The sequence below is a fragment of the Dreissena polymorpha genome, chromosome 11, assembly GCF_020536995.1.
Source record: "Dreissena polymorpha isolate Duluth1 chromosome 11, UMN_Dpol_1.0, whole genome shotgun sequence".
Classification (NCBI taxonomy): Eukaryota; Metazoa; Mollusca; class Bivalvia; order Myida; family Dreissenidae; genus Dreissena; species Dreissena polymorpha.
The window spans coordinates 84,343,929-84,416,017 of NC_068365.1; the positions used below are offsets into that span (position 1 = coordinate 84,343,929).

Consider the following 72,089-nt stretch of genomic DNA (forward strand, 5'->3'; position numbering starts at 1 on the left):
GTTGCCAATAAGTATAATTTGTGTGTACAACTTAAACAAAATAAAGAATTTTGTTTCAACGTCATATTGTTCCTTCGGAATTGTTAGATTAAACAACAATCATTATGTCAACTGTTCTATACTGCACGTTTGAACGGTTATCTAAGTTGTGCAGTCATTTATCGCGAAATTAATAGTGAGGTTATTCCCTGGTTAATCATGTTACCAAAGAAACACGTTACAATGCATGTTATCATTTTGTCTTACGATAAATAGTATTTATGTATTCAGCCATGAACGGGTACATCAAATAACGTAGTACATCGACAACAGAACTTCCAATTTGTTTTTTCAAGGTCGCCTTGTCGTAGTTGATAATGTGACCGCCTAGGTCACGGTTTCGATTCACACGGTTGCAGCGTTCTTAAGATTTATCCCATGGACACCGAGTACTGGTTTTTAGTCCCAGGAAACGGAATCGAAAGCGTTTCAAGAAGCTTTAAGGTTTCGATGTAATCGAGCTAAAATAAACAGGCTTAAATTAAATGAATGTGTTCTTTATTAAAAAATATGCCTTTCACATGCTGCAAAACCAATTCATTATCACTTGTTTTCTGGATGAACATGTTTAAAATACATACTTATGATTACCCCTTTGCAGGTGTATCTCGTCCACGAGAGGATATTGCTTCGCATAGTTCTTACATTCAGGTTTCTGAAGCCATATAAAACTTAAGAAACATATATTGCACCGAGTTTGGTATTCTGATTTTTTCACGGAATTGTAAGAAATAAGTGTCAATGTTTTTTTTTTATATGCGTTTTCTATAACCAAAAACAAACACTCAAACGCACACAACCCATATGACAGCAAATGACTGCAATTGGACACGTACGCAATGCCAGAATCGAGTATAAAATCCAAAACAAATAAATTATAATCATGCTACAGCCCTTATATACAGCATACAGTTTAATTGGTAACCAATATAATGTAGCTCATAGCAGGGCTGCATTATGTTTTCCTTATGACGCTCAAAACATTGGGGTAGGCGGAATGAAATAGGTTATAATGATTGTATGTCTTTAATTTCGACTTTATGCGACCAAAATTAATAGCGTCGCGATTAGCGCCATTGAGTTACTTACCAGAAAATATTAGTTTTCAATAGCGCGTATGCATGTGTTTATTTCATATCGGATCCAGAAGGACGATTAAAGTCGATGTGGAAAAAGAGTATGCATACAGTGGATATCAATTTATGACAGTTGAAACATAGATACTACTAATTAATAATAATAATACTAACAATAATTTAAAAAAATAATAATAATAATAACAAATATATCATATAACTCGTACCAAACAGTTATATGAATTTTACATAATTATAAATATTAAACATGGGGGAAAAGGACACATGAATATTGGTTGCTTAATTTACACGTTCATAAAATAAAACACAATATCATATAATGAAATTAGTTTGTCATTACATATTTGTTGTTTGTACGAACTTAAAATGCGTTAAATATGTATAAGTACCATTTTGTAATCACCAACGGAATATTGCAATGTGTTTGTATAAGTACGCTCTGCTGGTGTTTCAAAGCCTATTATTCAAGTTTCATATAAATGTGTCGCTCAGTCGTTGTCTTAGGGCAGATAGGACAATGTTCACATTAACAACATCTTAGAAGATCAAAGTGTCATAAAATCCAAAATTACTTTACTTTTAATAATGTACACCAATTTTTCTTTAAAAGAAAGACGAGGATATCAATTAATAAAGTTAGATATATTTGCTTAATAAATTTGTTATCTGGAATTCTTAAAAGTTTTGCCCAGTATTTAATTATATTTAAATATCTTCTGGAATGATAATTGATACGTCCAACTTCACCATATACAAAATCATTTTGTGTGCTTTTATTACACCCAATAATTGTTTGAAAAATTGCATATGAACCCTTTCTATTGGTAAAGCCTTACTAAAGCCCCATACCTCGCTACCGTAATTCAATATTGGCGTTATAAGTTATCGAAGAGCTCAAGTTGGTTGGGTAGGTGGGTGGTAGGTTTGGTTGGGTGGATGGGTGAGTGGGTGGGTGGGTGGGTTGGATTTGGGTGGGTGGGTGGGTGGGTGGGTGGGTGGGTGGGTGGATGGGTGGATGGGTGGACGGGCGGGCGGTTGGGCGGGCGGGAGGGAGGGCGGGCGGGCGAACGGGCGGAAGGACGGGCGGGCGGGCGGGCAGGCAGGCAGGCAGGCAGGCAGGCTGGCAGGCAGGCAGGCAGGCTGGCAGGTAGGCAGGTAGGCAGGTAGGCAGGTAGGCAGGTAGGCAGGCAGGCAGGCAGGCAGGTAAGTGCAATCAGTTCATACGATTCACGTCATTACGATAAATTCAGCATTACGTTGTTAATCGAACGACTATGCGACACATTTAACATTCTAAAGAAAAACAGATTGTACTATTTTTTTATTCTTGAAATCGGTTTTTAAGTTCGGACATGCTGTATGCGTTCCTACAAAGCAAATGACAGCAATAATTTTATTTTAAATTGGGTTAGTAACTTAAAATATATTATTAAAAATGTTCTAAATTTAAACATATACTTATTTTGTTCTAAAACCAAACATGGAAGGTGCAAGCTAGCTTGTTCCATCTTTAGTATTTATTGCTTGTCAAAACCAAGTAAAAAATGGTTATAATCAGGACAAACTACCACCAATGTTTACATCATAAAAGAACAATACGACAATATTTTGTATGAATATGTAACGATAACTATTAAACACTGTTGGTATATATTTTTGGTATAAATTATGTGTATTAAGCTGAAAATGTGTATATAATGCCCCATTGGTGCAAAAAAGTAGCATGTGCCTTCTATTTTGATTTTCAATTTCAAAAGATGCCTTTTTGCGTCCAGGGGGTGATATAACATTATAAACAAGACAGAGGATCTGACATAATTATATTATGGGATCAAAGCATTTTCTTGCTAAGGGCAATGCGTTCATTTCATTTGTAGATAATCAGCTAACGGATCTAAAGTTATTCTTTAAAATGTTCACAACCGGTATTATATTCATTACCTTAATATTTGAATGTTTATCTTAATCTTTCGCTATGAAGCATTACAATTGTACAAGACGAAATATTCATGTAAGGATTTGGCTAAAGCTGTTTTGAGCTGTTTTAAGGACAATAAGCACTTCACAAATTGACGACCCTTGATCTCGAATTATCAAGAATAAACATATGTGTTGCATGAAATAATTGGAAGAAACGTTGAAACTTTAAATAGTATAAGCTTCTTGTAAATGAGTTATATTTTATGCGCATAGAAAAGTAAAAAATAAAGTTTGTCTTACTCAAATCCGTTGTTCCAAGGTCGAAGGTTTCTTAGGCTGGCTCTCACTTACACAATTTATCCTTTTTCTGTTGCATAAAGACCTAATAAAGCAGTGACCGTAATACCTAGTTGAAGTCCGGCAGAATATCATGTGACCGTGATATACCGTCAGTATGTGCCGATTAACATGTTCTGGAATTTGATAACAAAATATATATACGAAGATCCTAAGCAAAGTTCTGTCAAAATAATGATCGTATCTTCTTTAAAGTATATCACATTTTTGCTAAAAATGGTATTGAAGTAATCGATGTTTCCTTTAAAAAAAATAATGCTTACCTTTAATATACGGTATTTGTTTATATAAATAGACAGGTTCATTTATTTATTTTTTCGGGCAATCATGCATTATTAGGGCCATGGTGCGGCTAGAGCCAATAATAGAAGTCACCAAACTCTGACGTGTGTTATCGTTTATATTACATATAACGGGTACACCTATTGTTCTCCTTCACTTAAATTATCATCTGAACCAACTTTTCGTACTCATATTTTCATTCAATTGATTATTGAATAGATGGCATGACTCATGTGGCGTAGTTTCTGTTACGAAACACCAGTTGAAGTTAGACTCTGGATTTTAAAACGGCCTTTTGGACGTGGTGTTTTATTTTACTATAAAATATTTTTAAGCATCGAACAAATCAAAACCGCATTTAGGATTGTGTGTTTGTCATGCATTATTGACAGCTTAAATAGGAATAAAATCAAACGCTCCGACCTACCATTCGATTTCGTAAATCGTCAGAATAGTAAGCATTTTATACTTGTTTCTAACGAATAGGGTGGTTTAAAATAAATTTAGATGAATTGAGTGTAGAACGGATAATGGAAGTGCATGCCGTCGACATTATTGAGTATTGGACTAAAGTTGTCATTTTGTTATATAAATAAATCATTTGTCTTTCATAAATTGTGTTTCCGGCATAATTTAAAATGAAGCAGACACATCGAATACATGGTTGGTCTCTAATGCCCGAAAACATTTTTTTCTTCAATCCTCACCGGATAAACTTTCTCCATCTTGGCAATTAGCATGTGTTCTATATGTATTTAATGTGTGATTTTTTATATTGTGTGTGGATAATTTTGCAAATTGCAAAGTGATTGTCATTATTGTTTGTTTCGAAAGCGGCGAGAAATCATATTGAAACTGAAAGACAATCGTATCAGCGTGGCTTTGAAGCGCACTTATAATCTTTTGAAAAACAATTCGTAAGGAATGACAATTAGCCACGTATATACGTGGTTTTCGACACGCTTCCTTGACGATGAATCTTGTTGTAATCAGTTGATGTTTTGCATTATAACATAAATAACTAGATATGTATCCACAGGGCATCGATGCCCCCTCACTTCATTTTTGTATGACAACTCTCATACAAAGAACAACTGAATACTGATGTGAAAGTATTGCAGGTACTCTACGTCTAGCGAGATTTCTGCATAAAGCACAGTCTTACTGTGGGCAATGTTCCGTCAGCCTGCACAATCACCGTGTGATTTCCATTGTGAAAGATCGCGGTGAATATGGACGTTCTAAGGCCAAGGTCAAGGAAACGATTTTCATACTTGTTGTGATTATGACCTTGACCTTGGCATAGTGACCCGAATTTCAATATAGGTCATCTACTGTCATAGGCCAGTACACATATGAAGTAGCAAGCCAATCGGTGAATCAGTTATGGAGCTATTGATCGGAAACGATTTCACACTATGTGTGACAGTTATTTTGATCTTTGACCTGGTGACACCAATTTCAATAGGGTTTATCTACTGTTGAACGACAAGGCCAATGGGAAGTATCAAGCCAATCGGTCAAGAGTTCCATCCGTTTACAAGTTATTGATGGGAAACAGTGACATTGACATTTGATCTAATGACCACAATTTCAAAAAGACTAATGTGCTGGTAAAGGTCAATTTACATGGGAAGTATAAAGCAAATTGGACTTTTCGTTCACACGTTATTTATCGTTAACGAAATGGTCTACCGACAGACACGCCAACCGACCGATCAACAACCCGCACAACAAGACCCCATCCGCTTCAAGGTGGGGGGGAATAATATGCTGTGTTGAACGATACTTTATATTTGAATGAGAATACAACACTTTTAATTGATACGTTATCTGCAAAACACGTGATACAGCTAGTTATTTGCAAATATAATATTGCAAAGAAATATAAAGAAGTGAAACGCAAGCTTCTGGAGCAGTATTGAATTCGTATTATAAACAATCAGTTGGTCCTTTATTTAAGGCAAGTGACCGATATCCCAAACACACGCTTCAATAGCAATCGCCCAACAGTTCACACATTCAACACAACACATGCAAAAAGGGTTTTGTAAACAAATATATATTTGTTAAAGCTTAATTAATCCTATAATGCTCAGTCAATGTCTGGCGATTGACTATCCAATGTAAATGTTTGCGTCGAAAAGTATGTTTGCTGCCTTTAGTTTCCTTTGCAGAACGATTAATTATTTTTGCGTTTGTAAATAAATCGTTTGTACTTTGTTGAAAGCGACTTCCTCTAAGGTTCGACTAGTTTTTTTATATTAGAATCTTCATTTCAAAGTTTGGAAACGCGATGTGTGTTTCACGGCTGCATAGAAGTAGCAGAACACAGTAAGGAAGATAGTTGAAGGGTCGTAACCAGGATATTTGCATGGATCGCGTTTCTTCCATTACAGTCGACTGAAATCGACCTAACATCGCAAATGAGTATAGTGCTTGCATTATACATGTGTTGAACGCAACCTTCTCATTATTTTGACCGCTCTTTGTACGGCGTTGTGCAGAACTTTCCTTAAGGAATCTGAATTTGAAAATTATGTTAAAACTGTAAGGGTGTGATATCGATAATATAATTTTCTCATCAGTTGACTTTTGATTCAAAATAAATGTACTCAACAATATATTGCTTCGTTCGATTAACTGCATCGCTTTGATTGATTTAATCCAACACTGACTGATGCTAAAACAGTACATATCCGAGATTGTTCGTATGTTTTGGATTGTCCCAAGTGCACAAAAGGCATCCTCGACATTCGTTCGCGCAACTTGTCTGCAGCAGTTTCTTCGTGGGACTGCATTTCATTTAGTATCGATGCCATATTGCTTAGAAAGGCGTTTGACTCGCCTGTAATACTATTATGACCGTTGGTATATTCGGTCGAACACATTTCTAATGTTTTGTGTATGATTTTTCAAAACGTATACCTTTCAGATGACCATGATGTCAAGATAAAAAAGTGCTGGATCGCAGTCTTTGTGAAGCGTGGTCTGCCTCTAAATGTATGGACATCTTGTCTTATTGTGTAGCCAAGACAAAATTGCTTATTGTAACTGCGTGGTTAAGTCCTGTCCCAAGCTTACTTTTTCCGAAGCAGTCAATATTTCCGATTCCCGGCTGGACTGTATTCTGTCGACAGAAGAGCGACCCGTTGGCTTTTCAAAAAGTCTTCTGGATCGTACACTGACGAAGAAAGAGCGACCTGTCGGCATTCCACTACCCCGTCTGAAATCAACTCGGCCTGCCTTAAAAGGCTGGTCACGCGATTTAATTTCCTTTATAGGTTATGTTTCATATTTATTGAATTGAGCTATGGCGTATTGAACGGGTTGACATCAATTACCATTCTAATATCCCTTCCCTTGTATTTTTACAAAAATGTATCACAGCTTCGCGAGACCTGACTAATACACTGGTGAACTTATGCTATTTCCTCAATCAAATAGGCCTGTAGTCAACCAAAATATAGTTGTAAGGAATATCTTATATAAGATAAATACAAAACAATATTTTATAAAGATCTTATCATGGCCTATGTTTATACATATAATGGATTATAAAATTTCCAACGATCTTACATTAAAAATCTTTTGATAGCATGGTAACACTCATACAAATACCTAAGTGTCCGTACCTTCTTCCGAGGACATGTTCGCTACGACATCTTTCAGTATCTCCAAAATACGTCACGTAAGTCCATGTCGAATTAAATGTTTAGAAAAAAATCAAACTAGTTTTCACGGGTCAATGGTGCAATGTTAGCTACTTAAATCGTCATAATCACCATCTCGATTCTCCTCGCGCTGAACCAGAGTAGGGCCTCCGGGTGGAAAATAATAGCGTGTCGTAGCTTCGGAAGCCTCCAAATTATCTCCGGACCTTCGTCCATCATATCCGTCAGCGTTGCTGTCCATTTTCGAATCTGTGTATCGGTTATACAACATGCCATCATAAGGTCCCTGTCTGGGATCATATAGCATAGCAGTGTTTTTGTTGAAAGTGCAGTTCTTAGCTCGAGTAGTGATTCACGCAGCCAGAAAAACAAACTATTCGCAGTAAACATTGGCTGTGGGTTTTTCTCTGCTAGCCATAATACTATATTTATTAACATGTACGATGCTATTTCTTTATGTCGTGGTTTGATAACATCTTTTGCAATCAATTTTAACAAATCGTATACTTTGACTTGTGTGTCGTTAAGATTAATTACCGATTCTGTCTCACCTGTGTTAAAGCAAATCCTCCATTCAATACGCTTCCTTTCAAACCGACAGGAGTAAGGAATGCCCCCATTGATACCAACTTTTCTACAATATCCGGTGGCGGCCAATGTCGTCTTCTGGCTGCCAATTATTGGAGTATGCTAGGACAATGAAAGCGTAGTTCAAAAAGTACGTAAACATTACCTGGCCCAAATGTAACCGGCGGTAACGGCCCTGCACGTTCGTTGAACGTAGGTCCTTGAGGACAGTGTGAATTCATTTAAAGCAATTTTAAAAATGCGTCACTGCTTAAAAGTACTTTCCCGTATCCATTATCGCGCAGTGCTCCAACAAGTAAGAACGGAAAACTTCGCTCAAGCAGCAGTATGCAATGACAGGAGTAACATAGCTTAGTATCCATTATAAACACGGGTTTGCTTTCGGGAATTAAGTTTACTTTACAACTGGCGTCTAAGCATATGACACTGTTATGTACAACTAAGCCGTCCCTATCACTTTCCAGAAAACGAGAAAGCCCCTCTGCCTTACTTCCGACTGTGATCATCTCGTAAGAGTTACCTGACCTCCCCCATGCATTCCAGAATATATCGTTGTCTCTATACAATTCTCGGTGTTTCTGTCTAAGCTCCTAACCATACTCCATGATGTTAAACAAATGGCTGATTTCCACAGAAGCATCTTCATTTTTTAACTTTAAAGAAAAGAAGACAATTTTAACTATGTCTAGATAATTAACTGTTTTATGAAAACAAAAGTTGATTTATGAAACACTGCCTTATTATTATCGTAGATACTTAAGCTATACACAATAATCCTGTATACATGTTTGCATAATTAATACTATTATCAGTTAAATTATTTCGCTGTGTAATGCATTTTATTCTCACAAACCAGTTTGAAACAATAACAAACCGAATGATTTTATTTACGGAGTGTAATTGTCCGTCAAGCACCTATATATCGTTTATAGTGCACCCATATCATGGCGCTGTAGGCTTTAATGATGCTTTTCTATTTCAATGTGTTAAAATTAATCCGTCGCAGTAACGTGCCTCTATTTAACCGTGATCATTGCTTTTTATGTCACGTTCCAAGGATATACGCAATTCTTACCCGAATGCTACTGCTGCCTCGTATGTTGCAACTAGGCGTCCGGTCAGTTCCAGGCACACTCAGCTGCTCAGCGCTTTCTGACATCTTTAAACAGCAAGTGTTTGCACCTGTTTTAATAGAGAATTATATTTGTAATTTAATCAAAATTGTTTATATTTTCATGTTGCTGTAAATGTGTGTTAAACGAATTTACGGGCATTAAATTATCGTATACTTAACGAAGAAACGCAAATAATTGAACAAGGCATTCGTTTAGGTGAAAAACTCTCGAGGATACACTGAAATACCCAATGGTCCCTTCGAGAGCATTGCTATTGGTTCATTTTATAAAGAGCTGTTTCACGTCAAAGAAAGAGTACAATAGCCTACCTCGCAACGCAAAACTTTCACCGGTTGACGCAAAGCCCCACACGACTCCTATCGACAGTAATCAAAATGCACATGATGTTGGTGACACCGCCGAATATGAATTGATTGATGGGTACTAAATCACTTCAATTAACGCATAGGTGGATGGTCAATGCCTTTCTAACATATCTTCTGACCAGTTTAATGTGTGCTGATGAATGAATGAAAGCATAGTTGTAAAAGTATAATTTTCCGATTGATTTGCGTATTTAAAAACGTTAATAATATTTTTAACTTAAAACATGATATAACAATAATCTGAACATAGTTTCCGATTTATGTTATGTATGCAAACAATTTACTTTGTCTCTAAAATGTAGGAGGATCTATATCAGGTTTTGTGTGTATTTATAACTATTAAAAAAATGTGTGACAATTATTGATACCCAACACATATTGTGTATGTTTTTAAGTTAAAACGTCTACAAAACAAGTCACGTCACTGCCGTATGAAAATATGTGCTTTTCTAGTATTAAATTGCTCGAGCATGTATTAAGTGAGCTACCGCTTAATCCAAACAATTACTACTTTGTACTTATTGTTGATGTCAATGCAAGAACATCTGATCAGGCAGACAACTTGGTTTATTTAGTTTGAGGGATTATATTACCCAGCGTAAAACATTCCGATACATAAAAGGCTGATCTTAACTTTCCCCAAAAATATCGAGGCATATATTAAATATATATATATATATATATATATATATATATATATATATATATATATATATATATATATATATATATATATATATATTTGGTAACTTGTTTACTTGTGTGATTCATTGATGGTTATCGTTCTATGCTAACGCGTTTGGTAAAATACATGAAAGTCAATCCTGATATCGAGCTAGTTATTTAACAATACATAACGCCTTCGTACTTCAAATTCTCATTTACAAAATATTTTCCAAAAACGATGCAATCTTTACTTAGCTTTATTGATTTTAATGCCGCCTTTTACTCAGAAGATCGCAGGATTGTATTGTTAATCTAAAAAGAAGCTAACATACAACGTAAACTGTTTAATATTATAAAGAGAAAACGTTAATGCTCGTGGTCGATGCAGTAAGGGGTACACGTAATACATTCATTGCGAATTCGGTCTAATACAAGAGTATTTTATCTCACCGCAATTATTTTCCATTCCAATCCTTGACTTGATAATATAATTATTAAATAACGGTGTGATGGGGATTAAAATGCTATCGATTCGTGCTAAAGTTTCACTGCTTATGTTTACAGACGATGTTGCTATTCTAGCTGACACTGATTTGGGTTTAGAGCACCAACCCATTTCATTGCACTAATTCTGTACGGGAACAATATTACATGTAAACACACCGGAAACAAATATTATGGTCTTCGAAAAGGTGATAAACCAGCAATGATTTCACGCTTGAGTTATTTGAGTAATTAAATTGACGATGTTCAGTCATTTACCTACGTTGGTGTCTGTTTCTTTCCATTAAATAGCACGGTTAATTAACATATAATTAAGGAGATGACTCATGAAAGGCATATTTTCGTCCTTGTAAAAATATAGCCAACAATCTATTTCAGTTTTCTTTGAACGGTTTGACATTAGAATAAGTCCTGTTTCATACATCTTCTTCGAAAATCGGGGTTGTAAAGAAATTCAACGTATCGAATCGGTCCACCGACACGCCTGCGAAAGTGACCCACAACTCACAGACATTTATGAATGATCTTAGAGAAAGGGCTAAATCATAATGCTTACAGAACTGGTGATGTATATTAAATACATCTCCCAAATTTGAACCAACATATTAAGTCACAATACGAACACGAATTATACATACACATCCTATTTGAGTAATGTAACGTTACATGCCCATTCAAGATGCAAACGTTGTCAATGTTTAAGCATGCTATTGTATGCTTTATTTACAACAAGATAAAAAGCTTACATGTTACCAACCAATTGCGCACACACAATCGTCTTGCATGGATTGTAATAAACATAAGTGTCAGGTTCCGGAGGCCTATATCAAAAACAAACAGAGCGAACATTATCTAAAGTGGGGTATAATAATTGCAATACTAACAGAACGATTCGATTGTTTAGAATGAAAATGACGTTTTTACAGTTTTCTCATGCACGTATATTAAAAAAACACAAATCCACATTTTAACATTGTGTTTACTGATTTGTATATAAAGTAATTTCTCACATTTAGCATATACTTTTGTCAATACAAGTGTTCAAGATATCATAATTTATACTTATTAGTCAAAACAAAGTTTGTTTCCTGTAGCAAAATTAACAATAATGAAAACGTAAAACACAACAACAACATATTTTATTGCACTGGAATGAACAATATAACATCTTAACTAGTTTTAAAATGATACATTTTTTATGTTAAGCCAGTATGTATTGTTAGAGTGTATATTTATGTCAACACAACTCAGATTTTAATTTTTCTATAAATAAATACAGGCATTTGTATATAATACAGTTATAAGACTGTTATCGTGTTTATTAAACAATCGGACGTTTTCGAATATAGCTCATGCTCATCAATAAAGATTCTAACAAAACATGTATTTACCTTATTCGCATGAAACGCGCAGTAGTCTTTCAGAAAATCCCCCTAAAACAAGAAGCAATCGATCCTTTACACCAATACCGAATAATCTGACTACCGAACAATTGTATGACGACTTCTATTAAAGATTGAACAAATCTGAATAATATGTTGATTTACAGATATACTATTCTTTTAAACCGGTATCGGAAAACGGTCCTGTCTCTATAACGCTTTTATTTCATAATGTATTTACACTGTTCAAAAAGTAGCTTCATTATTGATCTTCAATAATCAATATTAACAGATACGATTCAGTCATTAATAAGCTCGCAAGCATTGTTTAAACGCCAATCAACTGGTCTGTGAATAATTACTTAAAGCGCGTTAAATTATTTTTCAAATTTACAGAACAGAACAGAATATTTCATTTTAGCTTAAGCATACAGCTCATCACCATAAACACACATATGCAATAACAGCATGCGTGACAATTATATTCAAAACATACATCCTTTTGAGGAAAGATCAATTTAAAAAAGTAATGACATACAACATTTTTTAGTGAGAATGTCACATGGATGGGGTTAATACAAAGTGATCATATAATGTTAACACGAAATTTAATAATTGTTACAAATATAACATTAGTCTAAGCTTATTGTCTTTGTGGAAGATATATCATTTATACAACACATATAGCACATCTCGTAACTTAAAGCATTTTAAACAAAAAATGGCAAGTTTTCTTAACACTATTTTGTTTGAACAATTAAGTAGTTCGATAAACTTGAACATACTAGGTCGTGATCTGTAATACTTTGGAATTAATGTATTCCTAATATCGGCATAATAAGGACATTTAATAACAAAGTGATATTCATTTCGATATAATTGAGGTCGCATAAAACACATTTGCGTTGATCTCAGACAATGTTCTGGTGTCTACCCGTTTCAATTAATAATTTGTGAGGCGACAAACGTAATTTAGCAATAATATTCCTATGTTTTTTATTTTCATCAATATCAACATACGCAGATCTTTCGAATATTGGTTTCAATTCTTCATATAAAATCATTGAACTAGATGATGTTACATTTGTATTCCAGTGAGTGATATACTGGTATCGTAATCTGGTTTTAAGTAGCGGTATTAATTGATTAGCGTTCACAGATTCGGGGAATAGCCATACATCGTTAAAACCGGTTTGGTTAAGAATGTCCCGTACTTTCGATGACCAATTGTTTGTGTTATTTTTGCGTTCAATTTCTTATCTCTGTGATAATAAAATGTGTTTAAGAATACAATTACTCTCTTTTACAGTATATAATTTCAAAAAGTATTTCACGATCCTGACATATCTGTCTAAATACAAGGGGAATCGACCAACTTCGGCATATAGCGATAATGAGTTTGTTGACATCTTAACATTCAATATTCTTTTACAAAATTTACGATGGACGCGCTCAATGTTTTCCGCTTTCATAAATCCCCATACCTCACAGTTATAGTTTAAAATTTATGATACATATGCGTTAAATAAATTTAACATGATATGTATAGGTACGTTCATGTCTTTTGTGAGAGTGAACACAGAATGCATCGCTTTAAAAGCTTTGCCATACAATGTATTTCTTGCGGACGCAAAAGATTTCACCGCTTAACATGACAATTCCAAGGTAATTAAAATTGTTAACAATTTCTATTTCATGACCTTTATATGTCCATTTTAATGTTTTACTAATTGTGCCACCTTTTCGGAATACCATGACCTTTGTTTTTTCAAAGTTTACCGTTAAATTCCACTTATCGCAGTAGGTTTCTAAATTGTTTAATGATTCTTGAAGACCCTCCGGTGTTTCAGAAAATAAAGCCGCGTCGTCAGCGAATAATAATAGATATATCGATATTTGATCTAGTGTTATTCCGACGTTTATTCCATTTTGCAAACCGAATTCGATGTCGTTAATAAAGAGAGAAAAAAATATGGGCGAGGTTATCACCCCCTGAAATAAGCCGACGTTACTATTGAATACGTCTGGTAATTTACCCATGTGTTTAACCTGTAATTTAACTTCATCGTACATGGATCGAATAAGTGTTAATAGTTTACCGTTGTGCCCACATTAATCATCTTACTCCATAATTGGCCGCGATTGATGACGTCATATGCTTTCCGGTAGTCAATATAACAACAGTATAGTTTACCTTTATTCTGAAACTGTTTTTCTATAAGTGCATTAAGAATTAATATTGCATCGACCGTGCTACAGTTTGGTTTAAAGCCGAATTGTGCATCCGTTAGAATGTCATTCGTTTCTGCCCATTGTTTAAGCCGTTCATTTAATATGATTGTAAACAATTTCGCAAAGCAACTTATTAAAGTAATTCCCCGATAGTTATTTTGATCTGATATGTCCCCACGTTTATGAATTGGTATTATAATACCAGATGACCAGCTGCGCGGAAAACGCTTTTTATCAAGTATGTAGTTAAACAATATTTCTAACGGCCTGACGATTTCATCGATTGTTTCAGTAAAATATTCATCTATAATATTGTCATGCGCATGAGCTTTATTGTTTTTCAACCGTTTGGTTGCCCTTATAATTTCTTCTGTCGATATAGGATTATCGAGTTCTGGGTACGAGGGTTCTGTGTTTAACCTATTGTCAAATTCATGTAAAAAAGTATCGGAATCAAACGAATCTATATTTAGGTCATCTTCGTCCGCTAATTTACTGAAATAATCGTGGAATTCGATTAACGGTATCGTATTTGAGTTTTGTGATGTAGTTTTACGTTTAAATAATTTCCAAAACTCACGGGGTGATTTCCTTCTCATAGTGTTCATATGCTTGCTTTGATCAGTGTTGTACTTTAATTTAGTTTTTCTACAAGTATACTTATAATCATTTTTCGAATCAATCATTTGTTCTCGTGTACGCTCGTTTTTTTTTAAGATTATACTCGTATGTAGCTCTGGTACATTGAGATTGTTTGGTTTTACATTCTTCGTTAAACCACCTTTGTTTATTTTTATCATTATCTATAAACCCTTTACTTTCACGATTTATAATGCGCTTAAAATACTTTTCTCCTTTAGAATTTAAGTAATTCGAAAATTCTCCCACTAGGATATCCGGATCAGAGTTTGAATCAATTTGTGATAATAACATGTGTTCCAGATTATGTACATCGCACGAAACATCACGAAGAAAGTCGCATTTGATCTCGGGTTTCCATTTAAAATAAACAATCGGATTAACATTACTACTTGAAACAGCGTTATTCGTGCGGAGAGCAAATGTCAGCGGCGCATGGTTCGAGAATTCCGTGAAATCGTTAACGGTAAAATCTAAAATGTCCGTAAAATTGGTGTGCGCAGTTAATAAATAATCAACTAAGCTTTCACCATTATGTGTATAGCACGTTATTTTGCCTGTTTTTTGATCGTTATGTAAACGTCCGTTCACGATACGAATATTAGTCGCTTTACAAATATCTAACAGGTTGTCTCCAAATCGATTCGTAGTAAGGTCACAAGTTGAGCGTGGGATTAAGGTTTCAATATCTGGGACAGTATCAAAATCGGTATCGCTTATAAACCTATCATTTTCGATGTAATCGGCTTTATTTCCCGTTCGCGAGTTTGTGTATCCTGTTAAAAATACCTTTCCTTTGGTTTGATAAAAATTAATATCTAATTCAATAGTTTGAAAAATATCATAAGTATACAAAGAGTGAACAGGGGAATTTTCAGGTGCAATATATACAACACATAAATATACATCTGATTCAATATTAAAAAAACATTTTATCTAATTTAAGCCAAACAATGCAATCAATGTCATTTTTACTAATGTAACACCTTTACGAATATAGTCTTTAATGTAACTAACAATACCACCACTCGAGCGCTTCGCTCTACGGTGTTGTAATCGTCTGTATGAGTGAATAGGCTTACTATAGCCTTTTAGGTCTGAGGTAGAGTCTTTATTTGTCCGAGTTTCAGTAAGACATATAATATGGTGAAAGTTAAGAAAAGATGAAAACTTACTATCAGAGCATTTAAACGCTGTTAGTCCTTCCACATTCCATGTGACAATTTTAATGACACCATCACTAACGTCCTATTTTTTATACACTTGCTTGTTTATATACAGTTTGTCAATCCTGAGATACGCCTCCTTTTCCTCGGATCTTGCCTTTTTCATGATGGGTATTAGCCTTCGTCGGACCTCCATAACTTCCTGTGGATATTGCTCGGATATTCCGAAAGGGGTACCTTTTAGTGCCTTTGACTCCCTGCGAACCCTCTCCTTGTCCGGGTAGTATGCGAATTTCGCAACAATTGGCCGCACTTTATTTGGCTGGTATCGGCCTATCAGATGTGCTTTGTGCAACTTGATTTCGGTTTGGGCGTTTTGCACGTGAAGCTTTGTTTCGATGAATTCCAATATTTTTTTTTCGCACTGTTCTTCTTGCTCCTCAGGTATCCGGAAAAACAACAAATTGTCCAATATACTCCTGCACTTGAGGTCCGTTATTTCAGCCTGTAATTTTTGTTCGTGCTGGATCACTGAATACTCGCGACTTTGCATGTTGCTCGTGGATTTAGAGTTGAGTCGAATTCACTCTGTTTTTTTGTTATGTTTTCTATCATATTCCCACTAAAATCACACGATTTTTCTAACTCCTTCATTCGGGTTTCAAAGCTATTCATTCGTTGCTCTATTTTGTCTATTCTCGAAACTATGCCCGACACTGTTTGATGAATTTGGTCAAGTTGTGAAAGTTTTTTGTCAACAGAATTTAGCCTTTCCAAAATTGATGATAAAATGTCCGAGCCTGTTGGCGGCGATGGCGTTGCCGGAGGTATAAACCCCTGTCCATAAAAATTGGGCGTGTTCATCATGTATGTTAATGGTATCTGCGCTAGCTGTGGACTGCCATAGTACTGACCTGCCTGGCTCGCCTGTGTTTGTCCGCTTATATTACCGGTAGTAACGGGTGAAGCCTGAGCATTTTGCGCCATTTTTTCCCATTGTTTCGCTTGTTTGTGCTTTGTGTTGAGCTTGCTTGACCGTTATCCGGCGAATCTTTGGAGGGTTTGCGTTTTCTGGTCATAGGTATCATCCAAATGTTCACCTAAAACACTTTTTATTCATCCTCATTAGTTTTATTCCATAAACTTTCAATTTTTTCGATGTAATTTTACTCCTTCAAAATTTTAGCCCGGCATGTTCACACATGCGCAATCTGATTTTACACAGACAGGCGACGGTGCGCAAATGAAACAATTACACCACAGCGATGGAAATCTTAATCTTAGGCTTAAGACTGAATTTAATACCTGTTTATCATTTACTACTAAAACAGCATGTACATGTTCCCCGAAATATCAAAGATAGACTTGTTAAGATCTTGTTATTTTAATTTTTCTTCATAATGTCCCGAATTCGATGCCATGGCGAGGCAATTGTTTTATTTCTCTTTTTTTTCTTTTAATAATTATTTCAATACTTCTCTATTTAAGTTTCGTTATAAAAATGCATGTAATGAAATGCAAACATCTGTGAACATATGTCTGAGTGAGTTTGACATCTGATGCGGATCGTTTAACGAAAACAATGTTTGTCTTAATTTAAACGTTTGTAGCATCTATATTTTTAAAGGAGTTGTACTCAGTTTGGCAAAATAAGTGATAAAAACATTAAAGCAAATGTTGCTTAATAAACTTATATATACTGAGATATTTACAGCATAAGCGTTATATTAACATGTTTTTATTTGCGTGCTCAACCAAACTTAAGGTAGTTTTTCCTTAGATGGCATTACCTGAAGATGACATATATTATTATTTACGTGTCTGGATCTTGAAAAAGTATCCGAGTAAAATGATCTGCTGAACACATTCTTCATTAAAATTTTGAGGTAAATAGCTAAATGAATACACCCAGCATCAATAGTGTAAGCGTGCAGAGCTGTCGATATGCGAATGGGTGTTATAATAATGGTCACGTGAATCTGGAACGGATGTTCTTTTCGCACTCTTATACAAGTTAAAAATAAATGGTGTTTAGGTGGTAAATAAGCGTCTCACAGAGCATTGCATATTTTTGTTTATATTAATGGATTATCATGTGACTATTATAGACACAATGCCAAAACGTCCGGAATGTTAGCGAAAAATAGGAACAGCAGTGGAAATAGTGGTGGTGTAGTAAACAAAAGGAAACAGTCTAACAAAGAGGCCCGTCAAGTGATCTAGACACATCATTAATTAAGTGGTTTAGTGAAACAAACTAAATCTGTCTTATATGGCAGCAAACAGAACAGACAGTGAATTCGTGTGAGATTTTTGGTCGGAGGAGGTGCAAAGTTAGAACGGAATAGAATAGCGAGTTATTAGGGCAGCCCTGTATAAAAGCTTTAATTGAGACAATACAGTTGCTAGAACAGCTTATCATTTCAATGGAAAAGAAACTAGACGGTAATTAGTCGCTAGAGAATGACACTGATTTTGAAAAAGAAATCGACATGTTGGATTGCGATCGATGACTGTGCTAGAGCAACTGAGGATGACAGGTTAGAGCTCGTCGATATGGGTTCTACCCAGATGAGCAGCAGGATCAACGACCTGGAGAGGAAGCGCGACGCAGCAGGAGGAGGCTACCTACCTCAAGTCTCAGTCAATGAGAAGAAATTTCGTATTCACGAATATTGCAGAGGAAAAATTGTCAAGTAACGAGACGGCATATGTAAACTGAACAGAAGATGAATAAGCATCTGCAAACAACACTGAAGTTATGTAGTGATATTACAGATTTTATCAGGGCAAGTTTCACCGCTCACCTGGCCACCCATAACCGGAAAAAACTAGAACATTGTGGCCGAGTGTACATTTTGTCAGGACCATGAACGTGTAAGTAGGGAATGGAAGCAACTCAATTGTCCCAATGATATGTATAAACAATTCCCAAGGCGGTATCCAACAAGCGCCGGTCACTAAAAACGGATGAAAGACGCTAGGGTCAATGAAAAACTCGCGTTGCTTGTATACGACACATATGTTGATAGTAAACCAGTCAGGGACTAAGAGAACGATGTGGGTGAACTTACATTTATCTCGTGGAACGTTCATGGACTTTCAAAGATGAATCAACAATCATCTGATTTTGTTAATATTTTCGCTTCTTCTTTAATTTGCTTTCTTTATGAATCATGGACGTATTTTAATATAATTATTTCTTTAAAGGGTAACACAACACACGACTTTTATAGAAAATTTCAAAACCATAAAGCCAAAGAAATAGTTGGGGGTAGTATTTTAGTGTATCAAAATCATTCGAAAGATGGAATTAAGATATTTAACATTTACTGTGACACTATTATTTGGTTTTTATTAGATGATGTGTTTATAAAATTGTTGATGATGTTTATCTCTGCGCGGCATACAGTTAGGCTGAGAAATCTCCGGCCAATAATTGTATAAATATTAATTAGTTTGATCCATTAACATGATGCGTAGGTCTCTGTGGCGATGTAAACAGAAGGATGGGTAAACAAATGCGATTTTATCACGTATGATTGTGTGGAATTACATTTGTAAGTTGTTTGACCAAGCTATAAGCTAATGTATTAAATAAAATAATTGAACAGTTTTTTACGGACAATTACAGTATTTTAGGAGCTCAACTCGGATTTCGCAAAGAGCGTTCAACATGTGACACAATTTATATTTTAAATACCCTTGTTCAAAAATACCTAAATGCAAATTTGAGACTTATTGTAATATACATTGGCATGATAACATGTTTTGATTCTATTTTTAGAAGTGCACACTCGCTAATGTATAAAACTGGTATCGATGGAAAACTACTTAGAATTGTTAAAGACGTGTACAAATAGTAAAATTTTGTGTTAATGTGTGTTCTTCGTAGTCTCAATATTTTAATAACGCTCTTTGTTAATGACAAGGGGGTAATGTCAACTCTTTTGTTTTAATTATTTGTCGAAAATTTTGAGCTTTATTCGCAGTGTAACATACACGCAGACTTAGGCAATGATGATACCATTGTGATGTTGTTGTTCACTGATTAAATGGCTATAATAGGTAAACCCCCTGAAGAAACTCATAGGCATTTAGATATTGTGTTTTCATATTGTTGCACATGTGGTATAACCGTAAATATAACATATACGAAAATAATGGTTTTCCGAAAACGCCGGGCTTTATTAGCAAAATAAAAATTTACATTCAACAGCCAACCAATCAAAGTTGTTGGTGATTTTAATTAGCTGGGCATTTGGTTAATTTCACTTGGAACTTTTGTTAAAAAAACATTGGAGAGGCCTTAAAATCTTTAAATGTTCTTAAAAGCAAATTCAATCACTTTTATCTCTCGCTCAAAACTGTGTTTTTTTTAATTATTCGATTCATGTGTAACACCAATATTTAACTAATCTTGCGAAGTTTAGGTTCATACCAAATAAAAAGAATAGAAAGAATTTATCTTAGATTTTGTAAAGATGATAAAGAGTATAAAGCAATAAGTTTTCTGCTGCAATTTATGGTGAGCTGTGCAGCTATCCACGTATATCAACATACATATCAGAATAATTAAATACTGGTTTAAAATCAAAGACGGTGATAATATTATGCTAAGTGTTGTTTATAACGAGGCCCTTTGATCCTGTTTAAATGGAGAGAGAAATTGAGTAACACATGTAAAACAAATCCTCAATAATTATTGGTTCGCATACATTTAGGAAAATTATCAGTATGTTAACAAAAGGACATTTCTCAATGAATATAAAAGCAGGGTCATAAATTGTTTAAACAAGTTTGGTTGCACACACTTGAAAGTCTAGTTTTAATATTACAATATTTAGATGTTGTACTTAAAAGACTCAAATCTGCTGCTGCAGCTTAAGAAGTTCAAGTCATCGATTACGAATTCAAACGGGTAGGTTCAGTTATAATTTCATACCTAGGGAAAAAGATATTACCTTTGTTTTAACTTGCCTAACATAGAATACCATTTTAGGTTAATCTGCCCTTGTTATAACGTTATTAGGAAATATACATTAACAAGTATTAATTCAAGAGACCATACAAACATTTCCAAGATTAGTCAGAACATGTACTAAAGAAGAAGTTAGGAGGTTATCTGTTCATATAAAAGAATCTCTTTTAATAAGGATGTTTATATTGAATGTTGTTCAAAATACGAATACGACTAGTTGAATTGTATTGTCCCTTGGGTTTGATTTTGTGTTTGTTGATTCAATTGCTTTGTGTAATTGCATGTATATAATAATATTTTATCTAAAACAAATACGCCTAGCTAAATGTTAACGTTACGCGGGTATGATTTTGTGTTTGTATATTAATTTACTTTAATTGTTTGTGAAATTGTATTTACATAGCAAGGAATGAAAATGGTTCTGTGTTAATGTTACGTAACAGCCCCGTAGAGATAAATAAATTAATTAGTTATGTATCCATATATAACATAAATTTTATGTTATATAATATAACAATATGATATAAATTTAATAACAGATAATATTAATAATGTGATAGGAATTTATAAGTAAATTTAATTATCGAAATTATATTTCAGAAATTATCAAGAGATGTTTTTTATCGTATAACAAAATCATATGTGCATTTTCAAAAATTAAATAGATAAGTTCAGCAAGTACAAACATGGCATACCCTTCATTCATTGTTAAAGAAGGCTAAATCAACAATTTGAAAGGTCAAAGATCAGCGAATGAAGTTGTTACTCAACGACTGTATTTAACAGAGTATCCAATTGATAAATTAGTCAAACTAAAGCCACGGTAATTATAATCCGATTAAATTATCTCTCACATCCATTGAATTATGTAGTCAAATCAGATGTCTGAAAGGATTAGTCGATAAATGGGTAAACACATGAAACTCCGTTGCCGGGGGATGTCATTGATTCAGTACATTTAGCAACTCAACCAATCAACAATGAGCACGTGAAGGAAAGGACACTAATGACTTATTAGTTATAATTGAGTTTTATGCAAATTCACCTGTAAACAAAATGAAGATGTTTTGTCAGAATAGAAGACTCTTTTCTTAGATGTTTAGGTTAACAAATCGAGAAAGATCCAATCATGTAGTTTTCAGACTGTACTTATATATTTGAAAATATGAATTATATAAGTTATTAAATTGAACTGGAATTCACCTTTGGCGTTGTTGTTGACATTAATAGAAAGGGACGGACTTGCCCTACTCGTAATGTAGCAAAATATAATTAATGCGAGTCACGTCATTATGGCAATACGCGCAAGACGTGAAATCGAACGATAGGTTACACACTATCAAATTAAGAGAAATGGACTTTGTTTGTTTCTGTGTGTTCGCCACGAACAATAAGCGATTACGTGACATTAATTTACTTTTATCCCTACAAAACAGAGAATAGTGGTATTTCAAGAATAGCACGCCTTCCGCAAATATATGCATACTATTATTGCCCTAACCTATCACACTTGCAAAATTGTTTTTGGCATGTAGAGGTTATTCACAAATTGCGTAAATATGATAATATATATATATATATATATAGATATATAGATATATATAGATAGATATATAGATATAGAGAGATATATATAGAGATATATAATATATATATATATATAATATATATATATATATATATATATATATATATATATATACTATATATATATTATATAAATATATATCTATATATATTATATATATATATATATATATATATATATATATATATATATATATATATATATATGTATAATAAACTGTTAAATTGAACATAGTACTGTACGTTGACTTTGCGTATATTTTTTTCCACGGACAATCAGTTGTATCATCGTTTATCGTTGAGTTAAAGAAAAAGACAATTATATCTTTTATTAAATCATGTGATACAGTACATTGGTAACTTCCTTAGGGTGGTTTAAAGATTAAAGAAAATATGCATGTTTGGTTTTATTAAGATGTGTTTTGATATGTATTTGAATCATTCTTGTGAATAACATGGACATTTAAGTATGATTTGATATTCGTCTGCTAAATCGTTAAGACTACATTAAGTATTAATACAGTAACTGCGATTTCTTATAATGTTATAATGTCTGCCAGTTTCAATTAACAACTTATGTGATGATAGACGTATTTAAGCAATGATTGTTCTATGTTGTGTATTGTAAATGTCATCTAAATATAAAAGATCTTTAAAGTACATGTTTAAGTTCTTTATTTATAGTAATGAAGTTGATAAATCAACATGAACTCTCCACTAAAAAAGATGCATACTGTTCTATGAGTTAGTCTTTAACAAAGGAATAAAGCTTTCGCATATAACTGGCTCAGGAAATGACCATGCATCTGTTAATCCTGTTTAGTTTAACATTTTCGAACTTTGGGGAACCAATTGACATTGTTATTTTGTGTTTCAATTTCTTATCATTGCATGTAAATGACAGTAGTAAGGATTCAATTCCAGTGTTTCTGTCGATGTAGTTTTAATAAATATTTTAAAAATCATATGTATCTACCAATTTATACAGGAAATCGACCCACTTCAGCATCGAGTGATTGCATTTGATGACAGTTTTACATTTAACAGTATTTGACAGAGCTTTCTGTGAATATGTTCAAAATAAGTTGCCGTTTTTATTGTCATTTATGTACCGTTTAATATGAATGGACCGTGTTTTTGTCTGTGAACGCTTATTTATTTTAGCATTCACAGTTTATTATGAAATGAATGTACTTTTTGTTTTTGCATGTCTCCTCTGATTTTTGTTGATATGTGGTTTATATACACAATTTATTGCGTATATCGACAAACAGCAGTCTCACGCAAAGTGCATTATTATCTTAATTACTTTTTTCACGCATGTATGAATGTCTTATAAAATTGATCACGATGAGCTGTATTATGATTAAGTGAATAAAAGAGTTGTTCTGAATGTTCCATTCTGTTTATCTTATATTGCGTTGTTTCTTAAGTACGTAAGAGACTGAATGATTATGTGGCTGCTTATATCCACTACGGCGATGTTTACTTGAATGGGGCATGCATTATTTTGTTGATATTGTTTTAAGAAGGCTTGCTTATTTCCGTAAACGGTCTTTCGCACAATATTTAATATGCAAATCATCACACGCAAACACCACTCACATAATGTTTTTTGTCTTAATATGATATCAATAAAATGCTACACACAAGATAAAAAGATGTGAGTTATGTGTGTTTGCTTCAGTCAACAACTACATATCAATAATCGTAGTATTGCTGTGTCTTTTTGCATTCGCCATACATATTTTGTAGATATCCATGACACTAATCTCAAAAATAAATTCTTTATTAAGTGAACATACCATATGCAGGAATACTTACCATAGGCCTGTCTTCATCATAACTTAAGACTTACTACAAAAGTGTGGGCGTAACATGCTTTATCATTTTATTATAAGGTGATGTTTTGTTGTGTTAGCAGTGATATATTTTTATTTCAGTCAACTTGATATTGTTCAAGCATACATTAACACACGCAAAGCCGTCTATTTATTGCAACAAACGTTCTATTTCACAATACAACTGTAATGTGAGTGATTTCAATCAAAACTACAGATACGAAACTCAAAAGGCTAAGCTTAAATGAAATACACTGCGAAGCATTTATGACTTGCCAAAACGAGTCGTTTAATTTTTTCCCTAAATGTCATAACGGACTGAGGCCATATTGAACCATTAATGACCACATTTTTTTTTTTAATTTTATTAAAAACTGTAAGAAACTATAAAATTATGCTATTGAACAACTTTATAATGATATTTACTATTGGAATATTATTGCTTTATGCAATTTTAGTCATGTCCCAAATTTGGGACGCTAGACACATAAGATATCAATAGTCGTACATATTCCATCTTTAAGTAATGACCCATTTACTTTTCAAATATGCATTAATGTATGTTTTTCTGCATGTTTATTACAATCCAATCACCTGTCTATGAATTGTGAAATATATATCTCCACTTATCACTGGCGATGAAATGCCATGAAACATCTGTCATGGAGTCCAACATCCAGATCAGGGTTGACTTTCCGCCACAAAAGGCACACATTCTCTGTGTGTTATTTGGCGCTATGTAGCGGTCGCGTCTGTCTTGCCTGTCAGCAGCCGGTACTCTGCGCATATTTCCTGCCTGAAATCTAGAAGATCCATGGGTTGGTTCTGCTATTTAGCGGATAACCTGTACAGGACCCATGCATTTTTAACAACCATGTCCGGGTTAAAACCCAAACAGTGCCCACCACCATTTGTTTATCCGAATACCAATTATGTAGGTGTTGATATTTTGATCCCTACGATCAACACCTCCTGTACATCTGTTGTATTTTGCAATAACGTTTGACTGTTGCACTTCTATAATCCTTCTTTCACGTTTTGACCAACGCTTGGCCTGTTAACTGGAGTGATTTTGTGGCAATTCATGCCCATATATACAAGGTTGTTGTCATTCCATTCCACAATCAGGGCCTGACCATCAGCAAGAAGTTGGTTCCCTGTCAACTTGTTTACATTGCCCTGAGGTCTTCATCTACGCTATCCTCATCACTTATTGTAGCATCTTCTGGTCCAGTCATGAACACATGAGCTTCTTGAAAGTCTTTGTCATCTTCAAGAAGATGCATCACATCATTTAGAGTGATCCTGTTAACATAAATATATATTAATGTAGTTGTAAAATAGTATTATTTGTTATTTTTACAGACTATACTAAATCTAAATTTTAACACATATGTGCTTAGCGTCCCATATTTGGGACATCATATTGATTATTAAAAAATCAAGGAAAAATAAGTAAATACTTATATTTCTATGAGTGTACATTATAAAAACACGTTTTACAATATTACAAATCTATAATTTTTACTTTATTACAAAAATTAAATAATTTAGCATAAATAAATAATACCTTTTTTTAGAAATTGTCAGTCCATGAAAAATTTGCCTCTTGTCGTTAAATGCAGCCTTATGAGTGCATGAAATATCTTTCTGTTTCATCTCTAATTGGTGTTACCTGATACAAAGAACTGATTGAAAAGCCACACAACAGAGATAACTGTATATTTATAACTGAAATAATTAACACTTACCAGATTTCTTAGGTGTCCCAAATATTGGACGCTAGACATTTAAGGGGCCTTTTCACAGATTTTGGCATTTTTTTAACTTCTTCATTAAATGCTTTATATTGATAAATGTAAACATTGGATCGTAAAAGCTCCAGTAAAAAATCGAGAAAAAAATTAAAAAAAGGAAAAGAACATTGCCCGGAGCAGGTTTCGAACCAGTGACCCCTGGAGTCCTGAAGTAAAACCGCTTTAGCCTACTGAGCTATTCCGCCGAGTACACATTCTTGACGTATTTTATACCTTAAATAAGCAATCTTCGTAGTTTCACAAAATTTAACGACAAAAACAGAACTCTCCAAATTATTCAATCGTTTCGCGTTGCAACGCTTTATAATTTTTAGGTTTTAAAATCGTCAAAAGATGCATATAATGGCTATATTAGAGCATGGTTAATGTTCAGTATTACTGTTTCCTCACAAATATCATAACTAAAACGAAAACTTACGAATCTGAAAAAACTTTTTTCAATTTTGTCAATTTACCAAAGCGTGAAAAGATCTCTTTAATGGGTTAAGTTAAAGAACTCAACTTCTGTTAAAAAAAGACCGGTTTCACATTTAAAGTTCATGCTCGTTAGGTAATGCACATTCATTTCATATCAACTTAGGTTAGTATTTAAAAGGTATGCATGTTTTCCAATAGAATAAAAAACTCGCATGATAACCATGAAAACAGATATATTTAACTAATTATTGCTGAAAGCATTTTCGTCTACAAGGCTTGACTTAATATGCTATTAACGAAGGTCACGCTCATTTTAACCTTGCTGAAGCGTGTAACCAAATTAAATATAAATGTGTTTAAGGAAACATTATGTATGCTGACAAGTCATTTCCACGAACACTAGATAATGTTAACGCTATGTTTGTATCTTTAGAAATTCAGTATAATTTAGGTGTACATAACTTAGAGTAATTTTCATATATACTGAAACTGAAGCTATTCTTTCAAATATTTGTTTGCTTGTCAATGATTGAATTATACCCCCGTGACAACAAAAATATGTGACCGCAATGTTCAAGGTAGACATGATATTGAACTTGATGCGAAATAAATATAAATTAATACAATCCAAAGTGATATATCCTAGGCACTATGTGACAACAGTAAGGTCAACGAGCAGGAGAAGCAGATAAATAACTAAGACTTTTCTAACGCATCATTTAATCATATCAATATAGCTCCCTTATTTTTGAACAGATTGTGTTGAAATTTGGATTAAGAATAATTCAACACATATCTGATAATTCCCGAAAGTTGAAATGAAATTGAATTTTTTTTTTATCAAACTTACCAAATTAAAAACGTCACTTCAAAAGTCAAATTCGCAAACTCGTACAACGTAAAATATTAACAATGTGAAAAGCAAAACGCATACACTTACACGTCTTAATATTTGACAGGCTCGCAACATGCCGATTGAGCCGTTGCGCTCCTGAATATTCATACGAGCCATATTGTTTTTCTTTGATTAATGTAATGTTTTTCTTGTGTTAATACTCACCTAGAATTATGAAATTGAAATTAAAAATTAAATTGGAATAACATGTATATCGCGTTTTACTACAATTGGCGACTTTTCTAACGCAACACTTTTAAAACTTACATCTCAGTAATGAGTAAATATTTTTATTTTAAATTGCACATGTGATCGTTTGACTACATGTACATTATGTGCAAGCTAACGATAAAATCATTCATCCGCGACGATCAGACTCTTTAGCAAGTCGGGAAAGTAGCCTGCAAAATGCAAAGTGCGCGATTGCGCTGCTGAATATTCATACGATTATATTATTTTTTTAATTAATATTATGTTTTGTTTGTGTAAGAACCTACCTAAAATAACTGAATTGAAATAAAACTAGAATTATATCGCGTTTTACAATTTCCACGTGCAAAAATATGGAACCACACCTATCTTACGTGCTAAAGCGTACACTCGTCACGAATGAATAATTTTATTGTAAGCTAGCATAGAATGTAGTCAAATGATCGTATGTAAAAAAAATCAATATCTTTACTCATAACTGAGATATTCAAACGTACCTGGTATACGACACCCTCTACATAGACGTAACTCCTCCGGTGCGAGCGTAGAAGCAGGACGGCGGCGATGTTAAAATTTTTTCATGGGAAATAAACGGACTAACATGTTGTAAAAACTCATGTTTAACTCCTGTAAAAAAATTAGCAATCATGATAATTATATTTTTTATATTACAAATAGTTATAGTAATATTAATATAACTGGATATTTACATTTTCACAATTTTGAAAATTCCAACATTAAAAGCTCGTAGACATAGAGGTGGCATTATTTTATATATTAAATCTGCATTAGCTGATGGAATTGCAATTGTGAAAGAAAATCAATATATTCCAGTTGATCTGTTTTAAATTCAAGTCTTCGATATTACTTGTTTTTCGAACTTGGTAAAATGTGTGTCATAGGCGACCTAAATAGCAAAGTTGACTATACATATGATTTTAGTGATCAAGACATAATTTACTCTGTATATGATGACGATTATTACTCCCCAGATAACACCTTAGGTAAGACCACAGTAGATGGTTTAGTTAAAAGTCGTGGTGTAAAACTCCGTTATTTATGTTTATCTTCATGTAAACGTATTGTTAATGGCAGAGTTGGCAATAAGTGTAAACACACTTGTTATTCACATAACGTTAAGTCCGTCATGGACTATGTGTTGACAGAAGAAAACAGTTTTCAACTTTTTCGGACTTTACCGTGCATGACTTTAACGAAATTACCGATCACGCCCCGTTACATAACACCTTATAATTTAAAAATGTCTCTTCAGAGAATCAGTCTTACACCGTTGTCCATTACAAATGGAACGATGTATTACTAGAGCAATTTCAGGGATTATTTATATTATCATTTCTAATATAGCTCATTGCAGTGCTTCATTGTGTGCTCCTTGTGACGCTCAAAAAATTGGTGCCCGCGGAATGAAACAGGTAAATCTGATTCTGAATCAAGTATAAAATCCAAAACAAATGAATTACAATCATGTTAACAGCTATTATGTACAGCATACAGTTTGATCGACAACCAATAGAATGTAGCTCATTGCAGAGCTTTATTATGTGTTCCCTTATGACGCTCAAAACATCAGCGCACGCGGTAAACATGTAATTCTGATTGTGTGTCCTTCATTTCGACTACATGCGACCAAAATTAATAGCGTCGCGATTAGAGCCATTGAGTTACGTACCAGAAAATATTATGTTTCAATAGCACGTATGTATGTGTGCATGAGTATTGTTTAATTTGTAAAAGAGAATATTGAAGCAAACAAGTATCGCTCGTTAAAGTTAGCAGAATTTGAAAGTTACATTATGACGAGACAAACTGAAATAAAGTCCAACAGTGTCGTATCAATTAATACATAATTGCTTTATTCTATAAACCATACAAACATAGTGCAGCAAGAAGTAACCAAAATAACCATGGTGCAATAAAGATGTGTTAAGCATATACATTTCCATTATTTTAAAAAGGTTATGTTTGATTACTTAATTTAGTAAATCAAATACTTAATTTAGTAAAGAAATTAAAGATATTCTTTTAATATATGAAACGTCCATATTTTTACTTGTGTATACACCTACTTATAATTAAGCATTATACAAAGCACATTATCACGTCCACTAAGCGTAGAAGTATAACGCATACATGTATACATATAATAATTATTCAATTGTATTCGTCCGTTTTCTCGATACAACACATCCGTAAAGGAACTATTAGTGTCAGGGCGTCGTGGGCGACCTATTTTCACTGCAAGTATGTTCACAATTATCTGAAACAACACAGGGTTCATACAGATTTTCTCCAATGAAACTCAAGCACTTTTTAAGCACTTTTCAGGGGAAAAAATCCAAATTCAAGCAATTGTTTAGTCGGACCAACTGAATATATTATTCTGTCTGCACTACCCTGCTACAGTAACAACTGTTTAATCAAAAGTAAGATATTTCATTATGATAAAGTAATTGACCAAGGCATTACACATACCAAAAAAAAGTTATTTGTATTGAATATCATTATGTATTCTAAATGTTCATAACAGATATTCCAGTGGTATAATATAGCTGCTACAAAATGTTAAAGACAATTATGCATCTGATACAAATTAATTCTGAAGTAAAAATAGAAAACTACAAATGTACAGAATCTCGCAACGGCAATATAAAACTATACTTATATTAAGTGATTTCTACAGCAGGAACATATGTACATGTAAAATCTGTTATAGATGCAATAGTGTACTGTATATGTTCAGACTGAGAGTCTGCACTCATTTAAAAAGATTGCAGTTTCTTCACAGTATCATCTAATTTATTTGACAATCAGTCAAGTGCATGCAACTTTTTTGTCTTTTGTCTTTTGCAGTACGTCTGTATGAATTGGGTTAATCGAATGAATTTGCTTCACAAACAAACTGCATTTTATGTGACTTTTCAACGCCGATTCTCCCATACTGTCGATCTCTATACCTGTTCTGCGTTCTTTACAAGATGCTTTGACTTTAGAATCGGCATTGTCAACAACCCAAGGGTACTTCAAAAGCCACCCTTTCTGAAAAATGCACTTATTCGCTGGCATATTTCAACTTGTCAGCACCGTAATGGCATAATGTGTACAACAAAAACCGAAGTGGACCAATTGGCGGAAAATTAGTAGTAGTTGCCTTCCTTACGTCCTAAAACTGTACCAACCCGTACCGATCCAGTACCTGCCAGTGTGAACAGATCGGAACCGTCATAAATCGTGAAAAAAAACTACGATTTCCGACTCACGGAAATTAAATATTTTAATCCGTTTTTCAAGCACTTTTCCAATCAAATTCAAGCACGTTCTAAGCACTTTTCAATGCTATGGTTGAAAATAAGCACTTTTAAGCACTCCCGATCGTTTTTAAGCAGTTTTCAAGATAAACCTTGATTTTCAAGCACTTTTCAAGGTCTGTGCGAACCCTGCAACAGTACGTGCAGCTAAAATGGATTTTTAAGGCGTAACATTTAGCATCACTTTCCCGATAAACATGTCTTCACCCACAACGATGAACTTAGACTGATTTAATATAGTATAGCACTCCTCAATGAAAATTAATCAACTAAAATTATCGTAAAATAGGCATGATTTGGCATTTGATAAGTTTTACAAGAGCGTCTCTAAATACTTTGTCTATAACTGCGTATACGAACGGGTTCGTTGTATTGTACATGAAGTACATGTAATATATTACTTTATTATAATTAACAATATTAAACGCCATTAACCATGCTGGTAAAAAAGCAATAAAAAACACTATTGTGACAACAAACAACATCATCATTGTCCGAATATCAGCAATAAGTGTGTTCAGGTTAATTAACATCGCACACCGATTCGATTTTGCTAGTCGTCGAACTTGCTGTATTTCCGGAAAACACTCATCCTAGCTGTCGATGGCTTCAACTTTGTTAATGCAGTTGGAGCTCCGATGTGTGTGAGGATCCACTTTTGTGACTGAGTTAAACTGGGTTTCGACGTTTGCAATCTGAAATGATAAGGTCATCTGTTCAACATTATTGTTGTGTGTACATCGCTCCGTTACTTTTTCGGTAAGATTAGATTAACTAGGTTAAAAACTCATTTTCACGGGTTGCTGTAACTTGGTTATCTTAATTAAATTATCAGTATTGTGTTGTTGAAAAGATTTCCCCTCATGAAATAAGATATTGGTCACTTCCGTATAAAACTTGCGCATGGTTCCATACAATACATCGCATTATTATGTTGTGGAATTAATTATTCTATATATATATATATATATATATATATATCTGTACTTTCTGTCTAGTAAACGTATATTATTACTGGTCATATTTATTATTTGATTTTAATATCACATATGTATTCGCAATTATTTATTTAATTTGTGTTTCTTTTAATATGTGTGTGTTGTATTTACCTTTAAATATAATGACTGCTTTGAAAAAAACATGCTGATAACCAATATTCAAACGAGTATATTATTTTAATTGTACTTCAAGTAAGACAATTTATTAATGTCCAAATATCAATGAAATATTGAACGCAACAGGTTGTTGTATATGGTTTAATCCTTTATACTAGAAACTTCGTTAAAGTCAGTATCTCCACTAATTGAGAAATACATCGATCAGCATGTGTTTTTTTTTTTCAAAAATAGCCCCTTCAGGAATATTTTATATTTTCAAAGCATACCTCAGATGGATAAAGGCTGGATCGTTTCCACTTGCTTAGCTGCGCCCTGTGTTTATGTATTGACCTTACGATAAGCGCATAGAGCACGAAAACAACAATGAATGCAAGAAGATACGTCCCCGCGTAGACTTGTTGATATGCTCTTACAAACCCTGGGCTAAAATACACATAGCTTGGATTGCAATAGCTATATTGGGAAATCGTGCTATGGCTGCTGGCGTTATTCTGGGTTAGGTCCATCGACGAAGAATTTGTTTCATACAATTGGGTCAAGTCTAACGTTAATGTCGATGCGTTATGAGAATCGAAGCCATCCAGCACCTCACTATAAGATCCATTCTGCTTGTGTTCGTATAGCTCGGAGATGTTTATTTCCTCAATGAAAGTGTAATGTTCTTGGCCGTGTAAAATCGCTGTTATACTCCCGAAGGTTGAGGCCAGCACCAAAAGACAACCCACAATTATTTTTGCACAAACGATATTAAAAACATGACAGAACGGGTGACATATTTTAAAATATCTGTCAATGGCTATAGCGCACATTAAAAAACACGAAAATGGAATGTTGCACGTTATGAGAAACATATATATTTTACAAGCAACGTCGTATTTCAAATTTTTTTGTAGATATACAACTATCACCGTAAATGGCATGACAAACAGGCACGTAAACAAATCTGTACTCGCAAGACTCATAATGAATATTCGGGCGGTTGATTTACTCTTCTTTCGGAAATAAATACAAAGCACGAGCGAATTTCCAATCGTCCCAAGTACGGACAATAAAATCAACATAAACATAACAGTGATAATAGAAGGTTCCTGCATTCTTCGCAACGTTTATGATTCTTCCGTAAGTGATGAAGACGCAGTTAAGGCGCTTGAAAAGTTGTAAGAACAATGAGCCCCAAACGATGTCATTCCATTCGTTTTCATGTATTTAATTTGCAATCTGAAAATAAAAAAAAAAACATTTTAAGACAATTTAGATAAACATTTAATATCAAAAATATAAATTTAGTAAATCGTTACTGCCTATAACGGAATTTAACGGTATAAAGTACGCACAGTTGGATAATTATTTAAACAAATTTAAAACCAAGAGTGTGATACGAAATACCACAAGTCACGAAACTGATACAAACTCTTGAAACAATTGACTAGCGCAATATTCATTATATTATATACAACAACTAACAAAAACAGTTAACAATTGTATATTTTTTGCTTTAACAAAACTAACAAAACAATGACTCAAACAGTCGCCATAGTTTATTAAGCGTATGAATACAGTTTATGTAAATTAACGTGTAAACATTATGAACCGGGAAACACCACAGTCAGCAGTATCATAAATTCCCCACCCCCCGGACCCTCCCCACCCGAGCTTACCCCAGGGGTTTCAGATTCTTAAATGTACAACTATTGTGTATGGTTTGACTTTACAACAACGAATATTGGCAAAAATACACAGTTTGAAAAAATACCCCTCGTATAGGCATTATATATATATATATATACACACAAGGTATGAAACGCATAATATGCGTATTTCTGATAGATAAAGAAAAGATTTGCTTTATTAACAGAAATGTATTATCAAAGTCATTAGAGGTACACTGTAGATAGATTATGTCGATAGGGCTGCCCATACAAAAAAAAACAGGGAATGAAGCACTACAACAAATCACTTATGTATTACAGTGCTTTATTAAAGAGCGATTATAGTGATACAAATGGCATACAAATGAGCTCATGGCTCACTATAAATGAATTACTAATGAATCACCCTTTCTGAGTTAGCTGTTAATAAAACACTAATGTATCACTATCAATGAAGTACTAATTGCTCACTCTGCTTAAATGAATCACTATTGTATCACTATCAATGGAGTACTAATGGCTCACTCTGCTTTAATAAATCACTAATGTATCACTATCAATGGAGTACTAATGGCTCACTGTGGGCTTAATAAATCACTAATGTATCACTATGTATTACTAATAAACTTCTGCACTTTAAATTAACCACTATATTCTACTGTAGGACTGAATTGTATATATTTTTTTCATTAATGGCTCACTGTGCTTTAATAAATCACTTAAGCACCACCATCAAATGCATCACTTATAAACTACTGTACTTTTTTACCCATTTCATGCAGGATACAAATTTAAGTGTACCTCTATGCAAATACTATTTTTCAAGTGTTTCCTCTCATAGGAATTTCTATTTGTTACTGTATTATTTAGGTCAGCAATCGGAAATGTTCGGAATACCGTTAGGGCCATCGTGGTTACACATTAAAATCCAGAGGACGAGAGTGCGAGGACAGGAGAGTATCATGGCGAGAATGCGACAATACGATGACGACAGTGTGACAATATGATTGCGAAAATGTGAGAATGCGATGGCGAGAATGCGAGAACGCGATAGTACGATGACGACAATGTGACAGTGCGGCAATACGATGGCGACAGTGTGAAAGTACGATTAAAAAGTTCTCGCAAACTTCATTTGCATTCGGGACTTGGCGGTTACTTTGCAGCAAAGTTCTTGCAAAGTTGTCACATGGTCAATTTTCTGTAAATTAAATTGCAAGCATACAAATATAGCCTTTCTTTTGTAAATGTTAGAAATGTTATATAAATGAAGCAACAAACATAAAACTAAAATTCCCTGGAATTAATTATTTCCATGGAACAATTTCCAGCCTGCATGGATAAAAAGCCTGGAACATTTTCCATGGTTTTTCAGATTACATGGAGTATTCAGATGGTATTTTGTCGATGCTACTTGATAAACTTCCAATACTACATTCAACCTTACTAATTTCTAAACATAGGTCTCATTATACTTCCTTTATCAAGCTGCAAACTGCACTTATATAGTGACAATGCATGTGACAGCTGCTTTTAAACTAATATTTGCCATACTATTACCTCAAATATCACATAAAAAGGTCTACAATGATGACATAAGAAGCATAAATATAAAGGAATATTGATAAATAATGAAATGCACAAACCTTCAGTTGTTCCTGTATTCCTAGACAGACTACTAAAACACTGCATGCATCATCACTCTTTAACAACACTTCATGTCACTTTCCAAATGGTATCAATTCATTAATTTTTATTTTAAGAAATTGTTGGTAATGGAAAAACTCATTAATTCTACTGTTTGTGAAATTACTTTAACTTCATTTTAGCAACAAGTTTAACCTGTATATTTTCTACCAACATTGTTTACTCCACTATTTCAAAATAAGAGGTAAACTGTCTGCATTTGAATTCAGCCGATCAGAAAAGGCTGTTATATGTTATAGCCAGGCCATCTGACCACACAAGGCTTATCAGATAATTTCTTAACTGAAAACCTGGATTGTAGTTTGATATTGAGAGAAATGAGAGTGTACTGTATACAACTAGCTTGAACAGGGTTAAGGAATTTTAACTTGTAGAAATTGCTTTGAAAGTTACTACTACTACTACTATTTCTACTGACTACTACTACTACTACTACTACTACTACTACTACTACTACTACTACTACTACTACTACTACTACTACTACTACCGCTACTACTACTACTACTATTGCTGCTACTACTACTACTACTACTACTACTACTACTACTACTACTACTACTACTACTACTACTACTACTACTACTACTACTACTACTACTACTACTACTACTACTTCTACTACTACTTCTATTTCTACTACTACTACTACTACTACTACTACAACTACTACCACCACCACCACCGCTACTGATACAAGAAAAACTACAACTGCTACTGCTACAACAATAACTACAACAACTACTACAACAACAACAACAACCACTACTGCAACAACAAAAACTACTACTACTTCTACTTCTACAGCTAATACAGCTACTACTACTACTACTACTTCTACTACTACTACTATTACTACTACTACTACTACTACTACTACTACTACTACTACTACTACTACTACTACTACTACTTCTACTACTACTACTACTACTACTACTACAACTACTACTACTACTACTACTACTACTACTACTACTACTACGGATCACTAATAAATCACTAAGTGAGAATGTTAAGTGTAATGAATCACTAATTGAGCACTATCTGAGAATTGTAAGTGTAATGAAGCACTAATAGATCACTATCTAAAAGTTTAAGTATAATGGATCACTAATGTATCACTTTGACATGGGGAGCAGAAGAGTAATCCATTCGTGATTCATTTAATGTAATACCAATGGACCACTGCAATGTGCTACTAAACAGTGATACATTAATGATACATTGATGATGCATTAGTGATTTATTAAAACATTTTTGTTAGTGTGGTACACTGTAGATAGATTATGTCGATAGGGATATCTTTATTGTTGTTAGAATGCATTTGCACATTTCTCTTGTCTTTATAACTATCTTTCACATTATTCTGTAAAAATTATTTTATTTCGGAACGTAATGTGTTTTTCAAGTGTTAAATATAAAGAAGTGAAACTCCAGCTGCTGGAGCAGTATTGAATTAGCATTATATACAATTAGTTGGTCCTTCATTTAAGGCAAGTGACCAATTGCCAAAACAGTACAAAACAGCACAAAACAACACAATACAAAACAACATAGATAACATATAAAAAGTATAAAGCTGGGGTCACCGCCTTGGAACGGTCAATGCAAAGCATTAGGGTTTAAATCGGTTTCAGAACGCTCAACTCACACTTGGCCCAGCAATATTCATGATACATTAACGTGTAGATAAATTTTAACCTCTTAGCATTGAAACTCAAATTAAACAATAATAAAAGAGAATTAAAACGCATTTAATTTAATTACCGTTTAATTATTCAATGGTAGGAAAGAGACTAAAGCAACAGAGCTACAACTTTTTGAGGAACGATGAAATGAAACTACGAACAAGTGTCAACTACATTCCTTCTTTATAGAAAAGATTTAGGAAAATAGCATCAACAAGTTAATATTTCAGATCATCATCGCGCTAATACATGAGGAAGCAGCAATAATGGGTGTAAACGTTCGATATTACATAGCTTGGTTGTTTATGTGACTGCTAAAAATAAATCAAACAAGAAACGCCTGTTTGAGAGAAAATAAAATAAAAATTGAACGCTATAAACCCAATGACCTATGCATGTAGATTAAAATTGTGAAAGTTGGTCGTATGAAGCACTATAGAAGCGATGACGTCACAAAAATCAATGTAGCCAGGAAGAGAAAGTGTATCGTATGACGTAATTGACAAGCGAAGACACGATGACGTGAACAAAATCCAGGGGTAATACTGTAAAATAAAAATAAAAATATTTAAAGGGGCGGTAGTATAAAATTGAATTACCAATAAAACAAGCTTAGGTGATTAAATATTTAGAATCAAACGTATAAAATGGTTATTCCATTAATGATTCCAAATTTTAAGAGAAGAAATATATATGGCCTGTTAACATTGAGTCGTGGGTTCCTTTTGTGTCGTGGTTTTAGAGATCGCGTGAAATCACTAGAAGACGTTCGCAGGCGCTGCAGTTTGTTCCGGTAAACGTTTGACATAATCGGCGTTCATTCTACAGATTGAAAATGCGTCAAAACAGGTAAATAACGCAATTTACCATAACCGATGCATTTTTAGACACAAATAAACACTATTTTTACCCTAATATTGTTTCTTAGTAACACAAAATCCCTTATTTATGAGTATTTCCCATGTTACATCGTCTGTTGACATTTTTACACAAATGATGGTCGGAAATGACGGTCTGCGCATGCGCGAAGCACTTACTGTAAACACACTAATGTTTAGGTCACACTCAACTCATTGTTCCTTAATTGAATTGTTTCAATCAATAAAGAAACAATGGTTTCACTTTGGGAATTCCAATGACACACATTTTTATTTTTTAGAAACAACCTATCAGACAGATGAAATGCAAGGCGTATTCTAGGGAAATAATGATATGTGCATACAAGGCAGTGAAAGATGACCATTTGCCAGTTGATAGAGCGGCATTAATGGGTGGTGTGCCAAAACAAACTCTGAGGAACAGGGTATTGAGCAAAGTCAAGATCAGCTCAAGGTAGGGAAAAGATTCATTATTCACCCATGATGAAGAAGAACTGCTTGTTAGCCATCTGGAAGGTTTGGGTATGGCATTAATCGCTCTCAGTTGAACGTTCTTGCAGGTGATTTGGCTGTGAAACTGGGTGGACGTTTAACTGACTCCAAAATAAGCAACAACTGGTATAATGCCTTCTTGAAACGATGGGTACACAGGCTGAAAGTCATTTAACCAAGGGGCCTTTCGTCGACAAGAGCAGCCGCTGTCAAATAGAAGAATATTGACAGCTACTTCAGGGATTTGGATGCTATTCTAACCAAGTACTCCCCGGAGTGTAAGCCACAACTGATATATTACCTGGATAAGACTGGCATGCAGCCAGAGCATCGACCATCAAAGGTCATCACAGGAGTTTCTTCAAGCAAAACTCAAGCTGTCACCTCTCCGATTACAGGCACCACAGCCATTATAGCGTGCGTAAATGCGACCGGAACAGCACAACCCCCTTACTATGTGTGCAAGGGAAAACGGACAAACGATGAGCTATTGAAAAATGCAGCAGTTGGCGCAAACTACGCCATATCGGATTCTGGATGGGTAAACGGGAAGTCATTGATGAAGTACCTTGAAGAACACTTCCTGAAATTTGTTAAACTAGGATCAGGTGACATTTCCCAACCCATACTGCTCATATATGATGGCCATGCTTCACATGTCTCCATTGACATAGTCAACTTGGCAAGAGAGTATAATGTCATACTGTTTGTGCTACCCACACACAGTTTTCATGCCCTCCAACAGAGGGTGTAATCACGTGACAAACAAGATGGCGACGTCGATGCCGAGGCAGGTATTGTTAGTCCTTGTATACCCTGTATTACTTGTATTTTTTATTTCACTCACCTTCCAGTCATATAAGGAAGAAAGTTACTGGCTTTTATTTCATAGTAATATTCGCTCTATATCTCGACTTTACTCGGTGCGAAATTTCTTAGCGGGATAACCTAATTAGGGCTCCACTAAGCAAACTTGCGGGTAGTAAAGTCTAGATATAAAGCAAATTTAAAAACGAAATTAACGCTAATCACCTTTTAACTGATATGGCTGGAAAGTTTGCATAATTTTAAAAATAAACAGAAGTAATAAAGGGTAATGCACGACGAAAAATAAATGTCTCGGTATGGACGTCGCCATCTTGACTATCACGTGATTACACCCTCTGTCCAGCCATTGGACATTACATGTTTAGGGCCGTTAAATTCCATTTTCCACAATGAATGCCATCTCTGGTATACATGGCTAAGCAGAGGGGAAGAGTCATTACAAAATATGACATAGTTGACTTGTCCGGGAAGGCATATTTAAAATCCATGACACCAGCAACAATCCAGTCTGGATTCCGGAAAGCGGGAATATTGCCATTTGATCCGACAAAAGTACCTGCTGAAATGATAGTGCCGTCGAAATCATTCCCCAAAATCATTCCAGAATTGCCAATTACTACCATAAAAGAGCTCCTAGATGAAAAGTTAATGGAACCAACTCCAAAAGCCAAACCTGAAAAACCAAAGGCTTATGAAAATAAGACACAAAACAAAAAGAAGAAACCAAAAATGGGTGAAGAGGCCATTACAGAAGACACTGCATACTTTCAGCTGCTATAATACTAACAACAGAGAGCAGAAAATAACAGAAAAGAAAAACATTGGGATAAAAAAAAATGAGCAAATCACCGCAACCAAGCACAAGCAAATGAAATATCATGGACTATGACATTGAAAGCGAAATTGAAGACGACGATCCAGCTAACAACTGTTGTATATGCAAGAAGTTTTCACCGCCAGGAGTTGATCAGTGTGATGAACTTGTGATCGTCAATTGGGCCCAGTGCACAGCGTGTGGGCATTGGGGCCATCTGAGATTTTGTTCACAGATCCGAGTAGTGCGCCGGCTATCTGATTTCTTCGGTCCACATTGTGCTGATAGAGAGTGTTAAATCAAGTGACAGTTACTTCATTTGTTAGGTTGTTTAAGTAGTATTTTATTATATTGTTATGGATCAGTTAATTTCATTCCATCAGTAAGTTATGTTTATAATTGTTCTTGTTGTGTAAATAGTAAGTGACTAACAAGAATTTATTGAGTTTATGCAAAACAATGACTTTTGCATATTTGTCAATCACATCAATTGTGAAGATATTTTGCAATGTGTGTTTATTGACCTTTGCATAAGCTTTATTAACAGAATTGCGCTGTTTAAATTTCTAATAATTTATCAAATAATTTGTTTGTCATTTAAATTATTATAATTTTTTTAATTACAAATTGCATATGTATTTCAATAAAATTGTATGTTTATCGTTTAAAATAAATGAGTTGAGTAATATTTATAAACACACACACACACACACACAATGAAACACTTACTTGGTTTGCATATTACATTCTAGGAAGAATGTAACCTGCAGTTTATATTGAATTAGTGTGTTTATAGCATGACATATTAGCTTTTATCCCATTTTCACCGCGACATTGACGGTATAACACGTTGTGGAATATACTTGCCTGTCTTCAACACTCTGGAATATAGCTGTCACATGCACGGACTACTTTTTACTTTATCACTGAATGATTTTTCATAATTAATAAAGTCGAGAAAACTTTAGCTTCAAAATTATACGACGTTCAACCTTTAAATCTAGTAATATGACATAATTTTTCACCATCCTTATAATGAATCAGCTAATTGATGGCGTCATAAAATAACACTTTTTGCGTCATTTTCCCCAAAAAATTAACGATTTATTATGAAAGCGACTTATTTCACATGTACATGTACTGTATATTGACATACGGTATTTGAATTGTCAATTAATCACATTTTCCTTATTTCGTGTAATGTGCATTGTTTATTATCCATGCATATACTTTTGACATTTAAGAATGCACAACAAGCCATACAAATATCGCACAATTCATAAATAATCTGCCATATTTGCTATCCGATTTAATTCACGTTAATCATAGAGCTGTGTAAAGTGTAAGATGGTAAAAATAGCACCACACTGGAATTCGGAACGTCCCATTTTGTACACGGGTATATATACTGATTTATCTGTTGTGTAACGGAATGTTTTCCATTCTTTGTGTATTTATATATTAAATTATTTTCTTGTACACAATATGGGCATTTATCATAGACAAATAACATTGTGCAAGTTTAAACATAATTATGTTTGTATGCAGAAATCTGCAAATGCATCCGAGTTTACCAACGGCTATTATTTGATAAACTGCTCCGGTTCATTTTAACAGCAGTAATGTACATAGAGTACATAACGTAGCGTGTGATGAATCAGAAAGTTTATCGCGTTCATAAATTCATTTGAAAATAGTGATAGGATGGCATGAGGGCCTTTATTTAACTATGCTAAAATAATTATTAAAGACCCTAGATGCAAAATCGCCAATTATTGAGTTAAATGGATTATTCGATGGATTTTAAAGGATTATTAAAGGTAAGATACTAGATCGAACGTGCTTTGGTTTTTGTTTGTACTTTTGTCGTTCCCTGTTCTCGGGGAAAAGATTTTAACATGGGGGCCATTAATGCATTGGATCACACACGGCATACCCATAACATTATATAAAAAACACGTTCTGCGCGTCATTAAATTCGTCGTCCGAAGTCGGAAAACGTATTGCCCTGCATATTAAGTCAAATAAAGTGTCAGTCGCTGCAATTGTCTGTTTACTCGTCGATAGTGTACATGTAGAATCTATGTTGACATCGACATCCTTTTGTCAGGAGCAATCGCCGCCATATTGAATTTTGATCATTTTCTTTCGAAAATAAAATGAATTATAGTAAAGTAAAATCTTCTTTTCGCGGTCGTAATGTGTTACAATTCGCATGCTGCGTAAAATTGAATCGAGGCATATGGTGATATTTTACTAGTTTTACAGTTTGTGTGTGAATTTTTTTAAGACTATTTTGCGTACCAGAGCAAATACATTCATATCACTACGCTTGGTTACATTCGTTAGATTTTAAGCGAATTTTAAGAATGAATTAAACTAATTGTTAGTCTAAGGTTATTAGATCTAGTTATGTTAAATGTCACGTTGAAAAAAATCAAATGTGATAAATATAATACTAGGATTAGCGTTGAATACAGAGAAGTTTATGTTGCTCGGCTCGAACACCGAAGCGCTCGCCAAGGCTCGCGCTCCCGGCGTTCTAAGCCTCGCAACATAAACTTCTCTGTATTCAACGCTAACCTAGTATTCTCTATATATTCAACAGCCAGCCTGAATCCACGACTCAAGGAGAACGTTACGTATTTCCAAGATGGCCGCTTGGCATGAAGTGAACAAAACAAATAGTTAGATGTATTTGTTTAAAACAGCAAAAAATATCCAAATTGATTAACAAAGGGATATACTTGTACAATTAAATCTTTATTGAGTTGGACTTTTTAGTTAATAAAATATGTTACGGATTTATAAACAATTACCCACGACTTAACAAGGCTATAGCATAGTGAATCGAAACCCAACAAACACGTGTTTTAAGTACGTTAGCATCATATCCTTTTGATAAAATTGAGTTAATTAAATTGAAAAATTTAATTTAAACATTTTCTTTAACATATTTTAATATGCGAACACGCTTCAAAACATCTCCATAAAATAATGGGTGGGAAATTCCATTAGTTAAATGCCATTTTAAAGAAAAAATATATTTTGAAATTAAAGTACCATACTTTGAGTGAAATTTAGCTAATTTACTTCTTAGGTTATGATACAAAAAGACTTGGTTCGTCGTTTACGACAGGTGCGGATATGCGGTCTGTAATTTGTTGGCTAGATAACCAAGATTTATTTGCGTGTCGTAAAGAAAGCAAGTCATTTCGAGGCATTTTAAAACTTCATCGTTCATAATTGTGTGTATAAATTCATGATAAATATGTTACTTGACATCCTTTAAAATGCATTATTTATCTTTAAATCTTATTTTCACCCCGAACTGCAAAATGTATATCTGTATTAACTTATTATAATACATTACTTACTATACATAGTAACAAATTTGCACAGTTTTTCATGCCATTATCACCAATGCGGGATCATTATAAATAATCGGCTCTCACGCGAGGGCTGATTATTTATAATCGGCCATCAGAATGTGTGCGCCTAACGTTCAACTGGAAAAAATGGCGTCCACATGTGCATTCAGTCTTAGCCACAAATCAATGAAATAATTAGATTATTAAATGACAGGTAGCACGCAATTTGGATAATACAAATATCGATTGAAACTGAAACCCTGCTTCACATTAAATTGATGTCTCTATTTGAGCTTCAACAGGATTAACCAAACAGCAAAATTTAAAAAGTAAAAGACACACCTACCTCTATGACAACTTCAATTCGATGTTTATAATAATTAAATAACAACGATGTGCAATCCGTTTAATCAGTTATTCTATCCGTTTATCTATATTTATTTTGAATCACACTTTTTTAAACGATTGTAACGAATTCTAACTACTGTGAACAAAAACACGATTTACAAAATCGAATGACTTGTCGGAGCGATAACAAGAATTTTATCAAAGTTTTCAATTATGCAAGACAAATGCACAATCCGAAATACGTTTTTGTTTTCGTTCGATCCTTCAAAAATATTTAATGTAAACCTTTTACGTCCGAGTAGCTAAAACTGGTGTTTTTCGTCACAGAAATTACGTCACAGAAATACGTCATAAATTGCGTAATCAATTGAATGAAAATAAAAGTGCGGAAAGCTGGTTATGTAATAAATTTTAGAGAAAGAACAAAACAAAGATAAACAAAACAAAGTAAGATATATATTTTATAAACGTTAATACACGGCTCAGTCGGGCCGGGCACTGACTAACGGCCCCAAACGCGCTTTAGCCCGAGGGCTGTTATGCTCCCAGAGGGCCGATTATCACTGCTCGGTCCGACTCAGCCGTGTATTATCCTCTAAATAACTATTTTACTCCGAGATCATTCCAGACACGTGAGCAATGTTTGTAACGTTCACTTCAAGCGTCAGCCACTACTTATGGGATCTTTAAAATTGTCTTGGCTTATAGAGGTTACAGGACAAGACATATTTATTCAGACTTACACAGTGTACCTCGTCTAAACACTATACATTTCACAATCAAATATATCACAGAAATAAACTTAGGCCACAATTAAAATATTGTTGGTTTGCCCTTTACCGACCCTAAATTTTACAGGTGGGTAGGTAGGTAGGAAAATTATTTTATTTTATGTTAGAAATTATATTTTAAATACACTTATAGTCTATGATTTATAACACTGGTATTAAAGCACTGTTGCAGTGTAAGAAGTCCTATGTAGCTTAACCATATCTTGTTTGCTGTTTTCTTGCATATATTAATATCAAATGCATGCTTGTGTGTTATTACATCAAATATGTGTTCAATAAATGATGTTAATTGCTCTGAATGTAAATAAAATATCTACAATAAGGAAAACATCAATTCCACTTATTGTAACAAGATATTTATAAATTATGATATTCCAATGTAATTGTATAAACTAGCATGCATTGGTTTGGTTACTTCGGTTTGCAGTAAGTATAAAACTAATTAAAATCATTTTTCACTTGAATCAATGAATGAACAGTAAAGCAAACCGTTTAAGAAGCTATAGAAATCATTTGACTGACTGTGACGACCATATTTAAACAAAATAAATCGTTTCAATGTTTCATCTAAGTTCTAACTTCAGGTTAAAAGCGAAAGTAGATTAACATGTGCAAATATTTACTTCATTTGAAAACTGTTATCCATTTCAAACTGAAATCTTCCGTTAAATAATAATAAAAACAAAATGTTCAAAGCACAAGAGATGCTGTGCTTTTAATTTGTTTAGATCGTATTCACAATTGAACAGAAGTTTACATGTTGAACTTCATTGAAGGTTAACACTGTCCGCCATTTTCATGATTTTGATTGTTTTGACAGGAAGCAAAAATCTCTTCTATTTCCTGTGCAAAACAATTTGAAAAACTCGTAAATTAATTTCTTTTTACTGAAAATAGTTATAAAATTTATGTTTAAACAATATGTGAAATGAAATGTGGCATGACATGTCTTTAAAAAAAATAATTTTGAAATCGGAACCACATGTACTTTATTGTTTTAAACAAAATGGCGGACTAAGTTGACAGTTTATAGACGCTTGCATAACTGCGCACCTCCTATTATTCCAAAATATTGACTACAGTATATGTCATTCACAGCTGTTGATAATGACTCCTAACACTTCCCATATACATTTGGTTTAAAATCATATCTCGCAATATTGAACGCTTAATTACAACAACCAGTTTTGAAAAAGGTCGCACATAAATCAACCTTTACAACAATAATTGTTGTGCAGACACCTTTTTTAAACAGAAGATTACTCCACGAGGTCGGACATTCATGTAAAAACAGTCATTTAATGAGCGAACGCATGCAATACATCATTAAGTCCATATATAATTAAGAGCGGTGTATGCACATATTCGTTATTGAACATATTCCTCTTAATTAAGCACAATATATTTAAAGAACATACTTTTTTCTCGTCGATGATAGAAGCTTGTCACCGTTCGCCAACCAATTTCACTCCTCTGCACTTAACCTACTGCAACATGGCTGAACTTGTCGAACGTTCGCTTCACAAGTACACCACTTTGACGGTTGGGATTGGTGGAATGTTTAAGACTTCCTAGTCAAATATCCTAGTAACAAGTGGGCTGTAAGCGAAATAAACAATACAGCCTTGTGCGTTCCGGCCGTTGTACCATTTACGCCCTTAGTCTTAGTTGAAATGACAAGTGATACTTGAAAAAATTGCGATTGCTATAAAGCGGCCCGTACATGTGTAGAAACCGCGCTCTATGAAACGGTTTTATTGGATGTGCGTGAAGTGTCGTCCCAGATTAGCTTGTGCGGTACCCTTCGTGTGTGTTTAAATGCCTGTTATTTAGTATGTGTTTGAAAATATTTTAATAGAAATAATTTGTGATTACAGGTTTTTAAGTTATAATGTTAAACACAAATTTGCACATTCATCATATTTTTCATTATTTTTGTCTTTATTTTAAAATATGTGTTTGAAAGCGGGTGCTGTTTAGTGTACATTAGCTTTTTGAACAAAATGAAATTGATTTCTACCTATGGGTTTGTGTGGGTTTGTGTTCGAGTGTGCAGTAATTTTCATGGAATGAATACTGGATATAAGGATAATTTATAGAATGTAAAGAACTTAAAAAGCCGATTCAAATAAAAGTATATGCTAGATATTTTATACGGGTTCTAAGATATCACATTACACTGAAACATTTTACTGTGAGTGCTTCAAACTTTTCATTCACTTGGTGTCTTTTATTAAAATTTGTAAGCAAACAAATACAACACCAATTTCACTATTTAAGTAAAAAAACGACGCTACTTTTCCCAATCTGAAAGGCACCGGCCCTGTTCTCGAAATGGTGAAGAATTAAAAAAAACATTTCTAACTTAGCCAAGTGACTTGCGGAAGTAAGTAAACGATGGACAATTTAAGAAACATATACTTCGTTAAAATGAAAGCAATTTTAAACATGTGTGTTCCCATACTACTAGTAGTAAAAATATTAACATAAGCAGCATCGTATACGGTTACGAAAATTCAAGGTAAAATACTTCTTTTAAATATGGAGGATAACTTTTGAAGTTAGGTAACAACATTAGAAATATTATTTCTTAAAATCATAGCATCTTTTACAAAGTTTGCTAATTTAATTAGTTCAAATGTATTCGTTGTATTCAACACTTGGTGGAATTTATAAGCAGAACGCCTAACATAGTAACATTTCTTAAGGTAAGTTCTTCTAATATCAATGTACAAAGGGCATTTACAAACAAAATGAAACTCATCTTCTACATCTAATTCGTTACAACTAAGGCAATAACGTTCGTTTCGAGGTATATTTTGACCAGCATATCTTCCAGTTTGAATTCAAAATAGCAGACTCGAAGTTCGAAGCTTTGTGACGTAGTGTCTTAGTGATTAAATACACGGTACATATCTAAAACAGAGCTATTTTCAACAGATCGAAACCACTCTTGTTTATATGTATCAATAACAACATTTTTAAAATGTGGTATAAATATTTTAACATCAACAGACAAACCGTAGATGTCTAACATTTTTTTTTTATATTAGATACCCAATTAGAACGACCATTTTGGCAATCATTTAGAGCTTGATTATAGATTGAATTTTAAATTATGTTATCGGTTTGAATTAGTTTAAACCAGTATTTAACCATCTTAACCTATCTATGAATAAATAGTGGGTATCTTCCTAATTCGCCGTACACTATAGCATTTCATACATTTTCCTTAACATTTAAAACTCGTTCGTAGAACTTTAAGTGTACCCTTTCCAATTCAATTGTCTTTGTTTTACCCCAAAACTCACAAGCGTAATTCAGTATGGATCCAACAAAAGCATTAAATAGCTGACATTGTGTTTTAGGTTTTAAGTAAAATCTTCACATTTGTTAAATAATATATTCAGAGCTTCAAGTGCTTTTCCACATAAATGTTCTTAATTAAGCTGAAAATTTCCAGTATAATTAAAAACAATTCCCAAATAATTAAAATCATTTACTACTTCTATTTTCTGACCTTCAAACGTCCATGTTTCAGATGGTAATAAATTACCCCGCTTGCGAAACACCATTATTTTAGTTTTATCAGTGTTAACCTTTAATCCCCAGAATTTACAGTAATTTGATAAAAGATCCAAGTGTTTCTGTACTTCCCCGGGCGATTTACCGAGTATGGCCATACCATCTGCGAAAAGCAACAATATCAATACAATGTCATCAATACTTAGACCGGAAGAGGGATCATTCTGTAAAAATAATTCTAAGTCTTCTACAAAAAAGGAAAACAAAAAGGGGACATAACTCTACCTTGCCGTAATCCTACAGCATAGTTAGAATATTCAGAGTATGAAGCATAATGCTTAACACATGACTTAACATTTTCATACATATGTTTTATTATTCTAAGTAATTTACCTTCTATGCCGGCTTTTTATATTTTAAGCCACAATGCATTATGATAAACAGTATCAAAGCATTTCATCATATCAACATATATATAAAAAAGTCTTTTATTTTCATTAACATATTTTTGAACTAATGACATCAGGATGTATATAGCGTCAATTGTTAAGCGCCTTTTTCGGAATCCGAATTGGGCGTCCGAAATTATATTAAAGTTAATACAAAAAATTTTCTTATCTAGTGTTTACAACTGATGTAAATAGCTTATATAAACACATTGGAAGAGTTATACCTCTATAATTGTTTACATCAGATTTATCGCCTTTCTTATGTAAAGGGATTATAATACCTTCCGTCCATTTCATTGGAAAACGACCCGAGTTTAACACAGCATTAAACAAATCACATATATGTAATGCTAAAATGTCAATACATTCAATTATATATTCGTTCAAAATGTAATCACTCCCATATGCTGTGTTGCGCTTCATTCGTTTTACAGACAATTTAATCTCCTCAACGGTAAATGGCTGATCTAGTTTGCGGAAACGCGAATTTGGCAAATTAAAATTATGAGTACTGCAAAATTGTTCAGCCTCATCATTTACACAATCAAACAAACCATGACTTATATCAGAGAAAAAGTTTTGAAAGTTTTGCAAATGAATATTTTCTTTTTTAATTCGATTATTTGATTTATAATATTTCCAAAATACTTTAGGTCTACGATGTTTTAAGGTTTCTATCTCAATGGCCTTTTTCCTTAAGTAGTTTTTTTTCTTTCTATTGATAATTCGTTCGTATTCGTTTTTATATTTGCAACAATAGGAGTTTATTTTCTTACGACTTATTACAATTAAATTGTTTTAAAAGAGAAACATAGCGACCGTGTGCTGTTTTACATTCAACATCAAACAAATTGGCATGTCTTACAGCGCTACTCTGTTCAAATTTGTTATTAAATATTCTTTCGAATATAAAGGATCAGCAACATTACGTATAACATCAGTAAATTTATTTAACGCACTATGTATAGAGTCACAACTTGAACAATCTTCTACAATTCTGTTAGACATAGGTAGGTTGCTTACAATACCCAATCTAAATTGGAAACGCAATGAATCATCCCATTTAAACTTCGTTTCAGTGTATGACAATTGATCAACTGTTTTGTTGTTACAATATAATGAAAACGATAACGGTGCATGGTCACTGAATTCATTAAAAACGTGCACCACAAACTTTTTAATAAATGCACAATTTTGTTCATGACAAATCAAATAATCAATTGAGGATAAACCATTGTGAGAGAAGTAAGTGAACTGACTCGTATCTCCTATTTTTCCATTGACAACACGATACTTAGAGGATTTACATAGATCAAGCATTTTTTTCCGTTATTGTTGTGAGATCTATCGGAGGCCCTAACAGAGTACATATCTGGATCATAATCAACATCATCTATAAAACTATTTACAACATCATGAATAACACAATCCGATTAGGACCCAATCCTACTATTTAAGTCACCACAAAGTAAAACACTAACACAATTTAAAGCTGTCTAGTGAATTCCTCCGACACAACAAAAGAACACGGTTACTTTAATATGCTAAAAACAATTCATGAATTCATTGGCATGAATTGTTGAAAATAATATGCTGGAGTGTTTTTAACACAACCTGTATGTCTATATTATTCAAAAAATACATAAGAGCATGACAATAATAATGATATCGACTTATTATTATCATATGGTTGTTTATGTTACTACCTCTATTATTTTAAAATCTAATGTTATATATAAATCTGCGCTCAAATTCTACATGATTATTCTCATTCCAATGAATCGCATAAAGTTTATAATACTTTTTTATATCAATTGAAATAAATTCCAAGTGAAACGTTTATTAACTCTTACTTTGAATTGCTGTACTTAAAAAAATAATACACCACAATAAGCTCTGGTGATTTAACCCTGGCGGCTATAAAATATTGTTTCAGGGTGTACGAATGGCTTTTGCGACTTGAATTTGTTCAAAAGTGATTTGGGATGTTTTTATGTGATTTATTATGAATAAAAGTCAGGTCGTTACACATATAGCTCATATAATTCTTTATGACTTTGGCCAACATTCGGGCGTTCCTAATATAGTGTGGTTTGTTGCGCTAGAGTGAGTGCTGATTACGTAGATAGTTGATTGGGCTTGACATTATTGCATATTTAGTATATGAGTAACAATGTTTGTGTCAGTTTCCTTATTACTGAGCAATAGTACTGCTGAGGGCCTTCCAGAGGGAAATATGTATATGTTACTTTGTTAATAACTAAATCATCACGTGTACTTGTTTGTCTAACACAACGCTTCATAACTTTTACTCTTGTACTATGTTAATGGTTTCGTCCTCAAAATTATTGTACAAATAATAATAAAATTAATCATCTATACTTGTATATTTTGTCGCACAAACCTTAATATGGTAGTTGCATATTTTGTAATTAGCAAAGACTTGTTTATCGAATTTATTATTTATATGAAATATATTAACCATGTATAAGTCGAACAAAACTCTCTTAAACAGTTGCATATTCTGTTGTTTGTGAAAAATCACACAAAATGTGTTTTTATCTATATGTGATAAACTTTACGCGATCAAGATCATATTTAGATATTATGGAATCATGTTAACGTTGACATAAGTACATGTAGATATGTCTTAATATATGTCAATGACAAAAACACTGTAAAGTTTACTTAAATAAAACATTATGTCTGTCTTTCTGTTGTATTTTATCACTAACAATCGATAATCGTTTAATATTCTTTAATGGCGTAATTCATTTTTAATTCGATAACATAAAGGGCTTTTATTATATAACCTACTCATCTCTACAATTTGTAACATGAGGTAATAAATGTTTCGTTTTTCGAGAGGAAAACTAGTTTGAATCTCATATCTAATATTTATTTGTGTTTGTTCACATCTTATATCTTGTAATTATTTCGACGAGGAAGTCTCTTTCTACAGGCTTAACACTATTCGCTACCTTCAATTTCAGTTGCAATATCACACGAGCAGCCAAGCAACTTTCGTGTCAAAACAAACGCTCAGCAGTTTTCAGAAATTATTGTCATTCCACTAAAAGTATAGTTCAAGTAAATAAAGTCTTCACATGAAAAATACGTCTTCGTATATTATGCAAAACGATATTATATACTAAATTAACAGTTACTCGGACACGGTGTTATGCGACCCTGTAATGGTTTTGCTGGCTGTGTTAAGACGCTTTGTCACGTTGTACAATTAAACAGAAACCGGCACGCCTTCTATAATTTTTTTTAATAAATAACTAGTCAAAACGTTTACTCACAACTGCCAAAAATATCTGCCAAAGTCGGACAAACAAACTTACACGCAACAAACAAAAATAGTGTTTATATGTTTGATCTTTTGAATAATATCATGCTGTTTCCCGTAGATAATAAAAACATTTTATACTGATTTAAGTGCATAAAATGTAAAGCTCTGATCATGCATATGTATTGCCCGCAAAAAATCTGATATAAAATTAATTGTGTACTTAATTTGAATTCCACTTGCTAAAATAGCGTGCTTAAATATTCACAAAACAAACCTCCTCTGTTAACAAAGTATTGTCTGAAAATCTCACGCTGTTAGTATATATGATAGGGTTGTACAGTTGAATTTATTTGAAAAGAATGAAATAGGTATACATCTATTCGGACAAAAATGCTTTCAAAGCAGTCTAATTGCTTATTTTTATACGACATTGATACCGTGTAAATTATTTAACAGAGCTATAAGTTGTGTGTGTCATTTGAAAGTCGGGTCTTCTAATTTGCTTTTAAAATGTCCGTTTTCAAGAAGGAGTGATTAAACCAATATTTCTTGCAATCCATTCGTTAATATAAACATACACCATCACTTGGTATTATGAGAGAAAGCTTCATATTTCTCCAAAGTCACGTACAAAAACAACCTCTTTGTTAAAGTGGTTGCTTCAATTACTTTTTATATTGCAAAGTTTGCGATTGTGGAACAAAGACAACAACAAAATAACAAGGACACCGACAAGCTTAATGAGGACACTCTCAAATGAAATATAAACGATATAAACAATCAGTGACTTACCGTGTTAAGTTTTCTTCAAACGAAATCCCGAAAAGGACGAAATTGAGTCGCGTTCAAATTACGCGTGTCAGCACGAACGTCTGTATCAAAGCGTTTTAAGCAATGATTTTTGACTGTTCAAATGTCACTGGTTGTAACTAGTTATCTGCATTGCTTTAACTGATTGCGTGAAATGCCATTCTAGCGAATGGCCTATGTTTAAAACCGGTTTGTAATAACATTTAATTTAGCTATGAAATCAAGCATTTACACTTGGGAAATAAGACGCATTAATACGGAGAAAAACTATTTGATGTCAGCCATTCGCAATCGCGTATAGCTTAAAGCACAATAAAAATAATTATCAAAGTATTATGGATGTTTTCGTTTATCTAATGAATCGTTTAATACAATAACGACGGAATGGTCTTTGCCCTCCAGCAATGGTTTAATATCAATTAATGACACGTCCATTTATATCGGATATTAAAGAATGCATTATATGTTAATTGCATGCCGGTCTGCAACAATTCCATTCGCAATTGTTGTTCTTTCGTGTTTGTTCGACTATGTTCACCATGATTAGAATACCCCACAGAGCCGATCAAGTAAAACGCACACTGCTGCTTATTGCATTTTTTGGATAATAAATGTAATCGAATTTGTTCAAACATCGAATTTGTTCAAATTGACTTTCGAATATGCTTTGAGTTTTTATCATATGACGTTTTGGACTTTTTAAGTGAGGTTGTGATCATACCAAAATAATTGTATCTGATGATTCTTAATACAGTCAACCAGGGGGGGGGGGAGTCTTAAGATTACCGGTCTTAAGAAAACATATGTTTGGACGGTTTCCCTTCCTGTTTATCCCGGCGTCTACGATCTCGAAACAATAAAAAACGAGGAAAGCACGAATACCGTAAAGCCGAAAGGGCGTATTCATTTACAATAAAATTAATATACATACAAAGTGACTAAGAGCGGTGCAAATATCCGCTACTCTTTCACACAAAAACACATACACGACGACATCTTGGAACTAAGTTCCAACTAACCTCCCTTAATCCCGGTAAGCTCCCGCATACGCATACCCCCTTAACAACTTGCTCACGTGGTCATATTTTTGATTGTGAAACAATGGCACAATAACAATTACGTGCTTTATTTGTTAATGCTATGTATATAATGCCACCTGTTTTTTAATCATTCGTGAATCGTTTTAGATGGTACTCTTAAAGGGATGGAAATGAGGTCAGCAGTTTCGGGTCAGGACGGAAAAAATGTGGATGGTGGCATATTAGAGAAACGGAAGATATGAGAGCAAAATGCAAAGGTTGAGGAAAACCTTTAAGTAAATACTTTACTCTGAGTATGGTTAACAGTAAGGTCAGCGAGTAGGAGAAGTAAAGAAATAACTTGCAAGAAGAAACTGTGTATAAACAATTACGGCCAATGAAGAACAATTTTTTGTTCGGTCGCATACCGGAACCAAGCGCCGGCACCTTCGAAGATTATGATATCAAGTTAAACGCACTCTTTCAAAAGACATTGAAGCTGTCTACGGAAGAAGCAGCCTCAATAAAGTTTGAGATTGTGCAACGGTCCTCGTGGTCGTCGAAGCATGGAATAACATTTTTGCAAAATTTACTTTCTTTAAAGAAATTGAAATGGGTGAAAAGATATCGAAGTAACTGGAAGGCACAGAGTATCGCGTGTTCGAACAATTTCGTCAGGAAGTGTTGCCAAATAGACGGCAATTGGTGCTGAAAAGGAAGGAGGTGAGTCGTCCTGGTAAACGGGCGAACCTGGCCTACGCCACATTTTACATAGACGGAAATCCGGTGCAAACGAAGGAGCACGACGGCGTCGATGTTAAAGTGATATTATGGGCATGTATCAGTTGATAGGTGTCTATCGCAACCGCTGTTTATTATTGGTGTTTTCACTTCATATACATTTATATTTGTAAATACAGCATCAACATATCAAAACAATATCCCGGAAAGTGAAAAATAATGCAATTGAATACCAACCGTACTTTCGTTTTGACAACTGACGACAGACATAATTCGATTTACGATGTAAATCTTAATTTGATTTTAGTACAGATTCGTTCATACGACACAAAAACACTATTTTGTTTTACGGATCATTTCGGGTTGGAGGACTCACCAGTCATGTAAAATATCGAATATAATATATATGTTTAATAAACAACTGGAAGCAAGATGAGTTGCAGATAATTGGTCCGTAACCATATCTTAACTAACTCTTTTGACGTGCTAATTATTTTAAGCTCAATTCAACAGTAAAACATGTCCAAAATATCATTTTAAGATTCTTTTATGGAAAATCAACGGACTATCGTATTGTAAAATGTCATGTTCAACCTCTGTTATATCAACGGACTATCATATTGTAAAATGTCGTGTTCAACCTCTGTAAGTATTTTAACTATCAACGGACTATCATATTGTAAAATGTCAGGTTCAACCTCTGTTAGTACTTTAACGAACATGACAATTATCTGTTTTCTGCATGAATCCTGGACAAATAGATATAGTGATAAAAATTGCTTGGATATTTCCATTTTAACTTTTTTAGAAAATTCGAAAATAAAAAGCTCGCAGACATAGAGGTGGCATTTATTTAATACAGTAAATCTGGTTTTGAAATCTTCTTTTACTCATTGGTATTCAATTATTTTGCTAAAACTAGACCACATTTTTCAGATGATGTTTGTACATGTGTAACTTAAATATTGGGCAAGAGTCTCTAGTTTACAACACATTTAACGTTGATCTTCCTGAAATGATATTTCTTATTTATCGAACTTGGTAAAATCTGTGTTACAGGCGACCTTTAAAGCAGAGTTGCCAAAACATATGAACCGTGCTCTGTTAAAAGGGGTTTCATGTCTCTGCGTGAAGTATCGTCCTAGATTAGCCTGTGCAGTGCGTTGGTTATTGGTTTGTTGACAGAAGAAAACAACTGTTCAACTATTTAGGATTTAACCGTGCATGAATTAAACGAAATAAACGATCACGCCCCGTTACATTTCTCCGTATAATGTAATAATGTCTCGTCAGAGTATCAGTCTCACACATATGTTAATTACAAATGGAACGATGCATTACGAGAGCGATTTCGTTCAGGAAGTATTATATGTTATCTGTTTTTTATATTGTTGTGCAATATACGGTAGTGAAAAACAAATATAAAATGAGTTATCTGCAGGTGTGGATTCCATCAAAACAGGTGTCTTGGACATGATGCACAAAGATTTTTATCCAAAGATTAAGTTTACTGATAAAACACCATCTGTTTTTCATAGACTGGGTCGCACGCTAGTTTCCGGCGTTCTTCGCGGCTGATGTAGCAATCGTTCATAACGGTCCCATCACGATTCGGTCATTTTAACTACATTCCTCCCCACTTGATGGTCCTCCCTTTCAGCTTGCCAAGACATGCTTCTTCTCCCGGACCAAACATTTGGGTCGGTCCCAACAACAAAACGCTCTTAGACCACACTACATGATATCCAAACAAGAGGCCGGAAAGGTTCTGTCCTCATGCGCACATACTTCAATCAGTTGCGGCCAGACAACCGGCCGCAACTCGCACTACTTTAATGATTTGATCCCCAATTCGCATAATGCCAATTGCCAGATTCTGACCCCTTAAAGGTTATACAAACGCCTTCCGTCCTCAGGAGTGGTTCGCATAACCTCCTCATGGGTCAAACATTTGCCACCTCCCCCGCGTATGCCGGAGTGTTAGACTCCTGAAATCGGACACGCAAGTACGAAGAGTCAGTCTCCATCAGCAGCCTATACGCCGGACAGAAGACTCCTGCACTTGATAAAAGCATGCAGCAAGACCAGTGATGCTAACGTAGCATCGAGGAAGTGTGGCGGACCAACTACGACTTGGTCGAGAGTTCCAACAAAGCAGTGCAGATGTATCTTTTGCGAGGGGCTGACATGTTCCCGCATAACATGGAGGGCAAGAGCACTGACCCATCTAGAGTAAATGTCCCGCCCCGAATATGCAGGACAACGTGTCGCCTATTGCAAGCCAGCTCCAACAGCCCAACAAATATCCCCTCCTGCTGGGCTCCACTCTCGCTAACGCCTCTGATAGCGCTAGCGCTACCAACCCATCCTTTCTCAACAACGTCCAACAAGTTTTACCACCCCTCAACGTCCTCTAAAGACTCTGTTGGATGCACCCCAACGGCCGACCCGAAACCAGTGACACAGGGATATTCCCTTGGATAGGTGGGTGGATCAAAGAAAACCGAATCCCCCCCCCCTATTAACCCGCACCAGTCCGTCAGGTATGCCCCACCAGCGCTTCAATGAAACTAGTCCACTTCACCCTGCCACTGCGATCAAGGTAAAATGGCTGAAAAATGCGGTAAGTTCCGCATTCCTGGCCAACACCAACTCACGGACCACAGGTGCGCCCTCTTTTATCGCTAACCTCACGCTCTTGTACCAGGGCTCCTGGTTCCGGCACCAACTCTGCCACTTGAGTCATCGCCATAGCCCGGGCCAACCTTATGGACGAAAACTCGTGTGTCCGAAAATTAAGAGTCACGAAATATAATTATTTTTGCTAAAAAAGGGGTGTCCGAAAACTTAGAGTGTCCGAAAACATAGAGTAATTACGGTAGTTACCATAATGTATGATGTCATTATATTACACTCGAATTATTTGCATTACCGACTTATATGCATGGATAAGCTGCACATGTATATTGCACATTTATGCATGTAAGCGATGCATACAGGGTTAATGTTATTTTAATTTGCTTTTTTCTACATAAACAATAAGAGAAAAGAAATTGCAGATTTTTTTCTTATATTTTTCATAATAGATAAAATATCAAAAACATGTATCTGTTTAGATATATATATATAACACAACTATATGGAGACGTTGATTTCCGTTTATACGATGTTTGAATGAAATATTAGTGCATTTTCCTCATGATTAATAGTATTAACATACGTGTTCAAATTCTTAATAAACATGGAACAATGTCATGACAATATTACGGGGTTAAACATAAATACATTGGCCAATGTCTATATAATAGGTATATATGTATACCATAGAAGTATTAGCTGACTACGATAGTAACCAGGTCGATTGGATAAAATAGTGAGGTTACTTACGTTTTACAAAATAGATAATCTTTCTTTGCGCTTTTACATAGTGGTCGTGCTCCGTGATATGGGGGCCTAATGCATGTTCGAAAAATGTCGCCCCATATTCGCCTGTGCAGCCCGCACAGGATAATCAGAGATGACACTTTCCGCTTTTATGATAGTTTCCTTTCAAAGAAAGTATATTCTTAGCAAAAGTCAAGTATAGGTGGACAGTGTCGTCCCGGATTTATCTGTGACTACACTTTATTTACATGCATTAAACCCCCTTTTCACAGAGCGCGGCTCATGTGTATTTTGAATAATGCATACGGGAAAAACACAAAACTGCTGTAGTCGTCGGGTTCTTTTCCTCTGTGTTTATTGTTCGATAACAGATTTCCACACAGTTAAGACTTCGTGGTTCACTAAAAGTGGTTAGTCACGCAAACACTGTCTTATGTGTGTATAAGTTACAGTGTAGTCCAAGATTAACGTGCGCATTTATTTCTGTTTTCTCAGAGCGCGATTCAATTATATTTGCATTTGAACTTCCAACAAATTATATGTATATGGCCCCTAAATCTGCAGTCTTCAATTGAAATTGATTGTGGTTTCAGATTGTTGTTAATTTTATCAATTACATGTATTACATGTCTTTCAAATATGTATAATTCAGAAAAATACAGATTTTTCTTCGGAACCAGCACAAAAAGAAAAGTGTGCTGTTGTTCATGCAAACAGGGTCTGTCATTCTGGCACTTTGCAATACTGTATTATAAATACATTACGCAAGTTAGTGGAACTATTCAGAAAGGGTCCTACTTATTGTTTGTGTATGTTCTTAACTGTTTCTTTATAAAATAATGTATATTACATACACATAATGATATGTATCTATGAGTTTTGACAAATGTTTGGCAATAATTGTTTGTGGTTTGCTATCAGATTCGTTTTATAACTATATGAAATATGTAAAATTGCTTTGGAAAAAGATCATGTTTGATATCATTCATGCGCTTCGTTTTCACACATAAAGAGTGTAATACGATGTTTTAACACGGCCCTTGTCGTTGATTGCAGCCTTGATGGCACGTGTGTCCTTGTTAGAAAACAATATTCGTAATTGAGGAAATTAGGTGGAAAAACTTCGCAAAATATAACAGTAATATTTTATAAAATATGTACATGTACAAACGCAAAAAATAAGACTTTAAGCAAATAAATTGAACGAAAAGTAGCTTTTGTTTCCTTGTTTGCGATCTGACTTTATTAAGAAAAACATAATTCCATATTTTTTTTCACTTAAAGGTCCCTCGATTGCAGATGTAGCTCTCTGACGCAAAATATATTAAAGCAAATATAATGTTGACAAAATTGTGTGATGATTTTTTTCCATTATCTTACAATCGAATTGACATCATCGTCGAAGTAAAACATAATTAAAATGATGTTCCTTGACCGCAAACAGAAAGCCAAAACCGTAAAATCCGGATTTTTACGAATGCATAATTTTAAACGATGTTTGGTACCGGATATTTCAAGCAGAGCATTTATAACATTAATGTTGTTTTATAATTTTATTTCGCAAGCAATTTTAATTTTTAAATCATATTTGAAGTACCGATAGAACATTATTCTTATGAATGTCCATTTGCAATTTAAAGCAGGCAAAACCGGGAAATTGCATTTTTACGAACCGCCTGGTACCCAATTATGTCATACGATGCAGTCGATAGAGAGGCTAATGGCGGCGCTTGACGAGCAGAATGACGTAGGCTCCGCCCTCAGTCTGGCGTGGCGGTCTTCGGATGCGAAGGACTCACACAACTTCATGGTAAGCGTCTCGCTCGGTAAAAATAGGGAATAATTCATGTTCGTAAAGTGTCGTATCAGATAAGCCTATGCAGTCGTCACAGGCTTATCCGTGAAACACTATAAAATACTTTATTGTCGCTTAGAAAGGACTTTCTGTAAACGAATAATTCCATAAAAGCGGAAACTGTTGTCCCTGATTAGCCTTTGCGAACTTCACAAGCTTATATGGGATTACATTTCGCCAACATGCATCAAGTACAGTTTTCCTTATTTTATATTTATTTTCAGAGAAACGGTGTTCTTGCAACTATGACCTTATAAGATATAGAGCGGAAAGCCAATGCCTTGGCGGACACGTATGTTGACTCGTGGAAGAAAAACAAGGCCGGAAATGATGAGGAGTAGGTGCGCATTGTCGAAAAATCTTAATTTAAACTACAGTCACTTTAACATCAATTAACTGCAATTAATACACAGCCTGTATCTAGATCAGGGGATGTTGAGTTATAAAGATAATAAAGACAAGACTCAAAATGGCTTTCTATTTTTATTTGATCCTGTACTAATAATCGATTGAACTTTGCATTTCAAAATACAAGATGTACATGTACAGTTCAGTAATCCGGAACGGGATTTACGCATGTTCAGATTGAAAAATCTTCTTGATTGGACGTCAATTGCATTACAACTTTAAATAGCAACATTACCGGATGTTTACTCGACAGTGTAGAAAAATTATAAGCGCACGTGTTCATGCAATTCTGTAATACTTAAAACGTCATTTTAAGTATTTAAATAGCAAAATTAATCGTGCCTCGTAAAACGCGTATATATCAGAAAGAGAGTATTATGCCACACGGTGACGGCTTTAGTTAGACCACTAAACAGGTATTTAGATGTTAAAAACAAGGTAAATTTTCGTCTGATTTTTTCTTTGAAAACGCCTAATCGGATATCTCAAACTCTCGTTATCTCGATTTTTATTTTTGTTCCCGCCGACTTCGAGATAACGAGATTGGACTGTATAAATATAAATCAGCCTCGCTCTGTGAAAACCGTGCTAAATGCATGTGCGTAAAGTATCGTCCGAGATTTACATTAGTAATAACGGGTATAAAACGAAAAATAACTGTCTCGGTATGGACTTCGCCATATTGTCTGTCACGTGATTAACCTCTCTGTATAATCTCAGTTTTTTTTAATCGTCAAAAGATGCATATAACTGATGATGTAGGGCATCGTTAATGTTTCAATATTACTGTTTCCTCACAAATATCTTAACTGCAACGAAAATTTGCGAATCTGATACCATTGTTTTTATTTTGTCAATTTACCAAAAACGTGAAAACGTCCCTTTAATGCAAAATACATATTTCTAACCGATATAACACTGAAAATTAGTGACATGCATAATCAGATCAATAGCATATAAAATAGAAATTAATATATTTAGAGACTTTCTTAACAGTAAATACAAGTCCCTGTTCGAAAACAAACATGAATACAAACATGCTATTTGCGCCATAGTATCGCACTCTATGTTTAACCCATTTATGCCTAGTTGACTCTCCCATCCTTCTAAATTGGATCAATTTATTTCCAAAATTAGGGATGTCAAGTATATTTATTTCTATATTAAGAATATTTCATAAAAAAAATCCTTTTAAGCAAACAGCGCAGACCCAGCGTCTCATCTGAGTCTACGCTGTTTGCAATGTCCTTTTTTCAGGACGCTAGGCATAAATGGGTTAACATACGACACTTTACGCACAAAGGTAATTGAAAAAAAGTTTGGCCCGTACATTTATAATACTTATTATATATATAAGGACCAAACAAATTGTTTCAAGTACCTGTGCTTTACGCACATCCATGAAGCCCGTTTTCCTAGGACGAGACTCAAATAAAAATCCTTACGGAAATAATTTTAGACAAATGAAAGGCGGAGAAAACGTATTCTAATTGATTGATTGAATCCCTCATTGCATGTTTGGTAACTGGCTAATATACTACGACAAAACGATCTGACGAACTTGAATTGTAATGTTGTTTTTTTTTTGCTCACAATAAACTGTTATTATAAATTAGTTCCTTAAATAAATGATATTTAAGCGACTAATAAGACATATAAATAAAGTAATATGAACTCTCCACAGAAGGTACCAGATGACTATGTTGTTTTTATTTTGGCCGCAACAGTTGTCACACTGAAAGTGAGCATGCTGTTCGCCGTATGTGTTGAGCTAGTGGTGAACCTGGCTGACCACAGCATTTGCATCTTTACCATGTGACTGGCCTTCGTCTGCTAGGTAAAACACCTGCTTTCCTGTGAAACAGAAGACTAATAAATAAACCGTAATAACTCACTAGAGATACCCATATAGTTCTCTTTTTTTCCAATTAATGTATAAGGGGTTTGAAACATTTTGATAATGCATGGTTATTGTCTTATCATAAAAGATTGATATTAGACGAGAATGATATCCTCCAGACCACACACGCACACAAACACGCACACACACACACGACAATAAAATGTGAATAATCAATAAGTAGTTGATTACATTTAGACTGATTCAGTTTGTGGATAGCAATGATATTAAATTAATTCAAATACCAGATCCTTCACAGCTGATTCCATACACCTCACACTTCCTCTGGGTCTTGAAAAATAACTTCCCAACCTGTAGAATATCAAATCATTGGTTATTTATCTACATAACACTTTTTTATAAGAATAATTACTAATTAAATTTGTGCTTAAACATTTCTAAAAAGTCAACATTAAATTTGTTTTGTTTATTAGCTTCTGATGTTGTTCTTTTGACAGCTTCTTCATCAATATCAATATCAGATTCATCATGGTTTGACTCAAGGTCACTTTCATAATCATCTACCACATCAAACAAATCTTGAGTAGCGGGGTGAGAAGTTTCAAAATAAAGTTCATTTAAATTCGATAAATCATTTAAATTTAAAAACGAAATGTCCTGGTCTTGTGAAATATCACATGGAATAGTGTTGGTGTTAATAGATTGAGACTTGATTTTTTAAAGTCCAATTTAAGTCTATCACCATTTCATGTAAACAATTCAGTTGTTATCGTACAGTTTACTTCCGGGTCGAACTTGCGAGTCGCGAAAATTAATCACAAAGCCAAAATACACATATACCTTTCACTTACCTATTTTAAGCATGTGGAAATATCATTTCCGAACCTTCTTCGATTGAAGGCATCCAACAGTACACGATGTCATTTTGATTTACAGCGTTTAATAGCCATTGAAAATGAACACTACGAGACAGGTTGCGCTACCTGTGAACTGCTCAAACGAAACTGTGTCATTCAAGGAGAATAATTTGAATTAAATAAACGGATTACAAACCACCAATTGTGCCAGTGAGTAAAGGACATATTCATGCTATATTGTGGAAATTTTCAAAGCATGTCATAAATTATGAGCCGAGAAATTGTATAAAAAAAGACGAAATATCCAGCGCATTTTCGTACAAGATTTTTATCTCGCGATTTCCCGACATAAACGTCAACGTACACAAGACTGCTTTTCGCTGACGACGTCACATATAATATAATACAATAAAATTTTTGAAATACTAATTGAAGAGAAACATGAACAAGAGTTTCATTGATGCATTAAGAAACTATCTATAGAAAAAGAACATGCGCATAGTAACAAACCTTAGCAACCAATCAGGAAGGCCCGATATTAAAAGAAACTGGGTACATACTACTGATTACTACATGGAGCTTAGTCTCGAAAGTATCTTGGCGAAACATAACCGAATTTAATGCAGTTTTTTGTTATTTCCATCAATACATATTAAACGAAAAATTGACGTATTAAACATATATGTTTTTTAATCTTTTCACTTAAAATATTTAGATGTTTTCATTAATAGGGCCGATACAACGGATAAACATACTACCAAATGTTCGTAGTTTCTGGTTGTTTCATGGAAACATACTCGACATTTAGTCATTGCCCCCCCCCCCTTCGCGACATGTTAACGTCATGATTGATGTAAGTCAACAACTTTAAAATTGGGAAATGATAAAGAATTCACAAAATCACCGTTGTTAATAATATCGTATTTAAACAAATTAACAAAAAGGGAGGTGATATTTATATTAACATGGGAGCTACGGGAATTCCAGTGAATCAATTTAGCTTTGTTTCTGTGTGTACTCCAGTTACCCCTTATAGCTAGCTAGATTTGCTGCTATGATTATACATTAAAAACACGTCCCAAGTTGTATGGGTATCGACAATTGATAACATAAGTAAGAATGCTGAGGCACGCTGCGCTTCGTCACATTATGCAGCCTCATGTGCGGAATAACCTCTTTAACGTTTATTTGAAATACACAAACGTAGCAACAAATTGTATTCGTTTGGATGTATATCATTGATAAATTCATTTTTAAAATGAATATGCGCATGTCATGTTTATATCTTTTCTACTGTATGTTTATTGAGTATGGCGTCGTTTGCAACATGTACTGTATCCCAAAATATCATTATATATACTCAAATTTTGCTAAGGATCACTTTATATAGTATGAGTAATTTGAAGTTCACCCCTAGCTAGTTTCAGCCAGCGTCACGCATCAATGATAAATCAATACATAAAAATAAAATAAAAAACACACATTCTGATATCAAAACCTGCAACATGAAGTGATTTCTTAGCTCTATTCCTTAGAGATTGCTAGTAACTAAGGGTTAATAACAGTGAACAATAACTGATAAACAATTAACGTGAATAGAACAAGATGAGTGATTCCGCAAACTATAATAATCAAGAACTGTGTAATTAAACGTGTATTCTCATTGAATCCCAGCCAGAAAGAGACCGATTCGCGCCAATAGCACAGATATTACCAACTCGTAATAATCGCTCAGGGTTACAATGCACTAAACCCATAAATCACAAAACTCCTCCCCACTTTAACTGAAAAGTTTTCAGCCAGGGGTGAGTAAGAGTGACTAATGGCATTTACATCATTTGTTGAGCAACGAAAACCCTAACAAATGTCCTGCTCTTTCTGTGGAACCTACTTTTCATTGGGCAAAGAAGCCCTAATGATCTGGAGCAACTGTGTGTTGGACAAGGAAGCCCAAACAAATGCTTCTGTATCAGCTGGATGATTTCCTTTGATCCGTGGGCAAAGAAGCCCCAACAGATTCAAATTCGCCGCTGGAGCTGCTGTTAGTTGAGCAAAAAAAAACACACAAAAACTCCTGCATCAGCTGGGTGATTCCCTTTCTTCATTGGGCAAAGAAGCCTTAATGATTATTAGGCAATGGTCACTGGTATAATAACTTAACAAGTCAACACCTGGCAGTCCAGTCCTCAAAAACTTTGGTTTAGGTTGTTGGGCAACTAAGCCCATACATTAAACCCTCAGTCCATAGAGCCTTATGGCATTCTCAGTAGTCGCTGCCAACACTGCCTCCAAGGACACGTTCCTAATTTCCGCCACAAGTCGAGCAGCTCTGTGGATCTGATTTGGTGAGGACCACTTGTTTCCTGGCAAAGGGAAATACGGCGCATCCGTCTCTAGGAGCAGTCTACTTTCATGGATACGTGTGACTGCCTCCTGTTGGTGTCTGTCGAACCTTTCTACCATGTTGGTAAAACCAAAATAGGTTTCCGGGAAAACCTCCAGCCACTTCTCAACGACGTAACTGTCTCCAGTGAAGCAATGTAAGTGCATTCGTTGAATGCGAGAGACAGACTTCATTCTATGTAGCAACAGCATGAACGCGGCCGTACTACTGTCTCCAGGCATACCACGGCAGTGGACAACCAGGACATGTCGCTGTTTCAATGATGGCAACAACCGGTCCACTAGTTGGAACTGGTGATGCCAATCTTTCTCTGGCTCCGTCAGATCTAATCCGATCTCTCCAAACCCAACGACACGTTCTTTCCCGACCAGATGTTTCATGTGACCAATCCAATCATCCAATGTTTCTTTTGACTGATTGGCCAGACGTGGATGGATTCCTATAGCAACGCCAACTGATGGGGGTAACCTGGCGAGATATGCGGCCGAAGGAAATGTAGCCGGATCACAGTACACAGCAACTCCTCCTTTTAGAGAAACTCTCTCTTCCTCCGCCACTGGTCCCCTCTCCAGGATATCTTCAACCGGGCCACCTGTTCGCAATCCCAACCGCCTAGCCAATCGGTCCGGATGGAAATGACTATCAACAGCCTCCGGGCCTACGGCAAGGGCTGCTTCCACCGCTGAGCCCTCAGGAGAACCGAACGTTTCTATCCAGTACTTCCTCTCGTCCTCCTGAAGGGACGCAGCAATTAGTACTAAGGCTTTCCAATGAACCAATACAGCAGGAATGTTTGGTGGGACCAGCTGATATGTTTCTGGTACCCGAACATTCAGGAAATTACAAATCCCGTCCATGGCTTCCTTCTGAGTCTCTGAAATGTCTGTATTGTCCTTGCCATCAAGCAGCTTCTGCATGGCCACATGCTTGACTAAGTCGTCAAGGGTAGCCACCTTGCTCAATAGCCACGTTGCCGCCTGCCTCAGTGCTGCCACACGTCTTCTTACCACTGCATCCTCAAATGCCGGTAAATGTTCATCAAAAACCCCCGGTATGTGGTACTTGTAGGCGTGCAGCTTCACAAATCCAGTAGGACCGGTACATCCTGGAACCACACATGGCTTATACCCTCTTCGAGTCTGGCGCTTCATAGGACCAGAACTGGCAACAACAGACGATGACTCCCCAAGGACCTCATATTCCCTCCTTCTCTTTCCAGGGATTGTAACAATTAACTCCCCTTCCTGGTTTTTCTCAGCCGCTGTTCTTGAGACTCCGCTCGTGGATGGGCGAACCACAAGTGGTTGATGAGATCCCTGCCTCCTTCCTTCAACATCAGGTCTTTGTTTATCTCTGGGCAAAGAAGCCCCAACAAGTCTTGGTTTATCTGTGGGAAAAGAAGCCCCAACAGGTCTTTGTTCATCTGTGGGCAAAGAAGCCCCAACAGATTCCTTTGACCTCTGTACCGGTTCTTTTTCAACAGGTCTATCAGCATCCGTGAGCAAAGATGCCCCAGCACACGCGTCTGACCTCTGCAACGGTTCAGCTTGACCAGACATACATCCGCTACTCTCACTGGGTGAAGAAACCCGAGCAAGTCCAAGGGTTTTCACTCCCTGCAACAATGACACTGTCCCAAGACTGATCGGCATTCCAGTTGTTTGGTTCATAAGTGGCAACAAACCTCTTCCGACGCCGCCCTGATACAGTCCTGCTTGCTTCGCCTCAGGCTGTTCCTTTACGGAACCTGTAGAAAACATCGACCGAGGGCTTTCCAGCAACTTTCCTGGATCCGAGCCCAAGTCCATGTCGTCATCCGATGTAGACGCCAGCAAGTTTTCCTCATCCAGCACCTCGTTCCCCAAGTATCTCAAGGTGGGAACACCCTCACGGATATCCCGCCTGTTCCGGCTGGAATCATATTCTGGGACTACCTTGGAGACCTTAGCCTGAGGCAACTTCCAGACATTGTCGCTGATCCACTGCCTGGAGTACGCCTGGTACACATCTAAGCTCGATGCCAACCTCATTAGCCAGTTTTTAATGGTCTTCTTCACAGTGAATGTTGAAGCATTTATTTTCCCGTTGGCCATCGCAACCATCTCCATAAGCAGCTCCTTTGCCAATTGACGATCCGATCCCGCCAACAATTCTAAGTCTTTGGCAAACTGGTCAGGATTTGGATGAAGCCTGCCTTTTCCCAGGAGATTTCTAACTTCTCTTTCCATATTTGCATTGTTCGCCATTGCTAAAATAGAGAAAATAACATGATTAGTTATTACCCTTACACACAGTGCATATGTACTTGTCTATGTCAAGTGCGTCAGTCGGTGAAACATTCACACAAGACCCATGATACCAGGTCTCACAGAAATCACACATGATCATAAATCGTCCACCCCAGGGTTCACGGCACACACAATGACAATCTTCTTCATCAGCACTCACAGGAGAAGAATTCACACTACTTGAATCTCTTGTTTTCTCCTGCGTCACCCACGCCGGTAACTTTCGATCCCTGCATGGCATCATCCTATCATGGTTCACCACTCACAAAGAGTTCCTGGTTTTGACACGATATAGATACGCTGATAACTTCTTTACTATCAATGCTGGCCCCTTCCATGGCGAACACAACTTCTTGCACTTTCCTTTCAGCACCGCCGTGTCCAGCAGATAAACAACATCACCTTCCGCATATGGCCTTTGCAGCACCCGGAGATCATAATTCCGTTTCATTCGCTTTGAGGAAGTCTTCAGAGTACCCCTAGCTACTTCATGTGCCTTCTGGATCTTTTCCACCAGATTCGAAACATATTCTTCGGTGTCTCCACACTTTTCTGCTATGTTAGGAAACATCAATTGGGCAGGGGTATTCACTTCTCTCCCCAACATTAACATGTTTGGGGTAAAGCCCGTACTTCTATTAACCGAAGCCCTGATTGCACCTGCGATTTGCGGAATATTTTCATCCCACTTGTCCTGTGCTTTTCCTATAAAGCAGCGCACTGCATCCATGAGGGTTCTGTTAAACCGCTCAACTTGTCCATTTGAAGAAGGTCTGTATGGCGTGGTCCGAGACTTGTGGATATGGAGTGCCTTGCACACTGCCTGGAACAAATTACTCTCAAAATTCCGGCCTTCATCCGAAAATAATTGGAACGGATATCCAAACCGGGAGAAAAATGTATCTATCGCCGCCTTTGCAGTAACCTCGGCTTTCTGAGAAAGCAGTGGTGTGCACTCAACCCAATTGGTAAACTGGTCAACCATCATCAAGCAATGTTCATTCCCTTGTGCAGTCTTTGGCAAGGGTCCCAGAAAATCAATATGCACACGCTCCATTGGCGCACCTGCTTGATATTCAGGGGCACTTTTCCATAGATTTTGTTCTTCTTGCTCCGATTACATACGTCACACGTGAGCACATAACTTTGCACGTCCTTAGCAAGATGATACCAAAAGAATTTCTCTTTAACTTTTGCCTTTGTCCTGGCCACACCTTGGTGACCCGATGAAGGAATGTCATGATGTAGTTCAATAACTGTCGTTTTAAGGCTGTCCGGAATAACCAATTCCATATCACCTGAGCCCTCCTTCGACTTGAACACCACTCCATCAACCAGTCTGAAGCATTCTTTGTTGATCCAGAAAAACTTCACCTCTGGATTTGCGATAAACAACTGCCCTACATCCGGCTCTAAACCGTCCTTAAGCCAATCCCGAAGGAACATTAAACTATTATCTTGCTCTTGTGCCTTCTCCAGCTCTTCATAGGAGAAACCCCAGCATTGCAGCTTGCCACTATCTGTCACATCCGACACGAACACAGAACATGCACAAACGTCCTCACAAACAAGTGAAACACTAAAACTAGAGTCATTGTTCACTGGACCCTCCACTTTGATGGTTGACACTTTGTTTTGATCCAGTTGTCCGGGGCAAGTAAGCCCACTTTTACAACTGGCATCACTTGTTGATGGTCTCATAGTCTGTTTCCCTCCAGGATCCAAGAAAATGTTGACCTCCATGGATGATAGATAGTCAGTGCCATCAGGGAGTAAAGGAAACCCACCTGATGCACTATTGAACTCTGGGGGTAAAGGAAACCCTTCCGAGGCACGGTTCAACTCAGGGGGTAAGGTAAACCCACCTGATTGCAGCCTTTCACCACTTTGCACAGTATTCACCTTCTGAGCATTAATCGCGACCTGGGACTTATTATCCTGTTCAGAGACAGCATCTTCCGCTTTGTGTGCGACTGACAAACCCACCGCTTCATCCACTTCCTCTGTGAATTGGCTCCACTGCTGATCAGCACGAACACAATACGCGCAACCTCCACAAGGCAAGTCCCTTGGCTTTACACCAGCCACATACGATGGACAAAACGTCAAACTGTCCGGAACATGTGAAAGTCCGTCGGCATTTCCATGCTTAGCCCCAGGTCTATGCTTAACCACCATGTGATATTGCGACAGTTCCTCCATCCAGCGCGCCAACTGTCCTTGTGGGTCCTTGAAGCGTAACAGCCATGTAAGACTGGAATGATCCGTTCGCACTGTAAATGATCTTCCCAAGAGTTAATACTTGAACTGTCTGGTGAAACAAACAATCGCAAGTAATTCTTTCCTTGTAGTACAGTATTTTCGCTTTTCCGGTGTCAACGAGAAGCTGCTATAAGCTATAACCTTTTCTTGACCCTCCTGTACTTGACTCAGCACACCGCCCACACCAACATCTGACGCGTCTGTATCCAACAGGAATGGATCCTGATTGTTTGGTAGAGCAAGGACTGGCGGTTCAACTAAAGCCCGTCTTAATGCTTCAAACGCTTTTTGTTCTTCGGTGCCCCATTTGAACTGATTTCTGCCCGTCAATGCATACAACGGAACTGCTAGATCTGCGAAACCCTTCACGAATGACCTGTGATAGTTTACGAACCCTAGAAACCGTTGCACATCTTTCGAACCCTTGGGCTCTGGCCAGTCCGCTACAGTCATGGTGTCCCTTGGAGACATTGTCATCTGGTTTCCACTGACTATTCTCCCCAGAAAATCGACTTCTCGCTGGAAAAACAGACACTTCTTTGGCTTCAGCTTTAACCCATACTGCCTGAACCGCAGTAAAGATTCCTGCAGACTCTGCACATGGACCTCGAATGACCGTCCCATTACCAGGATGTCGTCCAGAAATGCCAAAACTGTCTTCCAGGTCAGTCCTCTCAGTACCAGGTTGACCACTCGACTAAACGTAGCGTGCGCGTTCGTGAGGCCAAAACCCATCCTTACGTGTTCAAAAAGACCATACTTTGTGGTGAATGCAGTCTTCTTCCGGTCTTCATCCTTGACCTTCACTTGCCAGTACGCTGAATTCGCATCGAGTTTAGAAAACCACACATGCCCTGACAGCGTATCCAAACAATCTTCCACTAACGGCAGTGGAAAGCTATCCTTCACTGTCACATTATTAAATTCACGATAATCTATACACCAGCGGACGGTACCATCGCGTTTCCGTATCAACACTGGTGCTGATGCCCAGTCACTGGTCGACTCCTGTATCACACCAGCATCTACCATTCTTTTCAGGTGTGCCGCCTCTTCTTCAGCAAAACAAGCAGGCGTCCTTCGAATCCTTTGCTTAACTGGCTTCGCTGTACCTGTGTCAATTGAATGTTCAATGTGATTGAAACTCCCAAGATCATACTCGTCTTTGGCAAAAACATCTTGGAAATTACACAAAAGTTTAGCCAACTCCTTTGCCTGTTCTTCATTTAAACCGACAATTGACTTAACGTACATTTCCTGTAAATGGCTAGGCACCTCCATCGGTCCTTTTTCACCCTTGTGGTTACCCAATTCCCCTTCCTTGACGGTAGAGCAAGTGACATCAGCAGACTGTTCACAAAATGGATCCTCTTGAAACTCTGAGCACTCATAAGCATTTCCAATTATTGAACCCTTCTTCAAAACACGGTAATTCTCTGTATGGTTTATAAAACTCACCACAGGGCAATCACCACCATGTCTAACCACCCTGGGCACAACCAACTTCATATCGGTCTTTGGCTCCACAAAGTAATCCTTCATCTGAACACTCATATCACACTTTAGTCTGACCACGGAGTTTGGTGGAACCACGGTTCGTTTCGCGATGGTCACTCTCGCCACCACCGGATGGCCATCCTTGAAATGTGTATTCAGTGGGATATGTTCATTATTGAAAACCAGTGTATCAGATTTCAGATCCAACAACACTCCCAAATGTAGTAAAAGGTCATGTCCCAGAAGCATTTCATCACTGATGGGTGCTACGTATAACCGCTCTTTGAAAGTCTGTCTGCCTATCTTCATGTTAACAGGGTGGACAATAAAGCCCAACAGTACTGTACCATCCGCCATCTTCATATTCACATCTTTCAATTTTCCTGGTTTACGTACAAATTAGACATATACCGTTGATGACAAGATGCTTATTTCAGCCCCCGAATCTATTCGTGCAACTAAGGACACACCCTTCACTTCCATGGAAACGTAAGACGAACCCGCTCGTACCACATTGACCGAAACAATGTCTTCTGAGGGAACCTTCTCGTTTGAAGTCATGTCGTTTTCTTTTAAAAACGTTTGGTTGACATCTGGAATAAGATACGAAACCGCAGGAACCGACT

At 35.4% G+C, this 72,089-nt stretch overlaps 2 protein-coding genes across 2 annotated transcripts; both read right to left on the bottom strand.

The window, feature by feature from the left end:
* Positions 1-16,129: 16,129 nt before the first annotated feature.
* On the bottom strand, positions 16,130-16,600 carry LOC127849990 (uncharacterized). Its single transcript, XM_052382725.1, has one exon. It carries the CDS (start codon positions 16,598-16,600, stop codon positions 16,130-16,132), a length of 471 nt encoding a protein of 156 aa, XP_052238685.1.
* Positions 16,601-29,684: 13,084 nt separating this feature from the next.
* Positions 29,685-46,442, bottom strand: LOC127851762 (kappa-type opioid receptor-like). Its single transcript, XM_052385633.1, has 3 exons — positions 46,227-46,442; positions 32,506-33,457; positions 29,685-31,816 (listed from the first exon to the last, which is right to left on the bottom strand). Exons 2-3 carry the CDS (start codon positions 33,331-33,333, stop codon positions 31,715-31,717), a joined length of 930 nt encoding a protein of 309 aa, XP_052241593.1. The 5' UTR covers positions 33,334-33,457; positions 46,227-46,442; the 3' UTR covers positions 29,685-31,714.
* Between the last annotated feature and the right edge of the window lie 25,647 nt (positions 46,443-72,089).

Coding starts and splice junctions, on each gene's coding strand:
- LOC127851762 (XM_052385633.1), bottom strand. CDS start 33,333: ATGCAGGAACCTTCTATTATCACTGTTATGTTTATGTTGATTTTATTG. Junction 31,817..32,505: donor CCAGCCTTTATCCATCTGAG/GTATGCTTTGAA, acceptor TTATCATTTCAG/ATTGCAAACGTCGAAACCCA.
- LOC127849990 (XM_052382725.1), bottom strand. CDS start 16,600: ATGCAAAGTCGCGAGTATTCAGTGATCCAGCACGAACAAAAATTACAG.